Source organism: Pholcus phalangioides, unplaced genomic scaffold (genome assembly GCF_987345545.1).
Source record: "Pholcus phalangioides strain wild (caught in Gottingen) unplaced genomic scaffold, Ppha-v1.0 ptg000001l_1, whole genome shotgun sequence".
Taxonomy (NCBI): domain Eukaryota; kingdom Metazoa; phylum Arthropoda; class Arachnida; order Araneae; family Pholcidae; genus Pholcus; species Pholcus phalangioides.
In genome coordinates, this window is record NW_028301594.1 from 28,673,725 (window position 1) to 28,734,672 (window position 60,948).

Sequence of the window (60,948 nt, forward strand, 5' to 3'; positions counted from 1 at the left end):
GAAGGTGCATTGCATAGTTTTTTTTAAGCACTTATTTGGGGGGGGGGGGGGGTCAGCAACCTTTCAAAATTTATTGGGGAGGCTCAAAGTGCCTCAGAGTCTATAGCATGAATACATATCCTCACAATTAATTTTTAATTAATGTCTCCAACACATTGATCACACAAGAGTTAAAGCACACACCATGAATTCAAAGAGCTGCAACAGATTATAACCATATATTCATGATGTAGTCAGACTTTATCCAGTCATTCCCATGAATGTCGTGACTACACCACAATTACAATAAATAAATATTAGGCGGGATTGGTAAATAATTTCACTGAAGCAAGGACGCTGCTTTAGTGATGTTGACTAAGTAGTGCATAAGGAAGCCGCTAGTAAATTATGGCGGTTATCATTTCCATGTTCAGTAAAATCATGGCTAAGTAAAGAAAATGAGAAGCGGTGGCTGAGTAAGGCTACTGGCAAATGATGATTGTTTAAGGCTGTTGGTAAATAATGTCCCAGTAAGGTAGCTGGGAAATTATAGGCACTGTATGTAAGGATGTGTCTACGTAGGCTTACCCACCTCTGTTCTGTATGGTTTTGCTTTGCAAACTTGCAGTGCTCTTTCTCTCCCTCATTTTTGTCTTTTCTCTCTCCATGCACAACTCAGTTTTGACTGCAGCCTTGGCTATGTAAAATCAAAGAGACGCAATGCAAGCTGCTCTCTTGAATCCATCGCCAGTGGAGCCTCCAAAGTTCAGCATTTTTCTATTGTGCTTTGCTCGGCTCCAGATGCATAGCACATGCATGTGTAAGCACTCTTAGACAACGAGTAAACAATGGCTGAGTAAGACAGTGTGACGTAGACACACCCTTACATACGTACTTACCAGTCCCTTTTTTTTTTGCCATAGCTAACGTTTGACAGTGCCTATACTCAGTTATCGTGATAACTGAGTATAGGCACTGGTAAATTAACTCTCGGGTGGACACAATTGGTCTCTCAGGCACTCATTTAACATTGTACATTTTATATTGCTCCCAAGGACACAAGTTACCTACGGCAAAGTAGTACCACAGTAAAATGATCAGGGTGAAGGAAGCCGCAAGTACATGGACAATATGGGCAAGGGAGCCACAGGAAGGGGTGGAGGGTCAAAGTTTCAGAACCACTGGTGTATATTGCATTTCATAGATAATTATCTGTGTGTCTCGAAATTTCATAGATAATAAACAAATTCATCCCGATTCTTCTTCAGAGATTATCTGTGTGTTTCAAATTGGCTCATATTATATAAACATTATTTAATGTGGCTTTGATTTCCATCCGAATTTCAATTGAAATATTCTAATATTTTCATAACAGTCATAAAATGCCCTCTAGAAATATATATATTACTTCATCAAAAAAAAATATAGATCAACCACAGACCCCCCTCCTCCCATCACGAATTCCCCATCATAAATTTAAATAAAATGTGTATAAACAATCTTTATTCTCTCATTGAAAAATTGCGTCTCATCTCTAGATATTCCTCTTAAAAAAGAGTAAACAATCATTTCAAAGTAAAAACATCACTTACGGTTAAGCAAATGGCGGTTCTTGGTTGACAATAACACCGCGGTTTCTAGAAATTTCAAGGTTTTGTTTTCGCCAAAATTAATTTTTTTTTGAAATGAGATAATTATTTTTCAAAAAATAATTACTCAACTTTTGCAACTATCAAAAGATAAACTTAATTATTAATAAATAATTTACGCGTCAAATTTTAATAATCACGATACATGCGCAGTTGATGTTTTTTTCACCCTCCTCCATTTTAGGAAGCCATCTCATCTACCGAGTCCAATCCATCCCCAATAGTTATTTTTTTGTGATGGTTGCATTTCATATAAATTTGAAACAAATTTTAAAAGAAAATCTAAAGCCTTGAATGTTCAAAATTTTGTTTAAACTAGCGTCTCAAAACCACGTAAGTGTCCAATAAATTACGGGTCATATGGTCATTCGAACTCTTATTAGAAGATGTTTTTTTTGGGGGCGAGTAAAAATTGAGAAAAACGTTGGAAAATAGCCGTAAAAAATTGTTGGAAAAATGTAAAAAGACTGTAATTGCGTGAAAAATGTCGAAGAAAAAATTCTCTAATTATAATGCATGATCGGTGTTTCCATATGGCTCGTACTTCCTACTTTTTTTTAATGAAAATAATAAATTTTTTCCTGCAATTTCAGCACCGCGAAGTCTATCGTTCTTCATAGAAATCAATGGTTTAATTTCTTTTTCTCAACTTATAAATTATAAAAATTATCACCACAAAAATAAATATTCTTCTCGCACTTATTTCATTTTGAACTTTTTAAAACTCATTTTTATCCACAGCAGTTTGCAGTAGCGTCTTATTTCCTGCGATTGGTGGTTTTTTTGGTAATTTCAACAACAATCGGCAACTTTGCTCTTTTTGGCATCATTTTTGGTGATCGTTGGTGATTTCCTGCATTTGTTCTCAGTTGTCATGAGAAGAAAACACAAAATAAGTGAGGACTGAAGTGAATGCAAAGGAAAAAAAGCAAAATAGAAATTCGCCACCAAAACTGTTGGCAAAAGCCACCCAAAAAAACCGTCACCCACCAGAGCCAAAAATTTCCCACTGAACCTTTTTCAACTCAGCACAATTTGGCGGAAAACCACCAATCTGGCAAACACTGTGATTGATGTTTTTTTTGTTCTTTCAACATCAAATTTTTACAGGGCTTTAGGAAGGATAGGAAGTTATTTTTGACCACCATATTTTCCCGAGAAAAATACTTAGAATTGGAAGACTTGTGAAAGAAATCATGGCTTACCACAAGGGTGATGCTGATGATAGGTCGCCAGCTCCAGGTAATTTTTAATTTCCACTGTATAAATTTACTATGCAGGGGCCCGTGCAAAATCTGTCCCGGAGCTCGCCAAAGAGCTCAGACTAGAGGCCCTGCTGCAGGATGTGGGAGTCATGAAAGGAACAGATATGTGGAGCTTTTTTGAGTGGAAAAGATATGGAGAGAAAAAGCATGACTGTGTGTGTCTTAAGAATCTAGGAGAACCCCCCCCCCCCCCCAACAACACAGAAGGCATAGCCGCCTTAACGCATGGGCTTTAAAAAATGAATTCTGGTCAACATTTTCGATTGCAAGCATGCAAATTGAAAGGCAGAAATGTATTGCCAAGTGGGGGGGGGGGGGAGGACTTGGAGAAAATCACTTTTCCCGAGGACCCATGATGCTCTTAACACGACCCAGAGAGAGGATCGAGGCTGAGGGGTCCCTACCTAGCCTAAAGGTGCCTCCCTACCAATTCACATATATACTTGTTATTTGAATTTATTGTGCCAAATTTCATTAACATGAGGCTCCGATGCGGCCGTGCCCGGATGGGACCTTGCATTAAAACGGCCCAGAAGAGAATATTGACCATCTAGACCCCCGCTCCCCTCAGGTGTCCTTCGCTTTATCGCTTTACGCGATTGATTCCACAAAATCGCGTCCCCCTCCCGCGTCAAACGTAAAGCCGACTGATCTAATGTATTTTCGCATATATGAATTGACATCATCATCATCATGCCCCTCCCCTAGATAGACTTAAAAGTCTATCTAGGGGAGGATCTTAAGTCTATCTAGGAGTCTATCTAGATAGACTTTTAAGTCTATCTCCGCCTGTAGTTAAAATGATCGCGTAAGACGCTTGAAGCGAGTAGAATTTGCATGGGTAAGATCATTGAGAAGAAATATAAGAAATTATAATATAATATAATATTCTATAATATATAATATTCTATAATATATAATATTCTATAATATATAATATTCTATAATATATAATATTCTATAATATATAATATTCTATAATATATAATATTCTATAATATATAATATTCTATAATATATAATATTCTATTTCTCCTCTAAGGGTAAGATAGGGTTATGGGTTTTCTTCAGAAGGATAGAAAAATAAATTAATTAACCCAACTTCCAGCAGCTAAATAAGTTTTTAATAAATAAATTATTCACACCTATAAATGAATCTAGCCAATTTAGGCTACGTTATATATGAATAAATTTGTTTAATACTTTTCACTTCTCTCTGTTTTCGCTACTTCTGATTGATTCTAGTGAATGTGGATTGTTTCTTTCCTAAATAACCTGGTAGGATTGTGTAGCTGATAACTTTTTTAATGAAAGCTAATCGAGAATCAGCTGACAAAAGTAGCATTTATTCATCGTCTCTTTATAAATTTAAAGTTTCTAAAAACTTTCGGAGCAAAGTTAGAGGATATTCTGAATATTCCTCACAAATATAACAATTATAGATTCATTAAGATTGTTTCCTTCGATTATTCGGGTGGCCCTGTGCGTAGGGGTTGTTCAGAGTGAAGCACCAACACTTTGCTTGTGTGCCCATTTCCAGATGTAGGCGAATTGCGAGTTGTAGTATTACCCCAGCAATGTTATAGTAGGCGTCGTAGGTCCCCAAGTGGTCCTAGAGATTTGACGCCCTTCTAGAGCACATCCAGTGCAACCGAGCTGCCCCTGGTTGAGTTAATAGGAAGGTCTGGGGAGTGATGAGGGTGGGGGAGCTAAAGTGCATGGGTTTTCTCGTGTGAGAACATTTTTGTTTCTCCTCGTGTGACAGGTAAGAACTAGGCCCAAGTGCAGGATCCCTATTTAAAATGGTCAGCTAATCATAGTTTTTAATTCATTCATTTTTTTTTCTTAAATGTTTTTTTTCGAAATACTGTACTGTATTGGCGATTCGATTCTGCGTTTTTTATAAAAGCAATACAAGTCGGGAAAAAACGGGTATGAAAGGCCTCTGGCTCAAAATCTTTTCCACATCAGAAGACACCTTCAATTGCTGTAATACTCCCCACAACACAGGAAAACACTTTTGCTCTCGTTAGTATAAAAATTGGGTGACCGAGGGTGATTCCTCCATCATTTTTATTTTTTACAGCACAACAAAAGAGAAAGAAATTGCGTCTTCCCCTCAAAATCTCCTGCAGAGGTAAACGAAAAGAGCTGAAGAAAGAGAGTGTATTTTTATCTGATCAAAATTGCTATGTACTGTACGCACATAGGTGCCCTGCCCATCGATTATTTTCTTTTTCGAAAAATAACCGTAATATTATATACTCAAACCTTTTTGTTTTTTTTAGAAAAAATTATCATCTCGATCATTTTTCATGTATATTTTATTGTTTTTTTTTTTTTATAAATACGTATCTTAAAAATATTTTTCTAGTAATGTATATTTAACGCGTTTCGGCGCCCCTTCTCATTTGGCGCCCGGTGAAATTGCACCGGTCGCACTGTCCTAAGACCACCCCTGGCTAGACCCGAGAGGGCGCAAATTTCATTCTGAAACCTCTCCTCCAACATTACAAGGGTGTGTCAAAATGCGCGCTTGCCCCGGGTGACCAAGCATTTGCGGTCCCGCCTAAGCTTCCCCGCTACGACCTTGAAGCCTCCTAACGCATACTGGGGGTCAGAGATACCGATTGGTGCGTCTCTGATCTCAGTATGTGTTAGGACATGGGAAGGTGGCAAAGCCAACAAAATTTTTTACGGGGGTGGGGGGGGGGAAGAGACGGATCTAAAATGTCTGAAAATCTGCTGATATAATACTTGAACGGCCCCTTACAATGAAAGTTTATAGTTTCTGCTTGGTTTCATAGATGGCAGCATAATTTGAAATATTTTGGGCTGTTTTTGAGGATGATTTTGGCTGGATATTTTTTAAGGATCTGGCAACTTTGGTCAATCATCCAGGAATTGGCCAGATAGTTCAAAGCCCAGTATAATTGCGAATGAGCTTCAACCATAATAGGCCTCTCGCCTACATCAAGGAAAAAATAAAGTCCAGTAAAGATGGCCGGAGTCGCTAAGCAACCGAACAATGCGGTTTCAAACCGGATAGTCGCTCAAAATTTGCAGCGACGTCCAATCAACCAGGGAAAGAAACCATTGCCAGAGCCGACGACGGTCAAGCACGTGTTCCTCATGGTGATCATGCACGTTTGTCGGAAAGTCATATTGTACGACCCGGAGATCAAAGTATGCGTCTATTTGGCCGCTCTACTGTGCGGATCGCTGGTCAGTGACTTCACGCCCATCCCCAGAACTTACTTCTCACAAAAATCCAATGTCTTGAATCAGTACTTCGTGAAGTTAGGCTGGGGATGGACGATTTCGATAGTCGGCGCGTATCTCTCTCTGACCAGTTACGTGTATTGCTGCGGGAACGCCGAGCGAGTCCGAAGGCATCTCTACAGGCTGGCTATCGGGACGCTGATGTGGATCTCCTGGACAAAGTTATTCGAGGTTGTGGAAGCGAGTACGGCTGGATGCTCTAACGACAAGTATCTCACCAGGGCTATGTGCAAGCAACACGGTCATTTCTGGGGTGGCTTCGATGTGTCCGGCCATTCGTTTCTTCTAATTTACTGCAGTTTGTTAATAGCCGAAGAAGCCAAATCCATCCGAGGCTGGGAACGGATCGGGGAGCTCATAAGGAACGAGAGTTACGAAGAGGACAGTCCGCTGAAGTGTCTCTCGGACGAGGAATTGAAACACTTGAAGACTCATTATTACTTATTGACTCCATATGTTCGGGCGGTTTTCATACTGATGACTTTGCTTTCGATGTTATGGGACGTGATGCTTATAGCGACGATCTTGTATTTTCATGTCATGGTACAGAAAGTCGTCGGTGGTGTCATCGCCATATGCATATGGTACTTCACGTATCGATGGCTCTACACGTTCACTCCGCCCGGCCTGCCAGGACAGGGCCTCTTTAAATACGGTGACCTTCCAGCGTATAGTCGGACACTTCGCTCATAAAACTGTTTCGTGATAGCTATCAATATTATACATATTCCACATGAAGAAATTGAATACAAAAATTGAAATTTTTAACATATTTCACGTATCTACAAACGTGCATGAATTACATAAATATTATAAAAAGGTGTTTAAATTTCTTTTTAGCTTCAGTTCTGAAACTCTTGGTTCTGGCAGATTAGCTTGGTTTAATGTTATGGTGAGACGGTGGAACAGTTTTGGTATAATCCGTCACATGGTGATTTTTGGGGATTTATTTTTGGTACCTGATGAAAAGTCACCAAGGCCATCTACTGACACTACAGACGCCAAAAAAAAAAAAAAAAAAAAAATTGCATGCAAAGAAAGCAACAAAGACTGCCTTTTTCTGATTTCTGGGTTAATGAATAAATATTTACATATGTGCAACAAATAATAAAAAATAATGATACAGCCTAACCTGACCTGTTGGGGAAGGAAATAATCCATGTCAACTGACGTGCTGGAAAAAAAATGAAATAGAACAGTTGCTTTTCAAAAGATGGGGGACAAACAAACAAAAGAGGAACTCATTTAAAACCCCAGCATAACTAGTGCCACCTGCATAGAAGGAATGCTGGAGATATGGTAACCCAGTACCATTATGTTTGCCTTGACAACTTATTTTGACAATAAGTTGTCAAGGGAAGTAACAGATTTTACCGAAGCTGTTCAGGTGACAAAAAATTCTATTGCTAATATAAGTGTTCAACAATTTCTTTCAATGTTTTGAAATTGTTTTTTTGTTGTTTTTGGATATTGATCAATGAACTCTTGTCTTAAGTAAAAATTTACAAATGCTGTATTTGTATACCCGTGTATGTGTAGAGATGTAAAATTCTCTACAATAATAGGTAGGACTACTATTATAAATAACTTGAGAATATTATAAGTTCTTGATGAGAATATTCTCCTGTTATCTATAATATAGTTACTTATAATATCCTTGAGAATATTCTCTGGAAGGACTATTTTCATAAATTACTGGGGAATATTGTTATAGAAAATAATAATTCTGAAGTTATTAATAATAGAGTCCTTCCAGAGAATATACTCAAATATTTTCTCCTCGATGAGAATATTCTTCATTTACTGAAATCTTTCCAGAGAGTATTATCAAGAATATATGTAATGACATGTATTATAATAAATAATCTCGATAAATAACTTGAGAATAATAATTATTATTTTTGTATAATAATTATTATTTTTGATAAGAATATTCTATAGTAATTTATAATAGTAGTCCTTTGAGAGAATATTCTCCGGAGAATGTCCCTGTCTCTCTTCCCGTCTAGAAGATGGGTATATTGAAGTTTGAAAGCAAGAAAATTAAACCACCACATGGTTAAATTGCACAACTTTTAAAGAAATGTGAGTAATACAGAATTTAAGTGTACGTGCATTGAAAAAACAACAGTTCTGTATTTTCTTAGAATGAAGGTGATTGTATAATAATTGCTTCCATATCAATCAACTTTGATTTAATTCCTTTTGTTGTGAACTTATTTCTGAAAATTTATCGAATTTTAAAATTTTTTAATGTTTTAATCTAAAGATTTCTAAAATCTTTATCACCAAACTTTTAAAACCTCTCATCATGACCTGGAGAATATTCTGAGACTATCTCGAGGTGATTATACCAAAAATTGTTTTGTTGTAAATGTTTCAGGCAGTGAAAACTGATTTATATTTCACAGTATAAACAAAATTAGTAAAAAAATTACTTAAAAGAAAAATGAATATTCTTTGTTATTCTCCAATTTTTACATCCAGGAGAATATTCTCACATCACATCTCTATGTATGTGTATTAATTACTCATTGGTATTGACATGATATCTATCCAATTTTTTCTATATTGCCTTACCTGTTAATTCAGCAATGATGAACCCAGAAACGTTTTATGCGGTTTGTTCAAAAAGCAAACCATAATATGCGTAAACCAATGAAGCTAGGGTGGCATGATTTAGTCGCGTATGTAGGTGATCCTAGTGTTCATGCTTCAACTTTCCCTGTCAGTCGCTGCCAAATCATTGATGAGTGAGGACATGGTCCTGGGAAATTCTCTTTTTTTTTTTACTTTTTCATGCTATAAATTAACTATAGAAGGGGGCTTGTGGAAAGTTTGACTGTGGCACCCACAAAAGAACACAACCTAGTGCCCTGCTACAGCATGTGGAGCCATGAGTGAGGAAGTCACATCTTTTGTTTTGGCAAAATGTCAGAAAAACGTGGACAACGCTGCTGCATTAAATTTTGTGTAAAGCTTGGAGATTCCAGAAGGGAACAATCTGCAACATTCAATAGGCCTTCGGGGGATGAAGCAATGGACACCACACTGATAAAGGAGTGGTACTGCCGCTTTGAAGATGGCTGCACGTTAGTGAAGAGACCCCGGTTATGCTGACCATCTTCTTTGACTCCAGTATTGTGGTTCATCATGAGTACACACCACATGGCACAACCATCATCAAGGAGTACTGCCAAGAGATTCTGAGTCACCATCATGATGCTGTGAGATCCAAACGACCCCTGACATGTGGGTTGCAGGAAATTACAGTTCTATCATGATAACGCACAGGCTGATTCCTCACATTTAGTTTGTTTCCTGGCCAAATACAACATGCCTGTACTTTGTCAGGCTCCCTACTCTGCCAACATGGCTCAGTGGGACTTCTGTTTCTTTCCCAAACTGAAAATGTCCCTGAACAGGACCAGATTTCAGTAAAACGAAAATGCTGGTGGTCAATTACACTTCTTCACTCACTGGAGATATGCCGGCCAGATAGGGAAAAATTAAAACATGCATCAAACCATGCCTTCTTAGCTTCATCGGCTTATTCATGGAGAAATTATGGTTGGGTACTTTTTGCAACAAATCTCGTAAAGCGCTGATTTCTCAATTTGTAATGCCTATCTCTCATGACTATTGAAAATCAGAAAAAGAAATCTTATTTTAGTGGAAAAAAATTTATTTCTGTGAGAATGTAGTCAGATTTCTACTATTATCAGACACAGATTGAGAGTGGAGCAATTTCCCCTCCCAAGAACTGCATAATCTAGGAAAAAATTGGTCTGTTCCGTAAAGTACAGGACAATTTTATGAACCTACAAAATTAATTGCCTCTTCATATATATCTCTGTATCCATGCCTGACTATGGCATTTCTTCTTCTTCCCCCCTACTCACGATACTGATCTTCAAAATGAATTTTTGTCCCTGTGAAAGGGTGATGAAAAAAATATTTTTTGTTGGTTCTGAGATTCTGGAGCTCTTTAGATCAAAGTAAATATGATTTGTTTTTTATGAACTTGGGATATTTTTTTCTTATGAACTGAATATTCAAGTTTTTGTTTTTAAGTATGGTTCTGTAAAATACTCTAACCAGCAGCTTTGTATCATTTTGTGGTTTTCCTGCGATAAGCTTTCCATTAAATGAATTCAAATTCATCCAAGTGTGTGGAATTAGAGGAGTAGGGTAAAGGAAGCTTGTACCCTGTGCAATAATCTTGAGGATTGCAGCTCATTTACACGTGACATTGAAACCTTGTTTTTCAATGATACTTAATATAACTAGGGGCGCGGTAGCTCGGTCGATAAGATGCTCGCCTAAAGTACGAAAGGATGTTTAGAGGTGTCGCGAGTTCGATACCTGGTTCATCCTTGTCAGAAAACTTTCCTGACACAGGGGTACAACAAAAAATGGCGACTTGACCGCAGCAAAAAATTGTTACCGCAGGGAGTCCCCCATCGAGGGGTTAGAGCACCAACCTCTTGATGAGTAGAAAAAACAAGCCTGCCGTTCGGAATCGTCAATAAATTGTAGGTCCCGGTCTAATTAGCCCTCGTGTGCAGAAAATGACTGTGGTGCGACAAAAATGATCAATGATCTTAATATAACCAAAGCTCTCTACAAAAATATTTTTTCAAATTATGTTTTGAATATTGTCTTTAATGTCAAACTCTTCTCAATACAACGATATACTTTTCTTCTGTGTCAATGTTCTTTTAATAGACTGAAATTGCTATAGCAATATATATATATTTTTTATATCTCACTCAAAGTTTCCTATAATATGTTTTTTAAACACTTAATTTTTTTTCAACGCCATTTAGAGGCATCAATATATTTTGCAACACCTGTTCCCTAAAATTTTTGATGAAGTTGCTACTGTTGTTACTTTCTGTATGACGCAAAAGTGTAGTGTGATAAAATTGTTTGCAAGGTGAAACACTGACTGAATTTTATTAATCGATAACTGTTTTGTGCAGCAATTCTCACAAGTGCATTTTGTAGTGTGCTAACAATGATGAAAGATCAGTTGAGATGTTCAAAACAGCATAATGCCACCATATATAATGAAAACCTTATGTACCAATTTTTTTCGAAAATGGCTTTTTGACAGTTTTAGATTGAGAAAATATCTCACCAATTCAAGCTTTTGGGGAGAAAAAAAATCTGCAATGATCTCTCTGCTCTCTAAAGAGGAAAAAAATTAACCTATTTTGTTCTTTATTTAATGGGATGTCCCATCCGTCTTTTGCTCTTGTAAAGTTCAAAATTTCTGATGTACAAAGTTTTCATTATAAAGTGGTGATAAATATTTGGTGATGTGTAATGTTTATGATGCCTTTCGATATAATAATCTCTCTAAAACAATATTTTTTCTAACAAGATAAGAAGGAAAGGTTTTTTTCCTTCAAAATTTCATTGTACAATATTCTTATATATTGAATCTACATTTGCTTCTGAAATCGTATGTCCTTCAGTGGTGACTTAATTATCATAAAAATGTAAATACAAGGGGGATCGTAAACTGTTTGGAAAAAATTAGAGTTGATGGTACCCACCAAAACGAACAATATTTACAAAAGAACCTATGGGTCTCAATCCACTCAGAGTGTCAGAAAAGCTTAAAGTAAATTTTCCACATTGAAGTTTCAACAGTGAAAGAGACGTAACGAAATCATAAATTGCATAATCCTATGAAGATCAATGAAAGACCCAAAGGAGATGCTCTCTCTGTGATGTTCAAAGGGTGTTATTACACAGTTCACAAGATATACAGTTCAAATGATAGGCTGTCATAGGCTCGTGGTGTTGTATTGATCTTGTCTGCAGCAAGGATTCTTGTGACAAGATCTTTCACAGTCTGCAGTTGCCTTGTGCACCAATGCTTTTATGTGCCTCTCACAAGAAGTCGGGTGAGCATGGGGAGGCCATGCCACAGGTCCATACATCCAATCCACCATTTGGGATAACTGGCATTCTGGACATTTTGGATAGCGATGCAAAAGTATGCTGCCCCCCTCCCCATCATGCAAAAACCACTCCATGCCCCTCTGTATGGTAAGTGGAACAGCCTGAGCAGAAATCACATTGGAATTGAGGACTTGTAGTTTGTTTTTGTAGCAGTGCTTTTTGGACCAGTTTTCAAGTTTAGCTTTTCTGACACTCTGAGTGGATTGTGACCATAGGCTCCATTGTAAATATTGTTAGTCTTGATGAGTAATATCACTCCCTCAGATTTTATCTAAATAGTTTACAAACACTCTGTATGTATACTTTTTTAAAATTCAAATTATTTGTTATGGTTTGGTGATTTCAGTGTTGAAATATATTATTGTCTATGGACATTTCGGTGAATATGCAGTGGTAACTTGATCTACTAGTGTTTTTTTTCTGTGTGGGTAGTTCAAGTTTTGTTAGAGTAATCTTGCAAGTGAATGTAGTATAACAGTGGTCCATAACCTGGTGCCAGTGAGACGAACGAGTGCCACAGTGGTAAAATGTTCGTCTTTCACTATGAAGGTTGCCGTCAACCTTCGATAGGTAAGGAAAAGTTCCTTACCGGTGAGAAGGCCGGGATTACACTGCAAAAGTTTGATAATAGTTCTTTTATAAAACTGGAAAAATGAAACAAATAATTGTACCAGTTACATTCATACAAAAAATGCACCCAATAGGCTTATTGGTTGTATTTTTCAAGTTTTGTAAAAGATCTTTTATCAAACTTTTATAGTGTAATCCCTGCCTGAGGCAAGACCTTTTAAGATTACTGAAAACTTGGATTATCCAAAAAAAAAAAATAGATAATGTTTTAGCAAGCTTAACTGTACTTAGAAAACTAAGGCGAGAGTAGGCGTGAATATGTCTTTTACAACTTGTTACAGCAGCCTGGTACCCAAACCTAAAGATATCTTCTTATCTTCAATAGGGTGTAGCATTGCATTTGATTGTTAACTGTCCTTGCATTTGACTTGGTCCTGGTCTAATTAGCCCTCGTGTGCAGAAAATGACCATGGTGTGACAAAAATAATCAATACAATCTGCCTGGTATCTATGCTTGGAAATTTATCCACATGAAAATTGTTTGGCAGTCGGTTTTCCTTCAGTGAGAACTATCCACAGATGATGTCATTGACGTTTACTTTGAGGTAGAATAGTACCTCTGTCCCACAATTTGACACTCTTGTGATTCAATTTTTTTTTACTTTATTTTGTAGCAGGCAAGATGCTACAGCATCCAAAGCACTACTTGCAAAATCCATACATTACTTGCTCCCAGGCGCGGTAGCCCAGGTTGATAAGATACTCGCCTAAAGTACCAAAGAATGTTTAGAGGTGTCGCGAGTTCGATACTTGGTTCGTCCTTGTCAGAAAACTTTCCTAACGCAGGGATACAACAGAAACGGCGACATGACCACAGAAAAAATTGCTACTCATTAAGTGTTTAGCGTGCCAACCTCTCGATGAGTATAAAAAAAACAAGCCTGCCATTCGGAATCGGCAATAAATTGTAGGTCCTGGTCTAATTAGCCCTCGTGTGCAAAAAATGGCCGTAGTGCGACAAAAATGATAAAATGATTACTTGCCTCCAAAGTCCACACTTGCCTTCTCGAAACAGTAAATTCTACATACTTTTTCCCATGCTGTGTTTAAATCAAACTAATAGTAAAGTATCTGAAAACCCTGACTTTACTGTATGATTATACATATGTAGCGTATCCGGCTTATAACAGTGTTCTTTCATGAGCTTGGATATAGTGAACCAAATTTTCTGTCCTTTAAAATATGTCTTTACAGGTTTGACTGTAATTTATTTTTATGGAATTGTTCTTATTTCAATGGTGGGGAAAAAATTAATTACATCTCCATTATATTATGTGGAAAAGTTTCATTTGGGATGATATTTCTCATGATACAAGTAATTTTTGTGAAAAAATTAATCTCGTGGGTCAAGATGCTACTGCATAATGCAGACATAAATTGTAGTGAAAAAGATATTTGTAGGTAAAATATTATATAAAATAAGTAAAAATTTATACACGTATTCTCTTTATTTTTATGAATCTATTTGTGGTATATTTCAATTATTTATTTTTGCTTTGACTTTTTTCAAAGTATGGTTGTATATTATGTTTTTATCTGGAATGGGTGAATTATGCCAGTTTTAAGCATATACTCCCTAGAAAGTGTGATATATATTTACTGTAGTTCTTGCCAAGGGCTTGCATTTAAAAAAATCATGATTTTAGAGGCTTGAAATGCATAGGCTATAATTATTTTTGGTTTTGAGAAACACAAAAACCCATTTGTATTTTTCCCTCTATTACCTCTCTCAGAGAAGGTAATAGAGGCAAAGAAAGAGTTAATTTCTACATCTAACAGTATTAAAATACAGTTGATGCTCATTATAATGATTAACTGACTATGCATTATAATGACAATTCTTTTATCAATGATTGTCCGATCCTTCCACGTTCAATGTAACAAACCCTGCTTCACATCTCATTGAGATATTGAAGTAATCCTGAAGACTGGGTTCCCCCGACCAAGGTTTTTCAAAGAGATTCTTTGTTAAACTGCTTTGGGGAGCCATGGATAAGCATTGATTAGGGAAAGGGACAGCACGTTTGGAAAAAGTTTGATAACGTTTGCTATAAACTGTCTCTATTGATTGAAGTCATTATTTCATGTGTTAATCATCAATCAGTAAGTCCCATACGTTTTCATATAACACAACTATCTTATGTTTTTTTTTTGATAGAATGTCTGCTTTCGCTGGGGGTTGTTATAATGAGTGTCAACTGTATTTGTAAATTATTATTTTATTAATTTTGAATATTGCTTGTTGGTCCATGCTTGAGACACTAACTGCTGGTTAGACACCGGGCTGAGGCCTGGCTTCTCTTTAGGCCTGTATTACACTATAAAAGTTTCAGAAAAGTTCTTTTATGAAATTTGAAAAATGCAACCAATAAGCATAGTGGTTACATTTGAGTGAATGTAACAAATGGGATTATTGATTTTTTCCCAAGTTTTGTAAAAGATCTTTTATCACACTTTTATAGTGTAATCACAGCTTTACACGCATTAAATCCAATAGATTCAGACATGCAATGATAAAAACAGGTGATCCTATCATCAGCTGTCCCAATTTGAGGGTTTTAAAAGATGGAATTAGATCAGTAACTCAGTTACTAATTCTTTGAGAAATGTTGATCTTGGCAGGAATTTAAATTGTTAAGCTTTACAAGTGAATTATAGTTTTTTGTTTTTGTTTTGGTATGTTTTGACTGAATATTTTTGTGTTAAAAATGAGGGGAAAATAGCATAATATTCATTATTCTGATCCTTGTGTTTGGTATCATTACTCCAAATTTATGTGGCAAGTACAAATGTTGGATTGTTTTTCTACTTATTGCCTTAGTTTGAGGATGGAAGGAAAGTTTGTATATTTTTCAATAATAAAAAGAATATCTTCTGAAGTATTTATTTTAAATAAAGTAGTTTGTTTAGATTTTTATGGAAGGCTGTATATGAACTATCACCTGAACTGGAAGAGCTCAGCAGCAACGGGATAAGTTTGGTAGCTTTGCTCTGACCTTCATGGTATGAACTAATGTGTAAATTTCGAAATACAAGTTTTAACCTCCTTTTACGTACAGGCTTTCGGCAACAAATTTTGACTATGCATAGTTGAAATACCAGAGATAAATTTCAAAAACTTTTCAGGGAGTGTAGGGAGATTGAGTAGAACAGGTTCCCTCTACTTTCCCACCAGCCAGCCACTGTTTTTATACTGTTTTTTTTACTCATCAAATTGTAAGAAGAGTAAAAGTGAAAATTAAATAATACTGAGGTAAACCAAAAAATATATATTTGTGGTGTTTTAAAAAAAATGTGTTGCATTTAAATAAAGATAATGACATGTAGACTCAGCAGCAATTTCATAACATCAAGAAAAATGGGAATTTATTTAAATTGGTGAGAGCAGATAAGAGCTGCTGCCACGCTTTGCAAAAGACAAACCTCAACTGATTGCAAGTATATGGGGTTCTTCTATGCACTCCCACGCACAGACAGCATGACCTATATTTACACTACCATTCTCAAGCACATTCCAAGAATCCGAAAACATGGGGGGGGGGGTACATCCAGCACCTCGTCCATCAGGAAATGTTTCTTTCCACGTAGAAATACAACATATTCAAATTCTAAATAGTTGATAGTTTTTCAAATTCTGTTCACATTAGATTCAGGAAGGCAATTTAGATTTGAATAGATATGATATATATGTTACAACCAATGTGTGTGTGAAGTCTCCTTAAAAATTGGTTGATCAGTTTCTGGTTTTTTTGAAAACATGCTAAGGAGTGAAGTGACAGCTGCCCACCAGTTTGCAAAGTGGACACTAATGCTCACCACTTTGAGCATTAAAGATAATATAAGAAATGAGTGAAAGTTCCACTTTCACTAAAAAGTGTGATTTTAGATTCCATTTCAAAGTTTTGTTAATATAAAACCTAATGCCTTTGAATATGCTCTCCATTAAATTGTAAAGCATTTGAATTAAATATTTGACGTGAGTTTCACAATATAATTAATGAAAAATCTGAAATATTCTGAACATAACTAGAACCTGATTATATAAAAATAGTAGAACCTTTAGTGGTCATAAGCACATTACATTTTGTCATTCTCTTACATCACTTTTTCTATCATTTCAATTCAAGTATGTGTCATGGCAAATGCCTCAAGTTTAACCAAATTTTGGGCTTTTGCCCCAATATGTATTTACTAAAGTTAGTTAATAAATAAATTCTGAAACTTATAAACATTTAATTATTACAGATTACCTTATTTTGATTTTATCAAAAAAAGGTATAATTTGGAATTTCTTTTTATGCAATGCAACACCCTTAATTTCATATTTCCACTAATATAGCAGCATATTCATTTTGAATGCGTGAGGGAAAAAATTGCTGGAAAAACTAAGTAATTTTTTCAGATTTGTTCAGTCCTGATTCTCTATATAAAAAATTTGTCCATTAAAGTATTCTGGTGTTAAATGGAGCTGTGTTGTTAGTTTGGCTGTATATGAAAGGATGAATTATTATAATTAAAACCCAGAGAAAGTATATGTAATAATTTTTAATACTACATCAGGTTATACACTTTCATCTGTGCTTTGCATTTTTTTAAAACACAGTATACAAATAATATTCATTGACATTTTCTTGAAATACATACATAAATAAATGGAAATGATATGCACACAAAATAATTTATACAACTCACACACAATATTGCACAATGTCAAAACGTTAGTAATAACCACTTGCTTCTTGTAAAAATTACCTTTAAAATCTTTAACATAATTTCAACTATTTGGTGCATTTTAATATTTGAAATAATGGTATTGTGCTTCAAAACAAAATTCGAAAATAATGATCTCACAATGTTTAAAATTAAAATATCAGCGAGGCATACAGTTCTACATTACTTCTACAATTCTACAGGAACGGGGTCACAGATACTTATGAATGTCAAAATAGACTTATTTTTCAGCTCTGAGAACAGCAATACTCAGTCGTGAGGTAAACGTGTGAATTCTAGTCACCATTATCATATTAAACATGCATTATCATGCAATTCAGATAATTAAAACCACGCTTCTCATGACAAAAAAGAAACAAATGGTTACATTTCACCACAATCACTCATACATCGTAAATATATCAACATACATCAGAGCATTTTTATTTACTATATATACATAAGACTGCGTCCAAATTATAAATTTATTGCTAATGGATACATATAAAGGGAAAACAATTTGCGAAACAATCTCACATGATCTTTTTATTAGCCTTAAATAACTATGAGATTGCTAATTGAACATATATCCCCAGAATTCGGATTCGCTTTCAGTCGTGAAAAGAAGTGTCTACCTAAAAAAATGGAATTATTTGGGAATTGTAGCATATAAATGGTTTTTTTAATTGTCATGGTGCTACATTTGTATACGAATACTCTCCTTCAAACTTCTAAGTTCAGATATTTAGAGTGTGTTCAGAAACGTGTCAGCTTGAGGCAGAATTTGTAGATCAATTTTGTCATTGATTTCATGGAAAAGTGATTCTCTACAGCTGTGATGCTTCAACAGATCTATTTAGGATAATGTAGAGAAATTTTAGTCACAGCCAAATGTGCAAACTGGTATAAGACAATTGATCAGAATAATTTCAGGTAATTTTGAAATCCTGGAGCATTTATTTTTGACATGCCCCAGTGATTTCATTCATTCTTATGAGTTGAATTACCTCAAGAACCTGTTGAGCGGGTTTCAAATGATTATAAAAATGTATCTATAATTCCTTAGACCTGTCTATTGAACGATTGGTGCGCCAACCAACTAATCAAGATGCGGCTCAGTAAGTTTTTTTTTTTCCAACAGATACAGTGTGATAAAATCTAATTATTAAAGCTATCAAAAATGATTGTAAAATACTGCGTAATATGTACAAGGAAATCTCTTCATTATGGACACTGTGAGACTGAAATTCTTTTAGGCTAATGGATAGTGTCCATTAATAAGTAGTGAAAATACATCTGAGAGACATATTTCACAGTATTCAAAAGTGAGGGAAATCCCACTGTGATGAGAGGTTTGTTTGAAAAATATCTAACCATAATTTTTCGTTCATAAACCAATGGAGCGAGAGAGGCATGGTTTGAGGGTGCACGTATATGTGGGCAATCCCAGTGCGCATGCTTGCATTTTTCCCTGCCTGTAGAAGCTGACAATCGCTGGCCAATGAGTGAGGAAGTGTAAATGAGGGCTATCACATTTCCATTCTTGACAAAATGGCAGGAGAAACTTGAACAACACTACTGCATTAAATTTTGTGTGAAGCTTGGTGAGAGTGGAAACAATCCACAAGATTTAACAGACTTTTAGAGAAATGTTCACACGATAAAGAAATGGTACAACTGCTTCAAAGATGGGCTCACATCAATGGAGAGTGAAACACGATCTGGTATGCCCTCAACATCCAAAAATGAGATTGTTATTGACCAAGTGAGGACTCTGGTGATGCAGGATCATCGAATCAGGATTAGAGAGCTTGTAGATGAGGCCAGCATTAGCATTCATTAGACTTACTCATTTTGATTGACGATTTGGTTTTCAGGTGATGCAATATCAAAGTCTTACTGGCTGCCTTCTTTGACTCCAGTGGTGTGGTTTATCACTAGTATGCACTGCGCAACACAACCATAGCCAAAGAGTACTACCAAGAGGTTCTGTATTGCAATTGGCAGCTCCATCACGCAGGGCTGCTTTAAGGGCATTGTGGGCCCCTGAGCCAAGCGATTTTCCTGAAGCTCTTTCTGGCAAATTCTCAAAAAATTCAACTACTTCTCATTTTTCTGAGGCCTTGGACTGTGCCCGGGTGAATTCATGTGTTAAGACAGCACTGCCATCACAATGCAGTAGTGTTGTTTGAGTTTTTCCTGCCATTTTGGCAAAAACGGAAATGCAACAGACACTCATTTCCACTTCCTCACTCATCTGTGGTCTGCCAGTGATTGGCAGCTTCTACAGGCAAGAAAAAAATTCAAGTTCATGCACTAGAATTTCTTACATATGTGCACCAAACCACACCTCCCTAGCTTCATTGGTTTATGCACAAAAAACTATAGTCAGATACTTTTGAACAAACTTTGTATATCTGGAATTGCATAGTTTTGTTTCCCAAATAGTTGACTAGAAATGTGTGCATCCAACAAATAATTTCTATTTTTTATTAATAAACTTTTTATAATTTGCGATTGAGTAAACATTGTATATAGAAATATCAAAAATAACAAATGAAAACAAATTTTGATACAAACAACTTTGGTGCTTTTGTTAGTAGTCTTTGTGCCGAAAAAAAGAAATCCTAACGAAACAGATCATTTTCATCACATATTTACAAAACTATTATTATTCAATCTATTTATTATCAAAAGTTAAAATTGCAAACTACATGATGAGCTACAGTACTTCAGAAAAATTAGATTCTAATCAAATTAAATTTCATTTCAAACTTAAAATTACTCCCAGTTCACTGAATGTGAAAATTTTTTTTAAAATAGAAGGGAGAACCTCTTTATACTCCATTGATCGTCATGTATCTGACAGACATGTGCACACTAAAAATGTGAGAATTGCTTTTCTTTATTTGACCTTCATGCTATCAGTTCCTCTAGTCATGATATATAGGAATGTGGTTTGAACCAAGTTCATTTCCAATGTAGCGCAAGAAAAATATCACAAATATTTCAGTGTGTCAGTGACCAATTTTGTCTGATTTTTCATCAGTGTCATTATTTGTTATGATAGATAGTTGATGCTTATCAACCAAACATATCAAAAAATAATTAGAGATTCAAACAATCCTCAAGATTCAGATTGCCACTTACAATATAGTATTTGACAATATTGACAACACATTTGAAAATTGAGAATAAAGATGCTGATGATAAGAACTATGGCACCATAATATCATGCAACACTCCAAATCTTACATGCAATAGATTATTTTTAAATTTACAACCCCCAAAAAGGCATTTTGAAGATCACTCCCTTCTGGAGACAGCTCCATAAAATACACTTAACAATAGCTAATATCAGTTTATGGTAATATCAGTGATTAAATTGGCATTTTAGTCACTAACCAATTAAGTCTTAGGAACATGGAAAGGTCTGAATGTACAGTGTAACAAATTCAAAAAACACACTTTGAGTGATAACAGAAAACAATGCAACCAACAGGGGGGTGGGGGGTGGGGAGAAGAAACAACATTAACTTAAAATAGGAAGAAAAGTATATTTACACACACACACACAATGAGTGAGACAAAAGATAAACATTTTGACTAGGATTGAGCTGTATGAATTGAAATTTCAAGCTAACAAAATAACAAGCAAACAAACCCGCAGCAATTAATGGTGGTGGTCTGAGGAAGCAGCGACTCATGCACATATGGACACGTGACTCCACAGAGTATTGACATTTTCTCCAACTCTAATTAAAAGTTTCTCAAACACTTCTTTCCAAATACAATCGGCAGTCAAAATTCAAATTATATGTATAATGACTGCTGTGAATAAATTGATAAAATGAATTACATCTCAAAAAACACATTCATCATTGATCAGTTTTGTGAATAGGAATGAGCAGCCCATTTTTTTAACATGTTTTATAATTAGTGATCAATGAGGTGAGTTAGGTTATTAAAAAATCATAAATGATGAAAATCACATCATTATTATTAAACTATACATTTTCAAAAATGATACTTTTTTGTTTATTTCAATAAATTATTTTTTTAAGCAGGCATCTTCATTAAATTGAATGTCATTTCATCACTTCACTAAGTGAAAATAATTTTCAATTTTAATCTGAGATATTGATGTAGATTTTTCTGTATATCAATCAGCAAATGAGCTAGATTTGTCTTCAGGAATCACAAAAAATGAAATATATCAATATGGGATTAATAAGAGACAAAAATCATGTTTTAATAAGCACTATCTAAGATGTTTTGAAAATTTACACCTGAGTTTTTCACGACATGATTAGGCATAGTAAAACAATTGACACATCTATTAAACAATAGCTAGGCTTTTATATTCTAGTTTAAATAACAGATGACTCCAGTCTAGCATTTACAAACATGCATACTAAAATAAAAAATGAGACATAAAAAGTCTTATTGAGAATGGTGACATTTGTTTTCTCTTTGAAAATGTCACACAGTTCATGACTTGGCTGCTCTGAAAGCTGAACAATTATTGTTTTTTTCAATGACATTTTTTTGAAAAAGGAAATTTTTTTAGATCCGACTCTTCTTGCGAGGAGGTTCAGTTTCACTGTCTTGACCATTCTTCCCAAAACTTGTATGAGAATTTGAATCCTCACTGAGTAGCCCATCATTGGTTGAGCTGCGATTCCCAAAACTGTCAATAGAATCTTCATCCTCAAGAGTTCGTGATCTACTGCTTTCACACTTGTCTTCTTTCTGATCATATGTTTTCTTGTCTTGCTTTTTCTCCTTATCAGAGTTCTTTGGGGAGTCATCATCTTCAGGAAGAGGTAGATTCGTTATAATTTCTGCGGACATCTCACTAGCTATGAAATGTGCCCATAGAGCAAGCTCTATTTTGTGTGGATCCCATTTCACGCTAGGATCTAAGTATACAGAAAGCAGTTTGAGAACAAATTTTAAAACATTTTATTAAGCATCATAATTATTTTAAAATGTTTCATTAAGAGAACACATGATAAAGCACATAAACATTCCAGAGAAATATTAGGAAAGTGTTAGAGATTTTTAAGAATTTCTGAGAACTATTTTACCCTAGAAAGTTTCTGTTTTTAAAGCAATAAGGAAAATAATAACTAAAATATTTTCTATATTGATTGGTATTTAATTTCTGCACATAATTTGGTGAGTAAAAAAAATATAAAAAACAGAAAACATTAACTGTTCCAGAGACATCTTGATTTAATTTATGCTTATTAGAGTTAATTATGATTCATTTGATTTTTTTTTCACATCATGATCATTTTATTCTTTTTTGTTAAAGAATGCAGCAAGATTTGAATAAACTGGAACAAAACACACCTTTATATATATATATATATATATACACATATATACATATATATATATATATATATATATATATATATAAAAAAAGGTGTGTTTTGTTCCAGTTTATTCAAATCTTGCTGCATTCTTTAACAAAAAAGAATAAAATGATCATGATCACATGATCAGAAACCCATCCACCCATTATGTGTCCAGGAAATTATATTATTTTCTTTAGTCTCAATAGATATTGAATATGTAGTATATACTTGTAGTAGATACTATAGCGCAGTATTACATATAGTATGTATCACATCTTCTACCATCAATAAGTATCCAATGATATTACAAAGGTTTCCTCAATGTGTTATAAGCAAACTTATGATTTTAATTATTATGGTGTGTGAATTTTGATTTACCTAATTTATTCAAATTTTCAGCTCTTTTCTGAAAAAATACAGTTGATAAAGAATTTTCCATTAGAAATATGTCTAATTTTTTATAATTTCTTATAAAAATGAGCTATCTTGAGTATTTATTGCAAACATAATTCATGACTGTCAATATTCCATCAATAACTGCATGTATTTAAAAAAAAAAGAAAGTCAAAAATCGAATCCTGAAAGCCAAGAATAATTTAATAGGGCTGTACCATTGGCTGCCAAAGTCCTGAGGAACTAGATTTTACATCTAATCCAGCTCGTTTGAGGTCGCACAGCAATGCCCTAGTTTTCCCTGTGTTGTTATGGCTCACATTATGAACAATTTTTGTGGGAAACCCATCCACCCATTATGTGTCCAGGAAATTATATTATTTTCTTTAGTCTCAATAGATATTGAATATGTAGTATATACTTGTAGTAGATACTATAGCGCAGTATTACATATAGTATGTATCACATCTTCTACCATCAATAAGTATCCAATGATATTACAAAGGTTTCCTCAATGTGTTATAAGCAAACTTATGATTTTAATTATTATGGTGTGTGAATTTTGATTTACCTAATTTATTCAAATTTTCAGCTCTTTTCTGCAATTCCAGGGAGTAATTCAAGTATTCTGCAATAGTGTAATCTGCTGTCTCAACACCTGGTGTATTCAACATGCATTCATCAGCCATGTAAGGTGCATACTGTGGATAACCTGCTGCTAGTATAGCTAAAAGTAAAAAAGAAGAAAAAAATTCCTTGAAAATACAAATTTAGATTTATTGAAACTTTATAAATAATGTGAAAAAAAGATTAAAAATTTTTTTTTTATTCCTTAATTTTTTTTTTTTTGTTCATGGTTGGTTGTGTCATAAAGCTGCAGCATGACTACCAGCTGCAACTATTTTAAACTAAGTGATAAGCAATGGATAATAACCATAATAAAAGATTAAAAAAAGTCTGATAGTCATTTGATAGTGCTCCCATACATTTGTAATGGTTAGTGCACAACCCACCAGAGCTTTTAGTTAAATTGGCATCTTCTATTTTATTTTTAGCATAGGCGCAAAACTGAAAAATGACCTCTGCACAACTATCCAGCTGAAAAAAAGGTTTATTTTGTTTGTTTTTTTACAAAAAAAAAAATCATAATTTTGAGTTCCTATTCTTCTTCTTTAAAAAAAGCAATAAAGAAATTTTATAAATGAGATTTAATAATAAAATAATGAAAATAAAAAAATTAAATAATAAAAATTTACAGTTTATTATAGTTTATTTAGTTAATTATTTAGTTAATTATAGTTTATTTATTACAGTTTTATTATAAAACAAAAATAAAAGCATCACTATTTTTCATTATTTACAGGAATTTTTTAGCAATACTGATGATGCTCATTTCAATTATTGTCACTATTTTCTTATAGCATGACCTGGGCCAGCTGGTTAAATAAACTGACCAATTAAAATTTGGTGCTTAGACTTGAAATCATATAAAATTACTTTTAAAAAAGAACTAAACAGACAATAAAATCTCATTGCTATGGTCCAGCCCCATTGGGTATATGCTAAAATTGCCTGACGGCGATAGAGCATGGATCATGTTTGGTTTGAAAGAAAGATAAAATCTCATTGTGTTAATAACACTACACGAACAAACCAGCAGTTGACTGAGAAAGGGATAACCCTCACGTGAAACAGTGTTGCCATTCTCTTGCAGCTTTACCAATGCAAAAATACATGAAAAATATTGATAGGAGGCTGGTAATATAAAAAAAAAATGGGGAGAAAGGAGTCTGGATTTAAGGAATTTTGCAGCCAAACCAAGTGCACTAGTATGTAAAGGTGAGGATATAAAAAGTTTTGACTCAGGTCGAATTTAATGGATTAATGCAGCAGTCAGCAAGTGGTACTTACATTTGTATTATCAGATTTTTGAAGCTTTTTTTTTTTTTGAAGGTTTAGAAGTGCTTTGTGACTGCTTGAGCCATGAACACCACAGAGAAAGACTGAACGAACAAAAAAGCACGAAAATACCAATTATCAACTTTTTGGATTTAACACGTTTTGCAACTGGGTAACTCATTTATGAATTTAATGCTACTTATAGAACAACAAGTGAAAATTTCAATTCAATATTTTCAGTGTTTTACAGTTATAGACTGAAGTTGGTAATGTGTGAAATAGAAAATTAGAAATATATCAGCTTGCAGGAGTAATTCGTAACTGAAGCAAATTAAAAAGCAAAAGAATGTATACCTGAAGCAGTTGCAGGTCCAACACCTTTCAGACAAGTAAGAGCTCCAACTGCACTGGAAAGGTTAGGAAGCCTTTGAAAAGCTTTCTTGCTAGTTGTAGCTACAGATTTTTCGGTATTGATACGTACCAAGTCTATGAGATTAGGCCGAAACTTCCCTCGCTAGAATGAAAGGAAGTTAAACCTCATCATACAACCAATTTATATATATATATATTTAAAATGTGTACAGAGCAAATATTTTGCATTGCATTTGAGGAATACAACAAGGAACCAACAATTAGTTTAATAAATAAATTCAGTAAAAAAAAATATCATTATAAAGTTTATGTATTCAGTTATCATTGAGTGTTATTAAAAAAATTTCACCATGTTTTGGGGAAAAAATCAGACTGTTTTGAATATTTTACAATTGTTATACATTTATTAAATAAATATTTTATGTCCCAAAAAAGTTTTTTTTTTACCATAAGTTTCCATCTAGTGATTTGCAGCAACTCATCATGAGTAATATATGGTTCTTTCCTTGATAAGATCAGTTTAGGTAATTGTTCTTGATACCTGGTAAAATGAGGAATCAATTGATACATTAATAAAACTGAAGTTTTTAATAAATAAAAAACAAAAAGAACATAATATAGTCGAGGCTCGTTTTAATGTCCCCCCATCGTTCCACAGAAAACGGATGTTATATTGGGAGGTCATCGTATCAAAGGAAAACATATAGCACAGTCATTATAAGAAAACATTTGGGACTTTTCCTACAGGTTGTTGAAATGGAATGGTCGCTATAATGTGGGGATTGTTATATTGAGTGTCAGCAGCCGCCACTTCCAACAACTCTTGTAAAATCAAATAAATCTTTTTGTATTTATTATTGTACTTTTTGTCGTTCCAGCATGAATGACAATATTGTATGATCACATTGCATGTATGATCTCACTGCAATACATGCCAAAAAAAGAGAAACATTATAGAATGTATTTTTGAGATGCATTAAAATACAGGAAGGAAACTTTCATTTGAATGGAAGAAAAGACAGAGATTTATAATTTAAATTTGTATCTGTTCTGTACACACACTAATAAAAGCAAATTTCAATGAGTCAATGTTTCAAATTTGATTAATTTAGATTTTAAGTCAAAAGATTTAAATTGTTGGCCTCATTGATGTATGAAGCATATAAAGATGGTAAAAAACCACACAAAAATAAAAATTCTTTATCATTGACTTTGAATGTGGGGGGGGGGGTGCACAGCAGTAGTAGGTAGGGCCTCCAAAAAATGGTTCGGGAATCCATGATGTTCTTAAGTCAGCCACCTTGTTGGGCAATTTGCCTGTTGTGGCGTTGTATTTGTATATGTTATTATAAGTCTCAGCATATAAGAAAAATCTTGTAGCATTTTTTAAGTATCAAATCACATTTCAAATGGTAAGTAAAGAAAAGAGCATTGATATTTTCTTTGAACACACGTAGAAAAGCTGCATTTGGTTTGATTCAATGTGAAAATTTGAGTGAATAGCAATTCCATTTATATCAAATAAATATGTAAAAAATTATGTCTTTTTCTTTTTTATGAAAGGTTTTTTTTTCTATTCAATCTCAAAATTCATGAAACCAACTATTTTTGCAGGTGCAGCATTAAACAAGGACCAACAAAAATAAAACTGTTTTCAGTTGCCTTTCTTGATCATTTGAAAAGTCCAACCCAAAACCCAAAGACCACACGTTTGAACATCATAAAAAAAAAAAAAAAATCATAGAAAAGGACCCCCCCACCCACCCCACAGACATCCTTGACTAGAGGCATACACAGAGAGCGGCACAGCAGGCTAGTGCCAGCTCCCTGATGAAAATTAAAAATATTTGTAAATGTCTTTGTAAAATGATTGAAACATCATGGGGGGGGGGGGGGATACATTTGTATGCTATCTTAATCAATTTCTGTCAATTCAAAATGCTTTTTGAAGATTTTTAACTGAGAATTCTCTGGAAGATATTCATTGTGACCCTATCATATTCCGTGTGCACCCTCCAAAGGTCAAGCCTGTGCGGGCATTAAGATTTGCTAAAAAAAATTGTGGTAAATAACATTTTTATCAATATTAAATAAATTTTTTTCCACTTTTGTTCAAAATAGCTTTTTTTTCCTATTCTGAGAGAAGAAGACTTCTTTTTCTCAAAGAGGGATCAAAATACATCAAACATTCATTTTGAATTCAACTGCTAACAAAGTCACAGCTTATAAAATTCTATCATTGATGCCTCACATGAAAAGTGTGTGCTTCACACATTATCAACAAACATCCATGCATACAGACATGGACCTTCCCCCAGGCCGAAGAAAAAAACTGTTTTTCCCTTAAGCTTCTATCAATCATTTGGGAAGCCTAATTTAAAACTCCATAAGAGACCATACATTTAAGACACCACCTAAAAGACCATAGCATACGTTTGAACAACTTAAAAGAACAGAAAAATTGAATTATAGAAAAGACCCCACTTCCCCCCCCCCCAATCTTGACAGGGGGTCTCCCAAGCTTTGTTCAAAAGTTTTGAGTACAAATAACATTTCCATCAGTAATGAATGAAATTGTTTTTACTAGTTCAAAATAGTTTTTTTTCTCTATTCTAGGAGAAAAGCCATTCCTTTTCTCAAAGGTATTAAAATACATTTTGCTAATAAAGCCACAGCTTAAAATTCCATCAATTCATAGATGCCTCACAGCTATGGGCTTGCTCCTCATAAGTTCAGGCCCTGGGAAAACATGAATTTTTTTTTGGGGGGGGGGGGGGCTTTATGTGGTATTCTTTGAGGCAAAGACGGAGGGGAGGGGGGGCGACACATGGGCTATGCCTAACATACAAAAGGCAGCTAATTTTTGGACCTGGGCACATGCCCCATTTGCTCGTGCTAGAACCAAGCTTTTGTCCTCATGAAAAGTACATGTCTCACACATTCATACAGTCAGAGACCCCGCCCCTTTACCAGGGTTTTTTTATGGACTCCACAAGCCACGACCTTGCATTTATTTATTTTTTAGTAAATACACAGAGCTTGTTCTTTTAGGCTGGACCCATATCTTTAATTTTCTTGTGGGGGAACCATGCACAGAGGAGGAGCATGGCTTTGCACTCCATATCATGGAGCCGCAAAAAAAAAAAAAAAAAAATCGACATCGCCCCAAAATGATTAATGTCTATCCTGCAAGCATGCGAACTGGAGAAAATTTTATTTTTCATAAAGTTATAATTTTTCATTTAAGTACTAATAAATAAACAAACTCATCAACTTCAAGCGATGATTATATGCCTGAGATCCGCGTATTATTACCCAAGACCGCCCGGATCCCTCCCTACACGCTGCAATTTAAATGTCCCTTACACGGTTTAGGGGAAATGACCGGCGGATATGTCTTTTCCCTTGAGCCATTCCCAACTCGTGAATTACTGGCGAATGGCATTAGTGATGGATGAATCTCAAAACGAATCAATATTAAAGGAAAAAGAGAAACGTGATAAGAGAAATAATTCCCTTCTTTCCTTCCATCCCCTTTAGAAAAGAAGAGACTTCACCAGCCAATCAATGGTACGGGGAAGAAGAAGAAAAAAAGACAATTATATTATTGTTACCAGTTGTCCATGCGGATTAATTCATCCGGTCCACCTTTCTTGGTGCGTTTCGACGCTTTGACCTTTAAAACGGCTTTATAATGAGTATACATATACGACCACTGTGCCGGAGTCGCTTTGGTAAAAAATGCTAACGTCGAATCCCTGTGACTCGCCATTGCTCCATCCAGAGGATCTCTCTTCTTCTCCTTTATCCGCGCACATGTATGATGATGTGCGTGTGATGAGAGGCGCCCTCGAACCGAAGCTGAGTTGGAGGAACTAATCGATATCGAGGTGCAACACACCGATGGCAAGGCATAGGCGGAAAACGTCTATTACTTGTCTATTTTTTTACTGTGTGCTATAGAAGAATTACTATGTACAAAATAATAATGAATAAGAAAATTTACTGGAGATATCATTAATTCATTTGCTGAAGAAGAAAGGCTTTCGTAAAGAACGAAGCGAAGAAAAGCGTATGCACGAAAATTACGATGTCGTACAGACGCTTTTATTTTCTACATTACATAAATTGCATTACATATATGAGATCTAACTGTTAGCGGCATCTTAATGGGGGAAAGGGGCGGGTCCTGTAGGCTTAGATCTTTAGGGGGTCTCGGAAAAAGAATTTTCACGGTGTCCCTCTGAAGTGAAAAAAAGATTACACTTTTGACAAAACAAATTGTACGTTACCCAAAAATAGGCCTTAATAAAAATAATGAAATTTCACTTAATAAAAAATTCACTTATGAATATTTCTTCAAAATTCTATCACTCTTTCATAATTGGATGCTTATTATAAAATTCCTTCAGGTTCCCCCGTAAAGCAGCTTGATACAATTATAGGCTCCTCCGGGCAAAATGATGTTCCGAGGCCCCAGAATTTCCTACTTGAAGCCCCTATCAATTCCTATGCTTACTCCAGAAAATCATACTATAGAACTTCATTTGCATGAGGCCCAAGGGCGTCGGAAGTGTTTCGAACCTGTGGGTGCCCGTCTTGAGATTGATGTAGGAAATTTCGATTTTTGGAATGAATTCTGTGGGTGCTCTCGAACCCGTTCTACAAACTTCCGTGGGTGCTTGAGCACCCACAGCACCCCCGGTTCCGACGACACTGATGAGACCACTGGGCACATGACTCCTACAAAGCGCTAGACGTGGGGCCCCCGGGTTATTCTTTTTTTTTCCCGCTATAAGTTCACTTTAGAGGGACCCAGCTGCACGATGTGGGGGCCATGCCTAGGTAAGCCCATGATTCAAGACGACTATGCTGCGGCGCAGAGAGTCGAATCAGGGCTGCAACTAGGGGGGAGCAGGCGGGTCTCGTGTCCCGGGCGCTGGACCTGAGGGGGCGCAAATTTCATTCTAAAACATATTCAAATATCATTCTTCAACATATTACAAGGGGGCATCAAAATGCGCACTTGCCCCGGGTGACCAAGCATCTAGTTGCGGCCCTGAGTCGAATCCCTATACCGTTGAAAACTCTAATTGATTCCGAATTTTCATTGATGCTAAAATACTTCTTTCATTAACTCTGAAAAATACTTCTTTCATTAATTCTGAAAAAAAAAAAACTTCTTTCTCATTAATTCCAAAATTATTTCTATTATTGAATTTTTATTCATTTCTTTTTCGTATACCTATACTTTGGTTTTAACATCCCTCAACATTTCTGTACACTCTAAAATGGACGTCTTTTTAGATCTCTCTCTCTCTCTCCCCAATCCTTTTCAAATATATATATATATATATATATATATTGGAGCTTAATTAGGCGATGAAAAATGGCATGAAAAAATTCAGAAATCTTGGCTCCTGAATTCGTTAAGACGTCTATGTGTTCACGGATTCATTCATTGCCGCCTATACGCATAAGGTGGGTCAACTCTCTTCAAGTTGATATATATATTTTTTGACTTAGCGTTTTTTTGTTTTTGTTTTTTTTGAGTAATCTTCTTTCAATTCTTCATCACTTGAAGCCGTTCTTATGTTTATATATAGCACATTATTAATAAACTCCCTTCACGTACAGGTTTTTGGCAAAACATTTTGACAATGTGCAACTGAACTAGCAGAGATAAATCTCAAAAACTAGAATTATTGTTACCGCACATAGAAATGACGGGGGGAAAATGAGAGGAGCAAGTTTTAAATTTTTTCTTACTCTTCCAGCCACCCTTTCCCTAGGTATGTAACATGTACTATATTTTTTGATGGTAAAGGAAAAGATAAAAAAGGGCATTTTTTATTTAACAGTGTTACCAAAGAAGAGTCTTGAAAGAAGAGCCAGGGAACTCGAATGTATTTCATGCATCTACAAAGATATGAGACACCTCGCCCCTGTACTTTAAGGGGTTAATAAGTAAATTGCCAAAGATACGTCTTCTCGTGAAGGCTTCGTTGAAAATGTGTTATAAATTTGTTAAGTTATAAAGCAAAAATCGCATATTTGACATTTAAACTGCAAATTTAAATTAGCAATTTTCCATGTCTATCCACATTTTTACGAGCACTCTAAATGTGAAATGCTGGAGCCCTTCATCTCGAAACGGTGATCCTGCTTTTATTGTTTCTCCTAAGACGTTTCTCCATTCAAAAACTCATCAAAGTGTTCAATTAGGAAATATTGGGGGATTAATTAGGAAATATTAGGCGTGAATTCCGTCATAAGCGGGATTCACGATGTACAGTGAATCCCGCTTATGACATTTTTCAAAAAATCGGCATGAAAGAAAAAATCGAAAGCGCGAAAACACTTTGAATAGGAAATCCTGATGTAGTGAAAGATGGGGCCACGAAAATGACTCGTAAAAGTGGGAAAATGTTCTAAGGAGTAATGCAATAACTGTAACTACAGTTATTTTTGAAAACCGAAACTATTATATTTTTATGAATATTGCGTAAAAATGTATGTAATTAATGATTAAAAATGATTTTTTTTAATGTTGAAAAAAAGAAGTTCATTCGTGGGGGGGGGGGGGGAAAGGAAACGTGCTTTAAAGTGCTTTTGTAAATATCATTAATAAATAAAGCAGTTATTTGTAACTCGTGTGACCGTATGATCCGCATCTTACCGTACATACCCGTATTTTAACCCGAGTCGTCATTTTGGTCATCTCGACACTTTTTGTCCTATTTTTTCCCTATATTTTCTCAGAAAGCTTATTCGAAATTGTAGAACGTAGGATGATTTTCGCAACTTATGACATGAATACAGCCGGATCCATGATGTCGGAAAAAACAGCGAAAGCATTCGTTATGTATGAAATTCGTCGCGTCCGTACCGGCTTCATAACATAAGCGGAAATAGATTTGAAGGTCTTTGGGGGGGGGGGGAGAGGGAGGGAAAGGAAATAACGATGATGTCAGTACATATATACACACACATACATTCTAGAAAATCAGACACAACACTATACAGGGAACGAAGTATAAGCCCTAAGTCAGCCTTTATCTCATCGCCCGTTCATCATAGAGGTAATATAGTTTTATCTTGAAAAATGCTCAAAAACGCATCCAAAACCAGTTTCGAGAGTAACAGTAATACAGTGTGTCATAAAATAGAAAATCTAAATTTTAAAACGGCTTTCCTGCCCTCTAACTTCCAATTAGAAAGTTGGTGCCTTGTCTCTCCTGAGAGGCCAATAGAAAGAATTTCGTGTTTTCTAGTGCAGTATTCGATTAGATTTTTGAATCGGAAAATCGGAGAGAGAAGTTAGGAAAGAACATAAACTAAAGGACCAGGCTTTTTTCTCTCACTTTTACGCTGTTCTTTCCCAACTTTTCCTCTTTTTCGATTTCAAATATCTCAGTGAATATTGCACTAGGAAACATATAATTATTTTTGTTGGCCTCTTGACAGACAATGTATAACAGTTTTCTAAATGGAAGTGAGAGAGGCAAGGCCGGAACTAGTGGGGCGCAACTGCCTCGGGGTGGTAAAATTTAGGAGACAACAACACCGTTAGAAAGTCATCTAATTTTAAAGGGGGCGGCAAAATCACACAAATATTCAGTTACAACGGCTTTTACCCAAGGCCGTCATGTAAACTTTTCCCGGGGGGGGGGGCAAAGCACATGTACTCAATGTGTATATATATATATATATATACACCATTTTTAGTGTGTTTTCAGCCCCCCCCCCCTAAATGACGGGCCTGCTCTTACCCCACCATTGCCACAGTGGTGGTCGACTGAAGTTGGTTTTCTGTGCTTCCTAACTTCGAGGTGTGAATGCGAGCTGATCTCACCTTTATACAGTCTCACCGCAGAGAGCAACAGACCTACAAGCAGGTACAAATGTAATTACACTTCACTCACTTCAATTCTGAAATATAGATGGCAGCACACTGAAAAATCAGACACAACACTAGATACGCACTCAGACGGTTAGGTACGTACACACACTTACACTTCCGGCACAACTCACTGGTAGTAAATTGCCCATAGATGACTATAGACCTGAGTTGTGCTCGGTTTGAAAGAAAAGAATGTTACGGCCCTGGGTAAGAGGACAGGGGATCGTAAAAAAATTTAGATTTGCTATCACATAGTATTTTCACTCTCGAAATTGATACAGATCTGTATCAATTAGGCATCACTCGAGTGATTCCTAAACACATTTTGACCATTTTTTAAATGAGAACCATACTTTTTCGACGAACGGTCAAGGCCGTCTCAAGAGCATCATGGGCCCCCGGGCCAAGTGATCTTTTTGAGGCAAATTCTCGGAGATTCGGAAATTTCAACCAGATCTAGTTTTTGTGAGGCCCCTTTTCTCTTTAGGCCTTCGGGCCGTGCCCGGGTATGCCCATGCCTTACGACGGCACTGCGAACGGTTGATATAAGAGACAAAACCCGAATTAGGACTTACAAGATATCCTATAATATTAGATCACCCGCACACATCGTTGATGATGGGGGGAGAGGGCACCTTCTCCCGTATTTCCACCCATGCCAAATAGTCATAATTAGAAGACACAATAAATCAAAGGCAACGAGGCCAAAAAAGGGATAACAAATAAATTGAAGGGATACGAATTTATCGGATAATTTAAAATATTTTATTATGGAAGCCGAAACAGATTTCGAATAATTTTGAGGCCCGGTTTAACTCAAGTGTGTAGGCCTTCAAAGTTTATGGAAATCTTTCTTGCCCAAGAAAGCATGTGACACACCTATCGTTCAAAATGATGTTTGGTTAGTCACACCCATGAGTATAACCACAGGTCAAGGTTCGAATTCCGGTTCGGGTATGGATGTCTTCTAACCTAACACACAAATTACCAGGGCCGAGTGATATTTCTGAGGTCCTACCTGGCAAATTCTTAAAAATTTCAACCTAGTCTTATTTTTTGAGGCCCTTTTTCTCTTCAAGTCCCCTGGGCCGTGCCCGGGTGGGCCCATGCCTTAAGACGGCACTGCAAATTCCCTGGGCGGATCGTGCTGATCCCTTGAGAAAACGTGAAGATCATGTTATTTACATTCTTAATATAATATAATGAAAAAAAAAAAAAATTCACGTCACTAAATTATGGAGCCTTGCACCAGTTTCTTTTCGCTCAGTTCTTGAATATTAATTTAACGTCTAAACATTGAATCTTTGGTGCCACCCATCGACAGACCGGATAACATCATCGCGAGAATGAAACCGATTATAGAATAGCTGATGTCAGGGTCGCAACTAGGGAAGAGCAGGCGGGTGGGGGCAGAAGAAGGCGCCGAATTCACCCTTTACGCCGGGTTTTCCTAGGAGCAGGTTACCTGCAACGTGTACAGCGGGAAAACGCTGATTGGTTAAAAAACGTGAATTTCAGGTTTTTAACCAATCAGCGATTTCACGCTGAGCGCACCGTAGAAAACCTTTTCCTAGGAAAACCCGGCTTTAACTGGTTCTTCTATATTACACGTGGGCGCCAAAATGCGTTCTTGCCCCGGCTGAAAATTTAACTAGCTGCTGTCCAGTCACGACCTCCTATATAACCTAGTTATCTAGGTGGTCGTGGTCCAGTGCCGTCTTAACATATGGGCCCACCCGGGCCTCAAGAGAAGTGGAGACTCACAAAAATGTGAGATCTGGTTGAAATTTTCTACAATTTTCGAGGAAGGGTCTCAGAAAATTCATTTGCCCCGGGGGCCCCATGATGCTCTTAAGACAGCCCTGCTGCTGTGATCTGATATTAAAAAAAAAGAAAATAAAACTCATATCTAGTGTTATCTTTGAAAACTAGATGGCAGTAAATCCTTCACGAACAAAATATTTTTCACACTATGAATTTATATAGGTCAAAGCCGTACGACTATAGTTTCGGGAGAAAACTCAAGGAGGAAAGAATAACTTAATTCTTTCCTCCATGGAGAAAACTACATTAAGTTAAGACCGACCATATTTACATCATTAATGTATGTGCATTCGATGTCTTTAGATTAGTGTACTTATCGTTATCTGGACAAACATTAGTGCATTTTTTTCCAAACTGGTGATTTTTTACGCCGGGTTTTCCTAGGAGCAGGTTACCTGCAACGTGTACAGCGGGAAAACGCTGATTGGTTAAAAAACGTGAATTTCAGGTTTTTAACCAATCAGCGATTTCACGCTGAGCGCACCGTAGAAAACCTTTTCCTAGGAAAACCCGGCTTTACGGAGAATTTTTCGTATTGGTGGTAGCCTGTGCACAAGTAATATCGCCAGAACACTCCGTAAGGGCTTGGATGGAAATCCAACAAGCGGGCTGCCATGTTTGTTGACATATTGCAATTTGAACGGCTTGGACCAACATTAGAAAAAAAAAGCAGTATTTTTGCAAATCTATCGCTATCTATGGTTTAAAGACAGAACTAGCCAATAAGGTTTCGTTTTTTTTTTAAATTATAGATGTCAGCAGCATGAGTCATATTTCTGTTTGTGATTCATCAATGAAGTTCATAAATTTCTAGATAGATGGCGGCAAAAACTAGCGTTAGCTCCTGTGAAGAACGATTCACCTTATTTTTTATAGATTGAATATGGTCAGGCAGTTTGTGATAAATGAATAAGCTCAGCATTATTCTGCTGGAAAGAAGACAAACACTATCACCGCCAATACCGGATCGTCTTGTTGATATTATTTAAATCCCTAGTTACAAAGTTTGATGGTTCCGTCATCGTTGTGACGCTTGTTCCTAATTAATTAGGGGAAATAAAATTATCCAATAAATCAATTAATTAATAAAAGTTTCGCGATAATTAATGACAATTTTTTTTTAATTGGGTCGCAGTGAACTAACCGCTCATGGCGTCGAACAAGAAAAACAACAGCTATGAGAATACTGAAGGTGAGATATGAGTTATAAAAATAATAAATTCGCTCATAATATGTTATAGATTGTTTGTAGATATATATGACTCACATTTTTCACATATCATATGTAAAAAGATTGATTCGTTCGATATTATTTTTTATGTTTGAAATATTTGAAAGAACATGATTAAATGCGTCCGAAATGTTCTAATGTGTATGAGCAACATGAAGGCTCTAAGGCTCCTAGGGGCGTCGCTAACCTTTCTCAGGGGTGTCATGGGGAGCTGGAGATAGATTTGTGTACCTATTTATAGTGGCGGATTAAAGTTGGTCGGGGTCTCGGGCGCAAAAGAAAATATTGGGTCCTACTGAATGGTGGCCTACCGAAAGGGTGTTTTTCGCGGCCCTATAGAAGTCAGGGCCCTGGGCGAGCACCCGCCGTTAAATCCGCCTCTGCCTATTTATGCTTTAAAGTGGTTCTTTTATACGGGAAAATATCTACCAAACTAATCAGGGAAGCCGTAGGCGTGACCCACACGAGGGTGGGGCTGACGGTGATTCTTTTAATTTTCTTTAATGCTACAAATTTACAATAAAGAGGGCCTGGGGGTTCCTGCCAGGGGTATCGGAAGTGTTTTCAACCTCTGGTGTTCGTCTTGAGTTTCATGCAGGAAATTTTGATTCCGGAATCAATTGTGAGGGGGGTGCTCTGACCTGTTCTACAAATTACAAGGGGTGCTCGAGCACCTATTGCACCCCGACTCTGATGCCACTGGGCCTGCTCTAGGATGGGAGGGGGAGCAGCATGGCCACAGGTGATTTATGAATTGGGCAAGGGAGCCACGGACTTAACACATTAACCAATGTTCCCACATTCCCTCACAGGTAGGAAGCAGTAGCATCAAAGTCATGGGTACTGTGGGTGCTTGAACAGAGCACCCACAGAAATCCAACACGATTCAGGAATCACAATTTACTCTATGAAACTCATGACTTTCATACACACAAGTTCAAAACACTTCTGGCGGTAGGAGGAGGAGGGGGGGGGGGTTTGAGACTGAGCAGAGATAGACTTATGGCTTCACTGCACGTGGACTACACAAATTGAAGCAGGATGTGTCTGGTCGTCAAAGGTCTACACAAATTCTATCTACAGAATCTACTAGAATCTATCTAGAATCTACATCTATTCTATTTTCTTGACCACGCATTCCTCAAATTTACAGCACTGGACTACATCCTGCTTAGACCCCCAGATATGCCTCTGGCTCTAAGTCACTGTTCTTGTCACTTATATGTTTGCATACTGAAGCACTTTTTAACTGTTAACACAATATTCTCAAAAACGAGATTTAAAAAACATTTTCATTCTGTTATTAGTGTTCAGCAGGTGGCAAAATAATTGGAAATTACATATTTTTGTCAGATACAATTTCATTGTTGTCCAGTGTAATCAATGGATCATTGCAATTTTAGGGACAGCTATAGTGTAATCTACCATCAATCTTGGTGACTTTTTTGGCAATAAAAAGTCGCCAGTGCTGTAACTGACACTATGGATGCCAGACAAAAAAAAAAGCCAGCGAAGAAAATATTACAATAACAGAAACCAATAATAATAGTAATGAAAAATATCACTTTCTTTCACAAAATATCAAAACAACATAAGGTATCGAGATTGAAAATGAAACATTTTAAACTAAATAAAAAAAACAGGCTCTTTTAAATAAACAATGGTCAGATCAGTCCTCCCCATTTCATAAATAGTAAATATTCAATATTCTCTTTAAAAAGAAATGAAACCTGGACTCTATTTAAAATAATAAACTTATCACGACATAAATGACCTTGGCAACATATCATCGGAAAAAAAAAGTCATCAATTGGCGGCGGATTATACTATAGCTTTTCCCAATTTTATATTGCAAGTTTTTTTTTAATTAGCAAAATCTGACACACAAAATGTTTGAAATGTGACTGATTCATTAGAAATGATATCTTGGTTGAAATTTCTTTTTTTTTCCTTCCCCCAGCATGTCTGAATCTAGCAAACAGGCTTATAAGGCTTTGCGGTCTGGCTTTTCCTCAAATCACTTCTATGAGAGATATGACCAGTGATTTTTTTGTGAAGTTATTCGAAAAAATCTGCAATATGCCAGTACCAGGTATTTTTCCCATTACTTTATCAACACTTATTATTAATGCAAATATTGCTTTATAGGTTTTTCCTCCCATTCAATAATCATTATGGGCATGGTAGCCCAGGTTGATAAGATACTAGCCTAAAGTACCAAAGCATGTTTAGAGGTGTCACGAGTTCGATATCCGGTTCATCCTTGTCAGAAACTTTCCTGACACAAGGGTACAACAGAAACAGCAACATTACCACAGAAAAAGGTTAACAATGTGGAGAGTCCCGCATCAAAGTGTTAGGGCACCAACCTCTCGGTGAGTATTGAGAAAAAAAAAGCTGCCATTCGGGATCAGCAGCAAATTGTAGGTCTCAGTCTAGTCAGCCCTCGCGTGCAGAAAATGCCATAGTGTGAAAAAAGTGATCAAATTAAGTGAAAAATAGTTGTGAATTTCTGTGCATAAATAAATTCTAAAGCAGCTTTATTTGTTTTATTTAAATTAAATGGTTTTTTATTGACTTTGTACAATAATTTCCTAGATGTTAGTTTGATAGCTGATTACTTAGCTATCAAGCTTACTAGATGTTAGCTTGATAGCTAACTAATCAGGAGGGGGCCTACCATCTTCTAACGCTTATAAAGAGTATTCCAAGAGGTATGGATTGATTCTCAGTGATTGTACAACAGATTTAGGTTAAAAGGGAACCATGTATCAATCATTGAGAAATTATGCTTCAGACCATGTGACATCAAGGAAAAAAATACAGGGAAAATTATTTTCCCTTTCATCTAACAAATCACTGGTACACATTTAAGATATATTTTTTCTTCTTGGTGGCGCTGGCATTGCTTTCCTTGTGTTTTTTATTATTATTTGGCACACTTTACTTGAGCAGGATAGACTAAGGTTTGGGTTCATTTCTATGTAAATTTTGTAGTTAAATACCCATATTTCATTATTTGTGATGATATTTCAGCAAGCTCATTCAGTGAAGTTACGTGAATGTACCTTGATTCCTGTAAAAGCGTGGAATAATTTGAATCATGTTCACTTCCCCACAGCTTTGATTATCTCCCATATACATGTAATTTTTTTAGTGGTCAGTCAAAATTGTTTGGTTTTTTGGAATGTGATATTATTATTCAATCACCCATTGTGGTTGATAGAGAGAGAGTCAACAGTTTAGAAAATTTAATAAATCGTATCTCATCCCATTTATATTTTTCTTCCACCAAAGCACCTATATTCCGTATGATCATTTGCAGCAGATTTAGAACTTTTTGCATGTGAGTACATTTTCATATGTGAATTTAAAATTGAGTTTGATGAATTGTGAAATGCAGAACAAATTCCTTATTTGGTGTGTGAAAATGTCATTCGGCCGTTTATTGTGCAAGAAAAATTACTTTTTGAACAATAAAATGAAAGTATTTCATGTTTTTGTAATTGTGTTGTGATTATTTTTTAGAAATAAATAGGCCTATAAAAAATATAGATTTTTCATTGTTCAATCATCAAGTTTCGAACTGATATGAAAATTTGGCTACTAGAACACCAAGAAAAGTTTGTTCTCTTGATGATTTCTGGGAAAGATTGCTCGCCTATTGCATTTTAAATATATCTGCTAATATATTATAAAAAATCAGCGTTCTTAAACCTTCGAACATGTGTGTATAAATTGAGCCTGGGGGAGACACGTGATTTTAAACTGCCAATGGAGTGTTGTTGTTAATAAAAGTTTAATTATATTATAATTTGAGTCTATACTACAAAAGCCATTAGTCTACCATAATTCATCTTATAAAGTAAAATCAAAGTTCATATTGTTTCATTATTTCAGATTTATTGGCAGTTGATGATGATCCACAAGAAGATAAAGAACGTGAAGCTCACAATGTCCAAGCTGTCATAGATACTCTCTCTATTGATCTCCTTGACATATCTTTAGCTCATATTGCAGGTGAAGATGTCATAGCTGGTAATGCTGAATCTGTGGGAAATCTTCTGGAAGTTCTGGAGAGTTGTCTATTGTTAGGTGCAGACAGTGGCGTGAATCAACCAAGACTTTCCATAAGTGAGTTTAAAAATATAATGTGATTATATAGATGATAGTGTTGTCTTTTTTTTTATAACATGATCCTCACGTATTCTCAAGAGATCTATATGATCCATCCAGGGAATTTGTTAGCGTTACTAAACATTCATGCCCGAATCGGGATTCAGACCTGTCCAATCAGAGGCTAGTTCCCTAACCACTGGATTGTCAGGTGGCGAAATAAAATTCAGTTATATTAATTAAGAATATCAAAATAAAGTCAGTCATGATGACACTGGATTTTAGTGGCATTGTAGTATTTTATTGTTGCAAACCTTTTCATTCATGGGATCTATAGTACTGTTTCCTCAACCACTGGGCCATGAGTAATTAGTTTTTTTTATTTTTCTTATTTATTTCCTGTTAGTCGTGTACATGACTGGGCCTCTCACTGACAAAATTGAACTGGGCAGTGGGCTTCCAAACATTGAGAATCTCTGATCTTTAGAACGTAATATAAAATTTTCCCTCTTTGTTGCAATTGCCATAAGAGGGTGAGCAAAAAATCCAAGATGTGGGTTAGAAATCTCCTCAAAGAAAAAAAAAAAATAGTGAATGGGGTAAGGAGTTTCCGACCACTGCACAACTTTTAGTTCTTGCAAAAATGTGAGGAATACTGAATTTGACAAGTTTCAAAACCATAGTGTCCTGAGATTTTATGACAGTTAAAATTTTCTGTTGCAGGTAGCTAAAATAATTCATAGTTTATAAAATAATTATGATAAAAAAATCATCAATGACTCAATCATTCAATTTTCTTTTAAAGCACCAGAGCCAAGAAGGTCAGAAGATAAACTGATCAAAAGAAAAGTTTGTAAATTATGTGCATATGATCCAGAATTGGGTGAGTTATTTTTAATTGATTATTATGTACATTTTGTGAATTAATTGAAAATTAATTAAAAATGAACATGAATAGATTTTTATCATGGTATTTATAGGGAAAAAAATGAGTGATTTTAAGTTATTATACTGCTAAAGTCTATTTCAACAAATTTTAAATATATTTTATTTTCTAGAAACAATCTAATTGATTTTTTTTTTTTAATAAACAAATCACAGAAACACAGACATATATACAAATACAAACATACACATAGGTACAAACATAAAAAAACATATTTACAAACATTTGTGACCCCAAGGGACTTAAAAGTCCTTCCAGCAGGTCTTAAAGTCCAGGAGGAAAAAAATTGTCAAATTTATCATAAACACAATAATGAAATATAATAACTTTTGCAATTTATTTTCTCTTAGTGATCTGAAATGTAATTCACACAAGGCTATACATGTGCTATAAATAAAAATCACATAATATTACAGTGACATATCTCACTTCACGATACATGATATTACAATAAATCCCTCTACAATGGCATTTGTTTGTAACTAATACATGTAATAAGTTTGTAATGTAACATATAATAAGTTTGTAACTACTACAGCCTAATGGTAAACTGCTTCCCCTTGATAGAACAATAATCCTTCTCTGCAACAAACATTTTCAACCCATCAGTGCTTCAAGAAGCACCCAGAGTGCTCGATGCTCATGTCTGATTTTGTTCTTGCGAGCTGGTCAAACACTTTGTAGAAATTGCATTCAAGGATTGAAATTGTCTTGATTTCATGCATTTGTGTCCCAAACTTGCCGTAAAGGTGCTCTTCTGATGATGGGTACAGGCAGTGCTCGCGACCAGATAGAGGTTGAAGATCTCTGCTCTACAATATTTTATCTTCATCCACAGAGTGTTATATAAGATTTCACTATGTATGTATATACCTATATGAATCACATTTTACATCAGAATAATCTGTTATTTTTTGCTTCTATTTTTTCTCCCATTTGATATTGACACCAAATGTGTATGTTATCCTATTTATACTGCAGTCAATGCTCATTTTTACTAACTTGAATAATTAGTTTGTAAATACGAAAGACGTTCAAAGAAATTACATATTATTTGGGACTAGAGAACTAGTTCATAAGAACATGTTGATTATTAAAACCGAGCATTGACTGTATGCTGTTATTGAGTCCTGATTTTAAGAAATTAATTATCAGTAAAAAAAAGGTATCAAATTGAAAGTCATTTTCTGTCAATGAGCAAAGAAAAATTATACCTGTATATTTTAATTACAGCATAAAAAAACAACTTATAAAAGCTTAAACAAAGAAATTTGTGTGCAGATAGCATTTCAGAGCAAGAACAAAAATATTCTTTCAAATTCAAATAATCACAATTTATAAATTCGAATCTTCTCAATCACAAATGTTTAAAAATCTGTCTTACTTAACTGTTTAAACAAGCTATAACATCATTCTCAAATCCTATGTAAATGATGATTAAATTGCAATTTGTTAATTCAGACTTTTTTGCAGTCCCATTAAACTTCAAATTAACCAAGTATGACTGCATATTAGTGATTTAAGCATTCATTACTGCTGTAGAATATCAAAAAAAAAAAATTAAAAATATCAAATGCATTCAAGTATAATTAATTTTATTGATTGTGTTATTGGCTTTTCTGAATGCATTTTTTATTGTTTTTTTTTGCAGATTCCCATTATGATGAAAGAAAACTAGCAAGTGGTGTATGTCCAGTTTGTCACTTTGGCCAACTATCTGAAATAGAATCTTCATGCGCAAAGGTATTTTTTAAAAAATATTTGTTAATCATGCATTTATCATAAATTATAATAATTTATAATACTTATAAATGTCATAATGATGCAATGAGGATCATAGGTTTCAGAATCTTGGGGGGGGGGGGGTCTGAGGCTATTCCAACCCCCACTCACACAAATTGAGTGGGGGGCTCAGCTCCCACTTAATAATAATAACAAGTGGGGGCTTATAATAATTAATGAATTTGAAATGAAAAGCACCTCCCCTTTCATCCTGCATGAAGGCTTGAGTCATATATTTGGGACAACTGGCAATTTTCATTTCAATGTTTTTCTCATGTCAGCCCCTCTGATGAAGACGTTAAGATTTCTTAGACTTTCATTAGAATCAAATGAACCATTTAGTGATTCTGTCCTGCTGTTATGGCTATGGTGATTGCACCAATTCCTGATAATAGCTGATTAGATTTTGTAAAGGCTCAATTGTTCAGTTCAGCAAATGCTAGTCAAGGTTAAAAAGATTCCAACATATTTACTCATTGCATATGACTGAGAATGCAATATACTCATGATTGAGACTTCAATGATCAAAATAGAAGGATTTGTAGGAAAGTTTTCCCCAATTAAGAATTTTTGTTATTAAATAAATAAGTGATTGCTGCAGATACAGAAATATGGTACTTATAGAGCAAATAACTGTAGAGCAAAGAAGTGAATGCAAAGTAAAACAAGTGCAAATATTTTGTTCAAGTGTTCGAGGATAAATGTAAAAATATGCTAAAAACATGTCATTAAAACATTTTTTGAATAATTTTTAATTTTTTTTATCATGCATGTATAAATTTTCCTGAATTAATTATCCTTCAAAGAGCAATGATAATTCTTAAACTGGTACAGTCAGATACTCTCACAAATGAAACAAAGATTCACATACTGACCCAGGTTCGATTTCCGGAGGAGGCAAATCACACTTTTCTTTCCAAATATCAGTTTCGGCATTAACATCCAGAAAATTCAATTTCTCAGTATATTTCAGGCCGAAAAAATACCACCTCTTCATACAAAGATTCACATACTTCATATTGTTTATTTATGTTACTTCAACCACTTATGACAAATTACTAATTTGGGGAAGTTTGCCTGTAATGAAATTTCTGAATTATTATTTTCTCATTGAGCGCTTTCTAATCTCATCTAAAAATTTTCCCCCCCACAAATACCTTTGCTATAATTGATAATATCCCTGTTTTTTTTTCTTCATGGAATATACTGACTTGGTTTTGACTTTAGAAAACTTGGGCACTTATTCTGGATTCTTCAGTGCTTTGTGCTTTTCTTTCCCAATCACTATCAGGGAAACTGGAACATTGGAAAGAAAAAGCTTACAAAACATGTTTCTTAATGATAACTATTAATCATATTAGAAATCCTTTATTTTTTATTGCATTTTCATTTGTTAAAAATACGAACAGTAATAGAAATTAGTTATCATGCATCAATATGTAATTTTGTTTAAACATATTCTAGACCAGGTGTAACAAAAAGTTCATTCATGCATAACAAATATTTTCATTGGTTTCTTCGATTTTGTTGTACGCAGGTATAAAATTTGTGTGTAGCATTGAAGGGCAATAAAATTGTTCCGTCTGAAAGTTTATCACATTTCAAATTTTTGTTTGAAAATTTGTCAAATTACAGTGTTCAATAGTGTGTTTGGGTAATATCTATAATATTCTTTTTTTAACATCAATTTTAGAAACATCAGATGATATACCAGGAGATATCTTCTCCAAGTATGAATTCATTAATTTTTCCTGGCTTCTATTATTAGGAAGAAATAGATTCTATTCAAGATATGAAGGTCAGTATTTCCAATGTGCCAGAAATTGTTATATCAAATGAAGAACACCCAGAGCCAGATCAATCAGAACCAGACTTTGGTAAGACTGTTGTTAGCAGTGAAGCACATTCATCTGGTGAGTTATTCAAGTTTTTTTCAGACACATGCAGTATAACCGAGATTTGATAATTTTCTGCTATTCAAGAAAATCAGAAAGAATGATTCCATTTTACCAATTGGGTTTGAATGTAATGTGAAAAAAAAAATTAAATTTAGGTTTTTATAAAGTATTTTTGCAAACCGATGGTGAAATAAAGTTGTTTATTGCTGCATTAATGATACTGTCTCAATGTATCATAATTCATAATTTCAATTCTTAGCAGATTGGATTTTAACCTTGATTCTCATCCTCATTGCTTCTATTTTTTCACTTATCAAAACTATGTGAGGCGGTGTAAAGGGGTGTGGGCGAGCATTTTTGGGGGTGCGAGATGGGAAAAAAATTATAACATGTTGACTGATTATTCAGAAAAATTAAAATGATGACAAATTGAATTTTCCAATTTCTAAAAAGGATATGACTCGTACCAATATTTGGATGATATATATCTTCTAACTTCTACTCATAGAAATGCGTTATACAAATTTTGCATTGAAAAAGTTTCTGTTTTGATTAGCGATCATATTTATTTTCCATTTTGGTTGAGAAAAATACCATTATTTACTTGAACTATTTCGTGGTTTGTTTACATTGGTATTTCGGGTTATTAGCATGTTGTGCTTAGATTTGATACTGTCATGAACACACGATTCAGGAAAAATGCCAAAAAATTCAGTCAAGTGGCAAAGAATTACTAATTTATAGTTGTTGCGGCTGGAATCAATAAATGAAGAATTATTCAATGAATCTCTTTTTCCAAAAAAAAAAGTTAAAAAATTGTGTATATTTTAGTTTTGTTTTTGAATTAATTAAAAAAATATGAGTCAAAAATTAAATATCAGCCATAGCTGAAAAAGACAGTAAACAATAAGTAAAAGAATTCAGAGAAATTAATTATTGGATAATTAATGTAATTAATTACAGAAAAAAACTTGAATTTTCTAAAAGGTAAAAACTTATTATACAAAGGTGTGCGAGAAGGTATGTTGTATTGCTCTGGGGATGCAGGAAGGAAAAAAGGTTGGGACCCACACTGCTTTAGAACTCGGATAATCTGAGTTTTTATGTGCAAAATAAAATAAAAAACAACCACTGATGTTGTGTGTAGCTCCCATGTGGTTAGCATGATGACTTTATGTATTTTTTTGAGAACATTTAACCCTCTGACTGCTCAATTTGTGGACCGAAATTGCTTCAAAAATTGTGTAATTTTTTTCACTCAAAAAGTGAAGTTTGAGCGGTAATACCACGTGCCTTCAAATGCCGCAATTTAGTGGACAACTAACGACATCTGTTGGCCAAAACATAAATGAAACGTCTAATACTGTATATAATTTATTTCAGTGGTTAAACGGGGGAAAAACGGGATGCGCTTCTCAATAAAGGAAGAAAAACACATGCCCACGGGATGAGTAGATTTTGCTACATTTGAGTTGCCTGTGGAAATTGCGGGATGAGCAGCCAGAGGGTTAATCTTGGTATGCATACATTATTCAGCTTATTAATGTTTTAAAGTTGTTTTAGCTTTCAGCGTTTTTCTTTAGGAATAAATCATAAAATGTGTTATTTTTCTTGCATATTGCATTTTGTTGGATGGGAAACTATGATTTTTGAATTGTGCACTTATTATCTCTCTTAATTTTCTTTTCTCCAGTAAGTGGCGAAGTGAAAGCATTTATTGCTGGACTGTTTAAAGAAAATGCTGAAAGATTTTTGCAGTCTTCATCATCATCGTCACCATCTGAAGGCCATATACAAGATTCTATAAAGCCTACAGAGTCTTCCTCTATTGACACTCTACAATTACTAGAAAACTTGGCCAAAAAGAAAATTTTAAGCAGAAGTTGTGGAGAAATTGAACAGGTCTGTAAACATTTTTTTACATGTAAAATCAATTTTTAATATGCTTTATTATTCATGGCTCCTGATCTGCAGATATTCAGGAGTTTTTCCGCTCTTCATGTGATAGACCCAGGGCTGTAACTAGGATTTTTGTGAGAAGGGGGCAAACATGAACCCCTCCACTGCAAAATTTGATTTTATAATCTCGGTTTTGGCATGGATGTTTACTAACACTAACAAATTCCCTGGACGGATCATGCTGATCCCTTGGGAATGCGTGAGGATCACGTTATTATTATTATAACAGTATTTTGTTTTTTTCCTCAAAATTATTGTTGTGTAAAGTTTGCCACCCAAGGCAGTTGCATTCACTCCGATGTAACCGATATGCTTATTGGTTTCATTTTTCAAGTTTATCAAAGAGCTGTTGCAAAACTTTTATAGTGTGATCCCGGCCGTTGTGTGCTTTTTTGTGAATAATGACATGAAAATTAAAATTTTTCTTTTATATGCAAAATAAAAAAAAAACAACCACTGATGATGTGTTTAACATTTCGTGCTGTGACAAGTTGCATGCTTAAAGTACAATGAATTATAACATTTGAATTATAAACAAAATACACATTTTTTTTCATTGAATATTTTTTTTTTTCAGAATGCCAAAGAAAAAAGTGAACAGACTTGGATGAAGCAAAAAAAGAGCAGATCTTTTGATGGGGCATATCGATCAACTTCAACTTCATATAACTCAACTGATCAAATGACTTCTGACAAAACTGAAACTACTTTGACTTCATCTAGTTCAACAACTAAATCAATCTCAGACAGGTACATCTATTGTATTTGATTTTATATTGCTTTTGTAAGGATGAGTAAAAGCTACATAATTTTCTGTAGTTTCAATAGCTGAACCTTGATAAAATATATTTTTTGCTTCAAATTTTTTTTCTTTGGTAAAGATCATTTTCCTTGATCATTTTACAGCAAGAGCAGGTGAGAAATACTGCATCAACTTTAGAGTTTTTACTTGATATTGATGAAAAGAATGCTGTTTTCGGTTTGTTTTGGTCTATGGTTATTAGGCCCAAATTTGTATGATAAAAAAAGGGAAAATGGTTGATGCTTTTCAGTCAAAGGTGTTACTTTTATCAAAATTAATGCTCACTTTCTATTCGTATCACTGTGTATCATACAGGTTTTTGACTCAAAATATTTTAACAATTCACAGAAAAATAATTTGATCTCAGAAAAAACTAGCAGTTAAAGTGATATGATTAAAAAATAAAACAGTCAAGTCACCAGAAAATAAAATGTCAAAATATTTACAAATCATCAGAACATTTGAAAAAAAAAATCAAATGTCTGTCTTAAAATTTTAACTTATTTCTTTTTTGTCTCTTAGTTATACTACAAAGGAAGATAAGGACGAACCAGCAACCCTCAACATAAAGTTGAATATTAATCACAAGACTCCTCAGAAATTTCCTATACATGCAGATGAGGTAATTTTGTTTTCAACATGTTTACATCCACTTTGTCATTCCTTGTGTTTCCACACATGTTTATATGAACCACAAAGTTTTGCAAAATGTAGGTTTTGTTATTGTCATAAATATTTTTGTTTTGTATTTAAAGAAAATATTAATTCGCAGTTTTAAAAATTTTTTGTAAATAATAACTTAGTAATCTTTCAATTATTTGGTCAAGTTATTTGAAATGATGAAATTCTCATTGGAATTTGCTGGAAAAAGTCTAAGTACAATGCCCTCCTTTAAAATGTCTGTGGTGTGGTTGCTGTTGAGAGTATGAGCTGAGATTGCCAATGGATTCCATGCACCACTGCACCTATAATTTGGGTAATAGACATTTCATTCCTTCCAAAAGATGGTGCTCACCTCACTATTATCTGATATGTATGCAGTTGTCATTGATCAAATTGAAGTAAGGGTCCTCCAAAAACCTAATATCTTGTCTATCTCCATGCTATTGAGCTCATTGTAACCAGATGCTTCAATGGTTCAGGCTCGAATGAATCCTCTAAATAAAGAATGTTTGCATGTAGTTTTAAATACAGTACTTTTTAGACAATGTCTAATTATGCAATCAGATATGGCTAGAATTCTTTGCAATGGTCCAATGTGGTGGTTCTATTCTAGAAGAACCTGAATGATATCACTTTCATGTGAATGAGGTTCTATCACCCATTGTGCGATCATATTTCATTATTCCTTGCCAGATTTTTTTCTGGTAATATTCTCTTCAGTTCACTGCTTCCATAAGTATACAATTATAATGGCATTTAGGCTCAACAAAATCTGTTTCCATGCAGGTCAATTATTCATCTCTGTTCAAATTCTGTAGCTTGCTTATAAATTGCCCTTCGTTTATGGGTGTACAAACTCCAGCTCACAGGCCAATCTAGTTTTCTAAAGCTCAAATTATATGGTTAATAAACAAACTTAGACTTCTATTTTATTAAAATATAATATAGGATGTGTGAAATTAAATGTGATACATTTTACAAAATATAATTCAAGAATATATGAATATTAATTGGCTTTCATAAAGTTTTCTGCACCAATAGAAAGATTGTATATAGATGGTTTATTTTAATTGATTTCATCTGTATACATTTGTATTTAGCCCTCGTAATTTTACCCATTTGCATCTAGAAGTAGAATAGTCTGTGAATTTGTGTGTCACTCGATACATGTCAATGGGGGTGGGAGACAGGTGGCAAATTTAGAAAGTGGATGAAAATGATATATATCTGTTGAATTGTGCCCTTGTAATTAATGCTGATCAAAATATGACCCATGAGCTGGGAAATTTGTGTGCACTCGTGTCTTTCGGGTATGGAAGGCGTATTGGTTGTGGCTTTTAGAAAAATGTTTACAGTTGGCTAGCAATAATAAATCTATAGTCTGACTTAGAGTTCAGTGGATGCTGATGAAACCATATTGTTATGCCCCTGAAATTCTAATTATTTGCATGTGATAACTAGCTTCTTATGTCGTGTGTTGTTTTATGTTCTTTGGATAATATCTTCATGAATTTTAATATGATGAACCCCATAGATATTCCTTACAGGAACAAATATTATGTATTTAGTAAGTGTTGTTTTTTTTATTTTTGATCCAATCATTCAGAATGATATTGCAGTTCTCTATGAGAAGAATATGGTGAAAAGAATAGCCTCATTTCTGGATGAAACTCATCATAGACAAAAAGCTGCACAAATTGTGAGAATTTTTTTTTTATCATTTTATTATAGAATGGAAAAGCATATATTTTGTTTTTGACATTTTCTTCCAAGAAATTTCATACATTGCTTATTATTTAAATCCTTTTCATCCAGTTCATCAAAGGAAGTATTCATTTTGCCTTGAATTAAAATTTTTGAATTATATTTTAATTGAATGGGATACTACTTTTTATTCATTTAATTTAGACTGAAAAGCTATTGTGATACATTCACTCTAAAGTTTTTATTGATCAATTTTTATACTACTTTTTTTTCTTATTTGTTTGCATTGAAAATAAACTAATGAGTAGATGTCCATGCAATGCTTGTGCAATATTTAATTATAGTTTATATGTTCCAATATAATGTGTTCATATCAATGATAAAATAATTGTTTTCAATTGAACTATTAGGAGATAGGCATATTTTACTGGATTAAATATTTTTTTTATTTTCAGAAAAGAGTTTATTTGCAGTCATTGAAGTCATACAAAAGGAAAATAGGGTCTCCATATACTAAATCTCGTGAGTTATAACAAATTGCTCACATGCATATTCATAATAATCCAGAAAAGAAAATTCATATTTTTTAAAGTGGAAATTCATAGTGGAAGGTTCTGAAATAGGATGAATAACTAATTTATTTCTTCAAAGCTTATGCAGTCAGACTTGCTTCTAACAAACACGGATATTACAAATTTTTACATGTTACAAAGTTTTTCCATGTCTTTTAAATTCTTCATAATCTTATTTAAATCTTGCTTGTAAATTTACCTTTCTGCAACTGATAATGTCTCTTTTCTTTCCTTCGAAGACTTCGATGCACCCTATAGATAAGATCTACAGAGGGTGTGTGTTGAAGATTTGAAGAGGGTGCTCATATGGTGTCCAGAGGGTGTCCGATCCATAGATTGATGGTTTTTGGGCATTGTAAAATCCTTGCTTATTTTTTCTTCTACTTTTCTCTGTTATAAATCTTATTTCTTTAGCAGAAAACCTCATTAGGAAGAAAGGATTGAGGTTAACAATCTAGCAATTAATCTAATTGAGAAGTTAGAAATCTTATTTATTCCCAAGAATCTAATCTGCAAATCATCTTTAGTGCAAATTTGCCATTTGCTGGATTTAGATGTTGGTTGTGATGGTGGTTTCATCATGTGCAAATCAATTTTGAGAATGTCCAACTGCAAAACACTATTCATTGCTTCAAAAATTATAGCTATACAGTTGGTTGAAAACTGAGAATGGAAAAATAAAGTGAGGTATATAACGAAAAGTTATTACTTTAAAGTTTGTTATTTTTTCATGGTTCGAAAAAATTAGATCAAAAAATTTTCCAGTGTTGATGTTCATACTGAAAGGAAAAGCATCACACATTCTGCATGCTTTGTGGCAAAAATTGTTTAAAACATAAAACGTTCAATGACCACAAAAATATCACAAAAAAATCAATGACTGATACATATTTTTGTTCATGTATTCAATTGCATAAGGTTTTTTATTGACTTTTTAATCTTTATTCAAATATATTATTTTAAGAATGTTCAGATAAACAAAAAATGTGTATCATGCATGCAAAATGTTTTATTTTGCTTGATCACATTTTTTCAATCTAGTATGGATATAATGAAGTTTGTGTATGACATAGTTTTGCTGATTTTTCCGTTTGTTATTAGCAGGTCTGACTGTATTATTAGTTTGTAAGCTATTGAAAATTTCTTTTCTTCAGAAAAGTATTTTAAATATTGAAGCAGTTGTTTCATTCATGGAAATGGTCTATCTAGTATGGAAACAACTTGAGAGCTGAAAACTTTTTACTTAAATTTATCATCTATCAGCAGCTTGAAAAGAAAACAGTTTTTTAACATTACTGGTTACCTTGCATTAATGATATGGAATTCATTATAGCTTGATGGGTTTTATTAGTGATCTGCCTCACTTGGAATTCTTCATTAGGATAGCCATGGCTCCCTTGACAGTTTTATCATTTCCTTGTTTTTACCTTATGAATTCACTATTGTGGGGGGCCAATTAAAAATATACATATAATGACACATGTATCTAATCATATATAGCTGTACTGGTGGCATTATAAGTCAATCCTCACATTTGGAAGTTAAGTGGTATTTTGTAGTGCGTATAATGCTCTAATATTATTTCAGGTCCATTACAGCAACCATTGAAAAAGAATGCTTCTTTTGTAACTCCGAAGAAAATTCATAAAAGATTACTCTCAAAATCTTCTAGTCAAGAAAGAGGTATTCTGAATAATTTTTTGTGCATTTGAATTTATAATCAAGTATTATAAATGTTTTTTTTAGTATTTCATGCATATGATTGAAAGTAAAGATTATATCCGCATTATTGATGCTTTTGTTGGCAGGTTTGAAAGTAATTATCAAAAAAGTGTATACAAATTTATGTATCATGCATATAGTTATATTGCAAAATAAAGTATTTAAAAATGTATCAAACGTATAGCAATAATAAACTGTATACAAATATTAAGAATCAATATTTTCAGTGATGCAAAATAATATTCTAGGGTTGTCTTGTTTATTTGCTTCAATGGTCAGAGATTAAGATTTATAGATATCACAATAAGTGAATGAACATTAAAGTATTTTTAATTAGATATGATGCATTATTTTGATATTTATTTTACCAGTTCAAAATCCATTGCCTGGTGAGAAGGGCCTAATCAAGGATCTTATGGCTGAGTTTCCTGGTATCGTGATTTCCCCTAGTACAATAAGACAGATGTCCAACAAATATGAAAAGCATCTGATGACAATGAGAAAAAAACTGAAGGATTCTTTATCAAAAAAATCACAAACCAGAGTTCAGGTATGAAAGTTATTGAATTTGAAATTAAATTTGGATTCAAAATTTTTTTTTCCTATTTAAAAATATTCCATTGGAAATAAGACAAAAATATCTAGAATGATGAATCTATGACAGAAATATGTATGATGTTTGTTCTTGTGTTTGTTGTGTTTTCCCCTGTTTTGAGAAAAATTTATATATTTATCCTTATTGTGCAGGTATATAAGTCACTTTTGTATTTTAATAATATATGAGGGTTCCTACAACCTGGAAAGTCAGGGGAGAAAAAATTGTGGTGAGGGATAAAACAAAAAAAGTCTATGAAAGTCAGGAAAATTTTTAAACATAGAAATATTTCTTCAAGAGATTGTAAAAAAAAACTGGTTGAAAAGAAAATGTATATATATATATATATATATTTTCTACTGAGAAAAACTACCTTCCTACCAACTTTCCAGATTTTTATAGCTGTTTTTCATCCACTTTTGTTTCCTTTGTCCAATCAACTAAAATTTTTTCATTTTAGAATATTTTCCAACACTTTTTAAATGCTGAAAAATCAGTGTTATATGCACAGTGGAACCTGTCTATAACACTACTATGGGGACCAAAAAAAATACTGTTATGGAAAGGTTATAATTGTAGACAGTTTGAGCATTTATGATTTTTCCTATTGAATAGGAATTCCGCCGGGACCAAAGAAAATATTGTTATAGAACTGCATCATTACACTCAGGTTTCACTGTATATCTTAATTTAACTCAAAAAATTGTGTTGGAGTTTCTAATTTAGAAATTATAGTATAGCTATGAGAATGAAGATGAAATCAAAATTGTGGTGTGAAAAAGAAAACAAAGTTCAACCTATCTGTATAAAATTAATAAAATGGATAGGACTCTAAGATGCAGATAAACAAAGTTCAAGCTGGTCACTTCCATCAATAGAGTCTAGATATTTAACAATTGCTCAGATCAATCTGTAACTCTCATTTTCTGGCATGCTGGCTAATGAGGTAATCGTAAAATTTTCATCTCACAAATTTGAACAGTTGAATGTTCAAGAATACTATCATTCATTGTTTTGGATAAAAGAGATGAGAGATTTGTTGTCTAATCAAATGTTAATCTCGTTATGCTGCTTTTTTTTCTAATAAGTATTATATTGAGTAACATGTAACTTTTAGGAGGGATAATACTGTATCAATTTGATGTTTTAGAAATTTTCTGTTATTTCATGGTCAGGGAAATAGTCATCTGATAGTCGCAAATCTTTCAAATACAATCAGTCAAAAGTTGTAGGAGCCCTGTATATTCAAATGTTGTATCTATATCATTTGCATCATATCAATCAAAAATATGTCAAAAAACCATATAAGACCTAAGTATATTTAGGTCTTTGAAGAATATTTATGAATAAGGATTAAATAAGAGATCAGATACGATATTCCAGAGTTTCAATTTTTTTTAAAATGAGAATTGGAAAGAATATTAGTACATTAATATGATTTAAATGTTTGAAAATAAGAAACTTATAAAGAATATGAGGCTTTTGCTTTTTTATAAAGGCTACTCAAGTAGACCTATGTGATCAATGATAAAATTGTATAGAAATAGATGTAAAAACATGAAGTTTACATAGTAGGTTGATTTCAATAAATTGCACTTCCATTATGTAAAAAGGCATGTCACTAATTTTTCTTTCAAACTTATAGACTGAAGAGGCTTTGAAACGTCAGAAGATTCTGTCGGATATTTTCAACAAAGATATTCAAACATCTCAGCGTATGGTAAGATTCTTTTAGTTCTTTCTCCCAATTTCAATTTTAGCTTAATTTCTTTAGCTTTTTATACTTTCAGTCTTATTGCATGCTTGAATTCCAAAATCACAGTGTCTCTGGTAATACCATGATATAGTTGCCAAGTCTCTCAGATTTCTACTTCATTTCCCGGACTACTGAAAATTTATTTTATGTCAAGAATTTCAAACGTGATTGTGAAAATTCCCTACTTTTGAGGGAAAAAAATTATTCCCAAAGGATTTACCCAGAAAAAAGACAGTTTCTTTCATTTCTAATCCCCAAAATGACATCACAAGCACGATGTAAATAAATTCTTGCCACCATCGCGTCAATTCACACAAAATATTTTGGCCAAATGACCATTTTTTTTGTTGACATGATTTGATTAGAAAGTCATAATGGCAGATTATTTAAACTATTTGTTGATGATGACTGGTGACTTGGCACTATTTGTCGATGGCTTGCAGGATGTCACATTTTTCAAATGGTTAAAATCCCTACAGTTTTACTTTTGTTCATGAAAAATCCCTAAATTGTTTCAAAAAATCCTTTTATAATTATTTTTGTGCAAATATGGATCCACGTAAAATCTCCATAATGTTCATTCTCCAAAGTCAGATGCTATGCTCGGGCCCCAACAAGGGCGGGGCTGTCAGTGCTTTTGGGCAATTCTCATTATTTTTTGCTTTTTCACACTATAAATTAACTATAAAAGGGTGCGTGTAAAGTCTGACCAGGGATCCCGCTAAAGATCACAGCCTGAGGACCCAACCCACACAGGTAAAGGGCTTATATCCCAGAAAGGACAGCCCAGGCCGTGTGTAGTCTGGCAACCTAGAGGTCCTCCCCCCCCGGTAATGGATGATGCTTACACACTCAAAGGATACATACTACAGCTAAGAATTGTCATCCATAAAAGTGTTGATATCATAGAATCTTATTAGCAAGGGACAAAGTTTACCCAAGTGAACAAGGATCACTCCAAACTCGAAGTATATGTTTTTTTCAGTACATTGACATTTTTAAAGATCATATGTAACATACAATTTGAAAAAAAATAAAAGTCGTCTGAAGGACAGAAAGTTGATGTAAAATTTATTAGACTAGAAGCAAAAAAAACTAAAGAAATCTAACAAATTTTAAGCTACTAATTACAATTACTTATAACATCATGAATAATGGGGATACATTTTACTGCTAGTCTGGACCAAGTGTATTGACATGTGAGCAGTTTTCTGTAGCCTGTGAAATAAAATGATTATAGTAGATATAAAAATTAATGTGCTGAACAGAGAACCCGCTCTTCTTGAAAATGACAAGTTTATTCAAATTGAATTATTTTCAGCTATAACTTTATTACAATTCCTTCTCTTTTGTTGATGCATTTTTTTTTATGCAATTTCAGAATGAACTTGAAGATTACAAGTCTTTACAAAGAAAAGTTAAAGCAACTATGAGGGATGCTAGGATGGAATCAGCCAGACTGAGACATTATTATGATGAATATTATGAAGAAATGAAACGAAAGCTGCAAAAAAGGACTTACGGTGAAGAACGGGTGAGTGACGTAAATGTTTGTTCTCATATACATATTGAAATACAACACCTTCATAAAGGCAAAAAATTTTTTCTTCAAAAATACAAAAGTATTGATAGTCTCTCTGAAGATCTTTCACTGAATCAAGTCTATGAGAGATTTGAATGTATAGTGAAATCTCGGTAAAATGATATTCAGTGGACCAAGAAAACTTGTAGAGGATTTATTGCTTTATCCAGAGGCAGCATTATCCTTACGTGTGATCAAATTTATGCTGTTGTCATCTTTTCTACAATGGCATTATTAATACCATCAGAAAATATGCTTTATTACTCAAAAAAATTGTAATTGATTAGTTTATTAATGAAATTAATTTCAGATGCATTGCCCGTAAAGAAATTTATTATTGCAGATATAGTAGATACTCTACTTTCATTTTCTATCTTGTGTGTGATGAATATGTTTATTTCACTTGGCAGCCAAGTGAATGGGGCACCAAACTCATTTCTGGGTGAGTTTTTAGGGAGAGGTATCATAAAAGTTACCATTCAAATCTCAATAAAAGGGATGGGAAACATAATTAACAATCTGGAAGCAATTTTAAGTTGTGGGCTTCAGTATAAGCAGCCATTCTATGCAAAAGTGGCTGTGTTGTGAGGAAACAAATGTTATCAGTTAAAAAGAAATAAAGTTTTCGTGTATGAGATAATTTTAAATAACATTAAAATCTATGAAATATTGTCTGAGGCTTTCATGGCCGGCGTTAAATGACTTGCAAACGGTTTCCGGGTTATTAGGCCATGGTCTAGGAGATTTTCTTCCTGACGTTTCGCCCACATCTGTGGCAGGCATCATCTTAGGTTATTTGGACGTAAGTCTCCGCGGCAAGTGAGAAAGGCTTCGTTTCTCGCTTGCCGCAGAGACTTACGTCCAAATAACCTCAGATGATGCCTGCCACAGATGTGGGCGAAACGTCAGGAAGAAAATCTCCTAGACCATGGCCTAATAACCCGGAAACCGTTTGCAAGTCATTAAAATCTATGCTTTACTGTGGTCATTAAAAATGATTCATTTTTCAGCTTTTAAAACTACAAATTTTACTAAATAAAATAGGAGCATGATTTTGGTATTTGGATAATTAAATTTTTTTATGTAATGGTGACAAATAAATTTATTTCAGATATTTTTAAGGTCTATTAAATATAAAAATTCTGTGTTTTTTCCCTATCAGATTTTTAAGAACTTGTTTGATGATGCCTTGCACATGCAAAAAGATGAGGTAATTGGTATGAAAAAGCGGTTGAGGGAAACACAAGAGAAAGATGCCAAAAATCATCAGATTTATCTTGATGCATTAGAGAATTTGTATCCTTTGCTTTTTCTGCTTGATGTTTGGAAATCAAAAATATGAATTATATTATTACAAGAGAAACATTTTAGTGTAAGTGTTTTGGCGCTAAAATAAAGTCAATCTACCTAATTAATTTTGGTTTTTTCCCCAAAATTTATATTTTAAGGTAAGTATAAGGTCTTTTGATTAGTCAAATACCATATCCACAAGTAGATTTAATGTCTCTGATTCTTGTGTTCAATCTTATTCATAATTATATATATTTCGTTTTCATAAACGAAAGCCAAATTTTTATTGATTTCTTTTTTTTACAGTGTTTGTGACATGAAATTATCTGATTGTAGTTTTATTTTATGAGTTTTAATGCATTTTTTTTCTATGTTGTAAACTGAGCAGATTTTCTCCGTTATAGTATTTTAGAAATTAAGTACAATTGTTATGAGTAGAGTTGTAAATGCTCATTTTTAAATTTCAATTACCTATTCCAAATTATCTGCTGCAATAATTATGCTTGAAATTTTATTACAATTTTAATATAAATGTGTAAGTATTACACTTTAACTTATGTTAACTCAGCTATCAAAACCAATTCAATATGCTGGCAAAATCATTAGCTGTAGAGAAGCATGACATGGAAATGAGAACTAAAGCTCAACAGCGGGTATGTATGGCTTTATGAGTAATTTGTAAAAGTGCATGATTGGAAATTAAATGAAATAAATATTTTCAAATTAAAAATAAATTGTTTGTCTTTTGGAGCTTTCTTGTAAATATTGATTCACTAAAATAGTACTAAAATAGCATAACCTGTTATGTTTATTTAATTGTACTAAACATGTATGAAAACTTTCTGAATCTATTGGTAAAATATTTTTATTTATTGAGAATCTCTTGTTTTCTCCAGAAAATTCACTTTTTAAATACATTGGAAAGTGAATTTCAAAACCTTTCAATCTATAATTTCAAGCCTTGTAAACAGTTATTCACATTCAACATTTGTTAGCATGACATGGTTTCATAACTTCAGAAAGAGTCAAGATTATGAAATAAAACGTTTTCAGGAATTGAACTAAAGCTTTCTTGAAATATTTCTTTCAGTGCTTAAAAGCAATTTGAGTTTATTTCTGCTCAATTTTACCTAGTGAATGAAATTCTGTTTTAAGTATTAGCAATGCCATTTGAAGTGTGATAGAATTTAAAATTTTCATATGATATGGTTTCTCTATCGAGGTTTTTGACATTATTGCCTTTTTGCGAACCAGATGTTTTTTTCCAGTATTTGGTTGGTACTTAATAGTTTTTACTGTACAGCTTCTTTTCCCAACAATGATTACAGAAAGGCTTGTGGATGCTAGCTTTGCGTTTTTGTTTTTGCTCATGAGTTTTGCTAAGAAGTGAAATTTAACAGAAGGTGGGGGGACGGGGGCTTTTTTGTCCCCTGATGTAGATTCCACCTCGACATAGTACAGCAGAGAGTTAATAATTAAAAAATGTGTTGTAAATATTTTTATACTTTAACCATAAAAGTCTCTAAAAGTTCTTAAACCTGCAATTGTTTTTCCAGTTGCCATTCACTTATTAATAGTAAAATTTCTGAATAATGAATTTATAACTCTACATGATCATGGTATATCATTTATGTAACTCATTGCATGTCATTTCCTTGAGCTGTATTTTGTTGTACAAGATTTGAAATGGTTACTGAAAAAAAGTATTTTTGACAGCCGTTTTGTGATTAGAATGTGAAACAGTTCCTGTGAATAAATCCGTTAATATTGCGAGAAAATTTTTTTTTGTATTATTTTAGGCTATGGATACAATGAAGAGAGAATACCGGGCACGTTTGCAGACAGAAATCCACAAAATGCAAGATAACATATTAAGGAACAATGAAGATATTCATTTTCGAGAAATGGATGCTGCTAGGGTCCGTGAAAATCTGCAGGACAGGTTCAACGCTCTTTGTGATAGTTATGGCAGCTAGCCTACTAGTGTGCTTAAGTTTACAATGTTGTAAATTTTTGTAATATTTATTTGCATTTTATCCGAAAGCTTTTGCTTGTTACTTTTTTTTTTTTAATCACAGAATTTTATTCTTCAGTATAATTTATTTTTCATGCATCTTGAATAACATTAATGTATTAGAACTGTGCAGTTTGTATTGAATTTTGTGGCATATGTAGATATTCTAATCAATATTTTTTGTATTGCATCCTTGTTGTTTTTTATTTATATTTATTAAAAAAAATTATTGCATTAAAGTTATTAATATTTATATATTGCATATAGTTAGTTCCTTTTTGTTAAGATTATTAGTTGGCATCCTTATCTAGACACTTTGAATAAAAACAATTAAATTAAACTCGTAACCAGGGGGGTTCTCGTTCTTTATGATGATAAACCTGAGAATATTAATGAATATAAAAAACACTCTACGACTAAAAAAGCTCACTATGGCCCTGGAGGGAGGGAAAAAAAATCCTCCATTCATAGGGTTACAGTGAAGCTTCGCGATGATAGAAAAAAAGAGGTAAAAAAGTAGAGTTGTGGAATGTATATATATATTTCTTCCATTTACATTCGGACGAGATATGTCGTCCCTGATTGTTAATGGATACATTGAGAAATTTAGAAGACGAATTCACTTGCTAACTAACGCGGTTTATTCCGATTTCTTTCCACAACATCAAGCTATTCCCCGTGTTCGAGTGAAGAGAAGAAAACCGATCGCGTTTTATACATTGCATCCCATTAACGATTATTCCGATTCCGTCAGCCATTAAGAAAGCACCAAGTCGGCGATCGTGATTTTCTTCCTGTCCTTGCGATTAGATCGAAAGGAAAAACTACTTTCTTGATAGTTACAACTATTTTTCTTATTTTGTAATTTTTTTGTCAGCCGTTGTGAGAAACGGGATACATAAGAAAAAGAAGTTTCGAATTGTTTTTGGAGGAAGTTTGTTGACGCGTTAAATTTAAGGGCCGTGATTTTTCCTGCGTCTAATCCGCAGATGCTAATTATGCTAATTTGAGGGAAAAAATATCGTACAGTCCACAGGTGGATGTACATTAACCCCTACACGTACAGTC

The 60,948-nt window shown here is 34.1% G+C and overlaps 3 protein-coding genes across 3 annotated transcripts; 2 read left to right on the top strand and 1 right to left on the bottom strand.

The window, feature by feature from the left end:
• Positions 1 to 5,817: 5,817 nt before the first annotated feature.
• Fitm (acyl-coenzyme A diphosphatase Fitm) lies at positions 5,818 to 15,660 on the top strand. Its single transcript, XM_089233772.1, has one exon. The coding sequence runs from the start codon at positions 5,894 to 5,896 to the stop codon at positions 6,866 to 6,868; it is 975 nt and encodes a 324-aa protein (XP_089089898.1). The 5' UTR covers positions 5,818 to 5,893; the 3' UTR covers positions 6,869 to 15,660.
• Positions 15,661 to 17,311: 1,651 nt separating this feature from the next.
• LOC149090279 (uncharacterized) lies at positions 17,312 to 29,345 on the bottom strand. Its single transcript, XM_089233785.1, has 5 exons — positions 29,136 to 29,345; positions 25,969 to 26,062; positions 25,504 to 25,663; positions 23,822 to 23,977; positions 17,312 to 22,413 (listed from the first exon to the last, which is right to left on the bottom strand). Exons 1-5 carry the CDS (start codon positions 29,291 to 29,293, stop codon positions 22,058 to 22,060), a joined length of 924 nt encoding a protein of 307 aa, XP_089089911.1. The 5' UTR covers positions 29,294 to 29,345; the 3' UTR covers positions 17,312 to 22,057.
• Positions 29,346 to 36,218: 6,873 nt separating this feature from the next.
• On the top strand, positions 36,219 to 60,132 carry LOC149090280 (centrosomal protein of 95 kDa-like). Its single transcript, XM_089233795.1, has 18 exons — positions 36,219 to 36,440; positions 38,440 to 38,571; positions 40,380 to 40,613; positions 41,401 to 41,478; positions 43,193 to 43,284; positions 45,092 to 45,236; positions 46,915 to 47,123; positions 47,758 to 47,930; positions 48,505 to 48,604; positions 50,252 to 50,344; positions 50,805 to 50,871; positions 52,509 to 52,604; positions 53,015 to 53,193; positions 54,884 to 54,958; positions 56,376 to 56,528; positions 57,739 to 57,872; positions 58,435 to 58,519; positions 59,666 to 60,132. Exons 1-18 carry the CDS (start codon positions 36,398 to 36,400, stop codon positions 59,840 to 59,842), a joined length of 2,265 nt encoding a protein of 754 aa, XP_089089921.1. The 5' UTR covers positions 36,219 to 36,397; the 3' UTR covers positions 59,843 to 60,132.
• The last annotated feature ends 816 nt before the right edge of the window (positions 60,133 to 60,948 follow it).

Coding starts and splice junctions, on each gene's coding strand:
- Fitm (XM_089233772.1), top strand. CDS start 5,894: ATGGCCGGAGTCGCTAAGCAACCGAACAATGCGGTTTCAAACCGGATA.
- LOC149090279 (XM_089233785.1), bottom strand. CDS start 29,293: ATGGCGAGTCACAGGGATTCGACGTTAGCATTTTTTACCAAAGCGACT. Junction 26,063..29,135: donor TTAATCCGCATGGACAACTG/GTAACAATAATA, acceptor TCATTTTACCAG/GTATCAAGAACAATTACCTA. Junction 22,414..23,821: donor TGAAAATTTGAATAAATTAG/GTAAATCAAAAT, acceptor CTGTATACTTAG/ATCCTAGCGTGAAATGGGAT.
- LOC149090280 (XM_089233795.1), top strand. CDS start 36,398: ATGGCGTCGAACAAGAAAAACAACAGCTATGAGAATACTGAAG. Junction 45,237..46,914: donor CAGTGAAGCACATTCATCTG/GTGAGTTATTCA, acceptor TCTTTTCTCCAG/TAAGTGGCGAAGTGAAAGCA. Junction 53,194..54,883: donor AATCACAAACCAGAGTTCAG/GTATGAAAGTTA, acceptor TCAAACTTATAG/ACTGAAGAGGCTTTGAAACG.